The sequence below is a fragment of the Manihot esculenta genome, chromosome 9, assembly GCF_001659605.2.
Source record: "Manihot esculenta cultivar AM560-2 chromosome 9, M.esculenta_v8, whole genome shotgun sequence".
NCBI classification, from domain to species: Eukaryota; Viridiplantae; Streptophyta; class Magnoliopsida; order Malpighiales; family Euphorbiaceae; genus Manihot; species Manihot esculenta.
This window is the reverse complement of record NC_035169.2, coordinates 7288393-7343930: the sequence shown is the minus strand read 5'-3', so window position 1 is coordinate 7343930 and position 55538 is coordinate 7288393. Positions and strand designations below refer to the sequence as shown.

Below are 55538 nucleotides of genomic sequence, written 5' to 3'. Positions count from 1 at the left end.
TTTTGGGAGCGCTTTTGGCCTCCGAAAGCCTTGTTTGAATAAGCCAAGGTTCGGCCGCCGAACCTCATGTTCGGCCGCCGAACTTGCATGCGTTGTGGAGGCACGTTAGGCCGCCGAAAGGTGGTAAGGACAGCCCTATAAAAGGACCCCATGGCCGAAACGGACAAGCTTTTCCTCTCGTTTTCGGCCAAGGTGAGTTCTCCACCGCCCCTCCTCTGTTTTGAGCTTCTCCCTTCGAGTTTTCATGTTTTTCTTATGAGTTTTCACTTGTTTTTGAAGATCTCAAGCTTAGATCGAAGTTGTGAAACTTGGAGACCCAAGGAACGAGGTTTTTCCAAATCTCCAAGTTTGTTCACGCTCTATCTCAATCTTTAAGAGGTAAGAGTCGATCTTGAGCTTATTTAATGTTTTGAGCAAGTTTTATATTGGTCTATGGGGTAGAATGGCATGTGTAGGTTTATATGAGTTTTTGAGTTAATGTTGTGTTTTTGAGCAATGTGGATGTTTGATGTGTTGTAGATGGGGTTTTCGATAGTTTGAGGCCCCTAGGAGCTTGTATGCTTGTGTATGTGTGTTGTAGAATAGGTTTATGCATGTTTGGATGGAATGGGAGGCGTATATACATAGAAGAGCTGAGTTTCTGCCACTCTGGGAGAAACCAGGTTCGGCAGCCGAAGGAACTTTCGGCCGCCGAACATGCTTGTGGAAGCAGCCTTCGGTTGCCAAAGCCTGCCCCCGAAAGGAGACTTTCGTCTCTGTCTGGGAGTTTCGGCCGCCGAAAGTGCCGCCGAACATGCATGAGTTTCGCCTCTGTCTGGGAGTTTCGGCCGCCGAAGGTGCCGCCAAACCTGCTCGACTTTCGGCTCTGGAGGGACTTTCGGCCGCCGAACCTGCCGCTGAAAGTGCCCTGTCCAGCCTTTCTTTGCATGTTTTGCATGATTATTTTAAGGTGTTTTAGGGAGTTTTTGGGGAGTATTTTAGAGTCATGTTCTAGTATGTTTGGTCCCTCATTTGAGTCCACCTGTGTAAGTTCGGACCCGAGGAACCGAGGACCCCAGCAGTGAGTTCAGCTGCTTCGGTATTGTCAGAGTCAGCCAGAGGTGAGTGGAACTAAACTTAATCCTTTAAATTGAGGAATTAAATGTTTATCATGTTTCATGCATCACGAGTATGCAATAGGATGATTGCATTAGATTTCACGACTATGTTGCATTGCATTCTTTATTGTTGATGTGGGTGAATGTTGGATGACCCAATTAGTCCCTGAGGAAAGACCAGGACCCCATTCTACGGCCTGGCACGAAAATGAAAGACCAGGACCCCATTCTACGGCCTGGCACGGATATGGGACTTGAAGACCAGGAGCCCAGAGAGGCCCTGGGGCAATGGTAAGTAATGTATGATATGACAGGAAGACCAGGACCCCATGCTACGGCCTGGCACAAATGATGCTGGGACTATTTGGTGACAAGTTCACCCAACCCTTATGTAAATTGTCTGTGTTATGATGCATTTCATTGGAGCATGTTTGTTAATATGTTTTTATGGTTCTACTCACTGGGCTTTTAGCTCACCCCTCTCCCTTTAACTCCCAGGCTTGCAGGTGCAGGATAGAGCAGGAAGTCGTATAGAGCAAAGTCACGGTTATGTAATAGCTAGCAATGGACATGATTAAATTGTAATGTAATGTCTTATACCGTTATGATATGTAATGATGATGTATTGAGGATTAGAAATTGTGCTTGACCGAGTTTGTATAGTAATCCCTTTTGATACATGATCTATAGAATGTTTTATGATGTTTATGTTCAACCAAGCTTGATTCATGTATGTTATTATACTCCATTGGAGCATTGAATGAGGGCTCCAGTGTGTGGTTTATGTTATGTTATGAGTATGCACAGGTTGAGCTTGGTTTATGGAAAGGAAAAGTTTACAGGTTTATGAGTATGTTTGATCATGTGTGGGATTTGACAGGTTCACAGGATGTATGTCAGGCTTGCTACGGGTCCCGGCGGCCTTAAACCGACCTGAATCCTAGCGCCGGTAACGATCCGATTTTCGGATCGTTACAAATTTTTAGTTTACATATAATTTATATTATATATCAAAGTGAGAGGAGTAGCAAATAATAAAGTTATATAAGATATTCATATTTATATTTATTATCAGTTATATTTTATTTTGTTTAATTAAAAATAATAAATATATTTATTATTATTTAAAATTTTTAATTTAAAATTAATTATAAAATATAATAATCAATTATAGTATTTATAATCTATAAATCAATTTGAGATTAAATATCTTTATCATTATAAAATCAGTCTTTATTTCTATATGACATTTCATCGGTCTTTATTTTTATATAATTTTTTATATAAATAAATATCATTAAAAGAAAATAAATTATTTGGAAGAATTTGAAAAAATATGATTACTAATTATTCTTCATTAGGAGGTTCAGATGAAAATATAATTATTGTCGTCTATTTTGATTTATATATTTTAAAATTTTATTATTATAAATTCATCTATATGTATACAAGTAAGCAATTAAAAATTGATTGCGTTAATCATATATTTACAATTTTATATATAATATTATAATATTATAATATTAATATCTTATTATAAAATTAAATTATAAAATATATATTTTAATATTTCTAATAAAAATATAAATATTGAAGTGTCTTTTTATAACATAATTTTATATTATATTTAAAATGTTTTTATTTATTTTAATTTATATTTTTTTAATTTTCATTGTTAAAATTTAGTTTATATATATAAATAATAAATTAAAAATTAATTGAATTAGTTATATATTTAAAATTTTCATATATAATATTATAATTTTATAAAATATATTATCATCTTTATAATAAATATATACATATTGAAGTTTTTTTATAATATTATATTTAAATATAATATAATGAATATAAAAACATGCGTTAGATAAAATTAATAAACAAAAATAGTTGCTAACCTTAAACGTGAGTGATGGTATTGAAATTAGATTAATAGCTGTGTCGTGATTGACTAAAACCTGTAAAAAAGAAAGCGTGAGGTGGTGGTGAGTACTCACGGCAGTCACTCTGACACTCAAGTCAGTATTTTGAATGACAGAGAGAATGTAATGGACTATTTAGAACTTGTGTAGTATTAGAGATAACGTACCTTTGCCTTTGGAGTCGTTCTTTTTTTATACTGTAAGAAGATGGAGGTAAATATAGTATTTCTTAGAAATCCGGCGATGATATGGCCGAGTGCTCGATAATTACTAAATAAGTTAGTAATCCCGCGATCTCTGGCGAAATAGGAATATGCCTAATAACGGTAACTCTGTGTTAAGACTCGGTCTATTAAGGGAGGGCGAGTCTTGACAATAGTCCGGGTGTTAAAGCGTCTGAGTCTCCCTTTTTTGTGGTGAGACCGAGCTTTCCACCTGTCCAATTATTGCCACGTAGCCCCTTGATTGTGGTGATAGCTCATAATTTACTTTAGGAAGATGTTATGTAATATTAGAGGTCCCCTCACCAGTTTTCGTTTCTTCATATTCGAAGAGGATATCTTCTATCGAGTTTTGGGATGTGTGGGCCTTCAAGATTGGCTCCTTACTGCTCACGTTGCTTCACCTATTGGTCCTTTTGACGACCGTTGCACAGTTTGTTATGCCGCATTTATCGCCTGTTGTCGAGACCGCTTTTATAAGGTCCATCGTCTTCTCCAAATATCACTTTTATATTTTTGTGCTACTTCTTTTTCAAAGGAATTCATTATGTGATTTCCTTTCCGTTAAAGTCCTTACTTGATTTACGGTAATTTTGTTATCCTTTTAATATATATAGGAATACCTCTTCCTCCCCTAGCGGGGTTTCCAGCTCCTCCTCCAACGGCCCCATCCGAGCGCCAGCCCCCATTGTTCCATTGAGGGAGACCTCCAAAAACAAGAGTGGCTCCCTTAGCGACATCCTGTCCATCTTCTCGAATAGCGAAATGGATCGTAGTTTATATGATACCTATCACATTCCTTGAAATTGTTTTTAAATTTTCACTCCTTCTCCCCACGTCCATGCTAATGACTTTATTCCTACTGGCGACACCATCCTGGTCTTCGAGGAGTAGTTGAAGGTGGGACTTCGTTTCCCTTTAAACCCTTTTTTTATAGTGATCCTTCAATTTCACAAGCTTTTTGTTGCTCAACTTCATCATAACAGCTGGAGAATCTTGGTAGTATTTCGATTCGTATATTTTAACAATCACATTGAACCTAGTGTAGTACTTTTCTCTCAGCTATATCAACTTGGTACTCGTAAGAATGTGGAGTTTTAGTACTTTCGCAGTCGAAAGTACTTGAACATTTTTGACCGAATGCATTCTTCTTTAAAACGGTGGAAGAATAAGTTTTTTTATCCTCCATCACCTTACTCCAGGAGGTTTTGGGTGTCTTCAAACTAGCTGGCACTACTGGGTAGAGCTGAAGAAAGATGGAGTATGCCTGAAGAGAGAGGAAGACAAGGCTTTGGCTTCCCTTATGGCGATGGCTAAAGCCTTGAGGAAGATTGATATTACCCAGGCGGTGAGGAACATTGTCTTGTCCTGAAAAATCCATCTGTCAGCAAATCGGACCCGCACTCCTCTCCCACCCAGTGTACCCCTACCTTAGGATCAGAGTACTTCCCTTTTCTTCCTTTTTATTTTCTAAACTGACTATCTAACTTACTTTTCCTTTTATTTGTAGATATGGCTGGGTGAAGCATATTCGCAAAGATGGTGCGTGCTGCTCGAAAGGGTGAGGCTGTTGCTGCTGAAGACTTGGGTGGCCGAATTCGAGGGTACGATGAAGGAGACTCTGGGGTCAGTGGATAAGCTTCAGGCTGATCTTAATGCGGCTTGTGCTTCGAACCTGAGTATTGAGAGTCGAGCTAAGTCTGTCGTGGATCAAGTGGCCTTGTTGCAATGCCAGGTCTTGGAGTTGCAGGCTCAGGCGAAGGAGGCCCGGGCTGTCTCTGCTGAGGTAGCCGAGTTTGAGGCAGAACTCCAGGAGACAGTGGCCCAAGGCGGGAAGATGTTTGTTCGAGGCCAAGATTTTATGAAGGAGGAGCTGATGAAGCGTTTTTCTTCTGAGAATTTCTCTTGGATAAATGATATCCTCCCCGAGAAGGACAATGAGGGTGGAGGGGAGCGTGCTGAGGATACTCCTTTTAAGGATGGGCATGACGAAAATGTACCATCTGGCTAGGTTTCTCCTGTCGAAAATATCAATGTAACGGAGACTCGAGCGGATGACGCTGATGACCTCGCCCTTTTGTAATCTTTTTATATTTAATGAGAATGTTCCCTTTGTCTGTCGTTCATATTTTCTGCATATAATTTTTTCCCTAAGGAAAAAGGTTTGCTCATGTGGCTAACACTTGTTTATAACGTCTAGTCACTGACCCGTCTTGGGTCCATGAAATAAGGAACTTAGTGAATTTTCAGCAACCAACCATACGATATGGTGAATGCTTGCCTTATAGTTTATAAGTAGTGATTTGGCGTAAACTGCCTTATAGTCTTAATTCACGGGAGCAATCGCCCGAATTGCGAGAATCGCCTTGCGATCTGGTCTAATAAAAATTGCCTTGTGACCTTAATTCATGAGACCAATGCCTAAATGGTTTGGCAGGAACCGCCTCATGACTTAGCCTGGAAAAAATTGCTTTATGGCCTTAATTTGTGGATTAATGTCCGAGTAGTCTAGTGAAAACCGCCTTGTGACTTGGTCTAACGAAAATTGCCTTGTGGTCTTAGTTTATGGGACCAATGTTCGAGTGGTCTGGCGGGAACCGTCATGTGACCTAACCTGGCGAAGAGTTGCCTTATGGGCTTGATTCATGGGACCAACGCCTGAGTGGTCTGGCAGAAATCGCCTTATGACTTGACCTGACGAAAATTTGCCTTATGGTATTGATTCATAGGACTAACACCCAAGCGGTCTGTTGCTCCTTTTCACCGAAGAACATACCATGTAAAAATTTTTCGTTGGGTTTATTATGAAAAGATATCCTCCATTTACATACGAGGGCAAAACTAAATTGTTGTTAAAATGTGAACAATACTAGAATTGATATTTTTGGCAGACGACCCTCATAGGCGAATGTTCTCCCAAGGCTTATAAAGTCCTTTACCTCTTTAGTAATTAAAATTTTCAATATGTCTATGCCTCGCCGAGTCCTTTTGTTATCACATGCATGACTCCTATGGGTTCTCTATCAGAAGTTATCTAAGGGATTGTTTCCTCAGGCTCAGACTTTTTTCTCGTGAATTTTTAGAGCGTATCATCCCTTATGAGTCTCTCGATCTCGTCCTTTAATTGTCGACATTCTTTTGTTATGTGGCTATGATCTTCATAAAAATGACAATACTTGACCCTATCCTATTTTTTCCTCTTCTCGGGATTGAGCTTGGGCGGCCATCTGATTTCTTTATCATTCTTTTTGATCCACATCAAGATATGAGTTCGTGAGTCACTTAGTGGGGTGTACTTCTTGTACTTACTCTGTTCGTCCTTCTTTCACGAGATGGGGTAGCTCCTGTAATCCTCTTCATGGACTCGTCTCTCGGACTTTTGGCTTGCCTTCTTGTCTTTTTCAATGTCTGGATCTCATCATCTAACTTGATATACTTCTGAGCCTTATCTATCAGTTGTTGGTATGTTGCTGGTATGTTGTGGCTGGGTTCTTGATTAATGAATCCATAAACTTGACGTTACGGATCATTTCTTCAACGCCTCACATGTTATCTCATGGTTCAACTCTTCCACCTATATGGCTTCAGCATTGAAACGGGAAACAAAACTCCTTAAAAACTTATCCTCTCCCTGGCGGATCTTCTGCATGTTCGAGGAAAGTTTTTTTGAAGGTATACAAGTGATAAATTTGGATTTAAATATCATAACAAATTGTGTAAAGTTTTGGATTAGACTTGGACTTAGGTGTTGATACTATTTTTGAGCCAAAATTGTGAGTGTTGATAGGAACACTTGGCATAACATGAAATCATTTACATCTTGAAACAGCATGGTCGTCCTAAAAATAGCTGTTATAAGTTATAGAAAGTAAATATGTTAATATAGGAAGTAAATATTGATAGATGGGTCAGTTGTTTAATCTTAGGGATTGTATAATCATAGGTTTGATTTTTCTTCCTGTTTAGTTACCGTCTCTCATGTATAAATAGGTTGTAATCTCTATTGTGATATACAATAAATATTATCCTTCTACATGGTATCAGAGCCTTTCTCATAGAGATTTTTTTCTCTTTTCTCTCTCGTAAAGTTTTAAAATTTTTTTTGGAGACTTAGGGCTCCGTTCATTTGGGTTATCCATAAAGAGTAACATTTGGATCTCACCATCGCTGGAGTCACCACACCGACTCCTTGTCAGATTTGAGGTTTGTTTGACGTTCGGGTGTTGGGTGGAGGTGTTTTATTTGGTACTGTTCATTGGCACTGTTCACGGGTACTGTTCACCGGCACTGTTCACGGGTACTGTTCATGTGGTACTGTTCACGCCGAGTACTGTTTTCTGATTCTATGTTTCTTTTGTTGCTATCGTTTTTGGGTTGGTTATCCTTATGGCTGAAGTTAAAACCACCACCGTAACTGATGTGATTCCTATGATGACTAAAATCACGGAACACAAATTGAATGGATCTTTCGATCAGGGAATTTTGATATCTGCAGATGAGTATGCACAATTCATCCAATACCAGGCATCTATAAAATCTTCTAATTCCTCCTCTATCACTGCAATTGCCGAGTCAGGTAACTCTACTGCATGTCTTGTGTCTTCATCCTCCAAATGGGTTATTGATTCTGGTACTACCGATCATATGTCAGGTAATTCTACCCTTTTGTCCAATCTTGAGTCTCATACATCGCCTTCTTATGTTACTCTTGCTGATGGCACTAAATCGTCTGTCATGGGTTCTGGTCATGTCAACTTAACCCCTTCTCTTTCTGTATTCTCTGTGTTATGTCTCCCTAAGTTCGCATTTAATTTGCTTTCCGTGAGTAAACTCACTCGTGCATTGAATTGTTGTGTCTCATTCTTTCCTGATCACTGTGTTTTTCAGGATCTTTCGACGAAGCAGATTATTGGTAGAGGAAGTGAGTCAGAGGGTCTTTACGTCTTGGATCAGCAACTACCTCGATCTCCTCGATCTTTGGTATGCTCCACGCGTTTAACACCTTTTGATGTTCATTGTCGTTTAGGGCATCTTTCTCTCTCGGTTTTGAAGAAGTTATATCCACAGTTTCATTCTTTGTCTATTCTAGATTGTGAGTCTTGTCAATTTGCCAAATATCATCGTTTACCTACTCTGTCTCGAGTCAATAAACGGGCTTCGTCTCCCTTTGAGTTAGTCCATTCAGATGTTTGGGGTCCTTGTCCTGTTGTGTCTAAGTCTGGCTTTAAGTATTTTGTTACCTTTGTTGATGATTTCTCTCGTACTACTTGGTTATTTTTAATGAAGAGTCGTTCAGAATTATTTTCTATTTTTTGTGCATTTTATGCTGAAATCCAAACCTAATTCAATACTTCCATCCGTATATTGCAAAGTGATAATGCTAAAGAGTATCTCTCTGGGGAATTTCAATCTTATTTGTTACAAAAAGGGATTCTTCATCAGTCCTCTTGTGTTGCCACTCCTTCACAAAATGGAGTTGCTGAAAGAAAAAATTGACATCTTCTTGAAGTAGCCAGAGCCCTCTTATTCCAAATGAAGGTACTTAAATATTTTTGGGCTGATGTTGTATCCACTGCTTGTTTTTTGATCAATCGCATGCCTTCCTCCGTCCTTCATGGTGATATCCCTTATAACATTTTATTTTCCACTAAATCTTTGTTTCCTATTGAGCCACGTCTCTTTGGTTGTACTTGTTTTGTTCGTGATGTTCATCCACAGGTTACTAAATTGGATCCCAAATCACTCAAATGTGTCTTCCTTGGCTACTCTCGACGTCAGAAAGGGTATCGTTGTTTTTCTCCTGATCTGAATCGGTATCTTGTGTCTGCGGATGTAACATTCTTTGAGTCCACTCCATTTTTTTCGCCATCATCTGTTTATAACACTCAGGAGGAGGAAGATGACCTCTTGTTATACATTGTTCGCTCTTCGTCTCCTCAGACTACTCCTACACCTTTCGCTCATGTGTCAGGTCGCCCTCCCATCTTTCATGTGTATTCCAGACGCTTAGAGGACTCTGACTCCGTTCCGCTACCCGCTTCTTCGTCGATCGATCCTGCTCCTACTGATCCTTCATTGTCTGATTTGGATTTGGCCATTGCTCTTCGCAAAGGTAAACGTACTTGCACTTATCCTATTTCATCTTGTGTCTCTTATGATCAATTATCCTCCTCTTCTCGTTGTTTTGTCACTGCTTTAGATTCTATTTCAATTTCCAAAACCGTTATTGAGGCTTTGTCCCATCCTGGTTGGCGTGCTGCAATGGAAGAGAAAATGATGGCCCTTGACACTAATGGTACTTGGGAGTTGATGTCCTTGCCCCCAGGAAAGCGGACTATTGGGTGCAAATGGGTGTTTGCAGTGAAAGTAAATCCTGATGGATCTATTGCTCGCCTTAAGGCCCGTTTAGTGGCCAAAGGTTATGCACAAACTTATGGAGTTGACTATTCTGATACATTCTCCCCAGTTGCCAAGCTCGCATCTGTCCGATTGTTTATTTCCTTGGCGGCTACTCATGATTGGCCTTTGCATCAACTGGATATTAAAAATGCTTTTCTTCATGGTGATCTTCAGGAGGAGGTTTATATTGAGCAACCACCTGGTTTTGTTGCTCAGGGGGAGTCAGGTAAAGTTTGTAGACTTCGAAAATCGCTTTATGGCTTGAAACAGAGTCCTTGGGCATGGTTTGGCAGGTTTAGTGAGGTGGTCCAACAGTTTGGAATGAAGATGAGTAAGTGTGATCACTCAGTGTTTTATAGAAATTCTGATAGTGGAGTAATTCTGCTTGTAGTATATGTGGATAATATCGTTATCACAAGAAGTGACATTGCTGGCATCACATCCTTAAAAAAATTTCTTAAAACACAGTTTCATATAAAGGATTTGGGTTCCTTGAAATATTTCTTGGGAATCGAAGTTATGCGGTGTAAGAAAGGCATCTTCTTGTCTCAAAGAAAATATGTTCTTGATTTGTTGGCAGAAACAGGAAAATTGGGTGCTAAGTCTTGTAGTGCCCCAATGACCCCTAACCTTCAACTTACCATAGAAGACAGTGAGCCATTTGCAGATCCTGGAAGGTATAGAAGATTAGTTGGCAAGCTGAATTATTTGACGGTGACTCGTCCTGATATTGCATATTCAGTGAGTGTGGTAAGTCAGTTTATGTCTTCTCCTACTGTTGCCCAGTGGGATGCTCTGGGACAGATTCTTTGTTACCTTAAAGGGGCCCCAAGGAGAGGCCTATTCTATGGTAACCATGGGCACTCAAATATTGAATGCTTTTGTGATGCTGATTGGGCAGGCTCGAAAGTTGATAGGAGGTCAATTACTGGGTATTGTGTTTTTGTGGGAGGTAACTTGGTCTCATGGAAAAGTAAGAAGCAAAATGTGGTCTCCCGTTCTAGTGCTGAATCTGAATATCGAGCTATGGCACAAGCCGTTTGTGAAATCTTGTGGGTACGTCAACTGTTGGAAGAAGTTGGGTTCACAAATTCGGTGCCTACTAAGTTGTGGTGTGATAATCAAGCAGCTATCCACATTGCCTCCAATCCAGTATTTCACGAGAGGACTAAACACATCGAGATTGATTGTCATTTTGTTCGTGAAAAGGTCCAACAAAAGATAATATCAACAGGACATATCCGAACTGGAGAACAATTAGGAGATATTTTCACTAAAGCTCTAAATGGGACTCGAGTTGATTATATATGTAACAAGTTGGGCATGATTAACATTTATGATCCAACTTGAGGGGGAGTGTTATAAGTTATAGAAAGTAAATATGTTAATATAGGAAGTAAATATTGATAGATGGGTCAGTTGTTTAATCTTAGGGATTGTATAATCATAGGTTTGATTTTCCTTCCTGTTTAGTTACCGTCTCTCATGTATAAATAGGTTGTAATCTCTACTGTGATATACAATAAATATTATCCTTCTACAATAGCTAGATGATTTCGGGGGTCAACCGTTCCATCATACTTATCTAAATTGGATAACTTAAACTTGGTAGGAAAAGTTTCAGCTAGTATTTTTTATGAAATAGGCTAGACATTGTCTAAACTGAAATCTTTTTGCTATCTCTATATCACCCGTACTAGCTTTTAATCCACTTCTCTCGAAAACTCATCCGATTCATCTTCAAATTTAGACTTACCTCCATGCCGCAATTTAGCCACTTCCGTATGGGCTCTTGGAATATCTACGAAGACTTCTTCATTTATTCTAGGATCCATCTTAGACGCCTCTTCTTGAGTATTATACTGTCTGGGGGTAGCTTACAACCTTTAAATATATTGGAGTATTTGCTCATTGTTTAAATTATTAAGGTCTGCTTCATTGATCACTGGAGGTATATTCTCCTGATTATTTGGGATAGAGGAAACGATGACTCCCTCGTTGGTAGCTATATTATCAACAGCTGTAGGGCTTTTGGCCATTTCGAGCAGAAAAAAAATAATAGGAGACTGATCATAATCCAAAAAAGAGATTTAATGGATTTTTCCAATAACGGAACCAAATGATGTTGCTGAAATTAGATTAATGACGTGGTCGGAAGGGATTATGTCGTGATTGGCTGGAACCACAAGACAAGAAGCGTAAGACCTAGTGGATACCTACGGTAACTACTTCGACGCTTAAGTCAATATCTTGAAAAATAGAAATAATGTGCTTAGTAACAATAACTCTGTATGAAGACTTGCCTATTAAAAAAGGACGAGTCTTGACAATAATCTGATTATTAAATCGTCTGAGTCTTCATTTTTTTTGTGAGACCAGACTTTTCATATATTCAATTATTGCCACGAGATTTTTTAATTATAGTGACAATTCATTACTTATTTTAGACGATACTTATATAATATTAGTCTCAAAATAAATAAATATTTTGAAGTTGTCAAGTGAGAATTTTGAATTGTCCATACATTGCTGGAAAATTATCGGATCTTTCCTGATGTGGTTTAAATATAAACTCAAACTTAAAAACCGCATCATTATCAAGACGCCATTGAATATAAATATAAGAAAATTTATTAGTTAATTTTTTTAATTTAAAAATAATATTAAACTATTTATAATTTAAATAGTTTTTAAAAATATAAAGCTTAATGTATGAGTTTCATTAAATTATATAAACTAAATATAATTTATTGATAATTGACTTTCAATAATTACATTATTAAAAAATTAAATTAAAAATAATAATAATTTATAAATTAATGTAACATAAAAATTGCAAAAGTCATGAAATCGGTTTAATCATTAAAAATTTAAAAATTGAATTTTCGATTTTTTGCTAAGACTCGGTCTTTCAATAATAGAATAAAATTTTATGAAAAATTATTATTAGAAAAAATAATCAAATAAATTTTTATTATACTTATAAATATAAATCTCTTATTTATTAGACTGTGTTAATTAAATTTTTTAAAAATTTAATATTTAATAATCATTAAATTTTATGCAATTTATTATATTTATTTTTTTAATTCATTAATTTGAGTGTTATTATAAATATTAACCATCTCTGACTTTTTTATTATAAATTAATTAATTGTAAATATATTTTTATTTTAATTATATTATAAATTATATATAATTAATATATATAAAATATATAATAAATTTATATTCATAAATTTAATTTAATAATAAATATATTTAAATAAATTTAAGATATTTTCGGTTTTTCTCCTTAATTTTTAATTCTAATTTAAAAAAAATATATGTATAATAGACTTAAAAAATACAAAAAAAATTACTTGTATAAAATCAGTTTTTAAGTACGACACACGAATCAGTTTCGGTTCAATTCTTATGAAGATTTTTCCGGGTCCGGTTCTGAACCCAACCACTATATACACACCGCTTATGTTAAAGTGATCTCATCGAAATCTTAGTTTAGTTCTGTTTCTGTATACCCTAAACTGAAACTGGAATGGACCCCACTACCGACACCTGTGGCTGTGGCTGAGTCCCGCCAACTGGTGAAACTTTCAGCTTCCCGATTTCAGTTGTTTTATTTCTTTGATCCCTTATTTTTCTGGGAACGGAGGAAAAGTGAAAGTGAAAGAGTAATGGGGAGCATAACATTGTGGCAAGGAGTGACTCTTACTGGTATAGCGTCATGGATTGTTATTTCTTCATATTTCAATGTGACCCACAAGATTAGATATTTGGTTCAACCATGGGTGACCCATCATGTCATCACTGACACTGCTCTCATCCTCCAGATCCAGGTTTTTAGCTATATTTCATCGGAAAAAAACAAAATCCAGATTTTGCTTTAATAGTTTGTTTCTCTGATTTGTCGTGTATGCATATATCTATATATATTTGCTTATTTTGTTTGAACTTTTTGTCGGTGGTTTTTGCAGAAGTACCGGCACGGATTTTTCGACGCTTTGTTCTCTGGATTGTCATGTGTTGTTTCTGTGCCGTTTTACACTGCTTCTCTTCCCTTGCTTTTCTGGGTATATTTCTATTTTTCTGTTTGGTTTTCTGGTAGTTGATTATGCGGGTTATGAATTTTGTGTTGAATTTTATGCATAAGCATTTAAATGAGTTGCTTTTTGGGCAAAACTGCAGAGTGGGCATGTCAAGTTGGCTAGGCAAATGACCCTTCTAATGGCTTTCTGTGATTATACAGGGAATTGCATAAAGGTATCTTTTTGCATTCTTCTGTCTTCATCCTTGCCATTTTCCATTTCTTGATTTTTTCACTTGTAAGATGAATAATGTCATGAAGCCATGTGTTTCCCTCGCATGTGTTTCATGTTTCATAGGATGTGATATCAGCTCCTAGACCCAAGTGCCCTCCTGTTAGAAGAATAACTGCCACAAAAGATGAGGAAGAGAACGCTTTGGAATATGGATTGCCGTCTTCCCACACTCTTAACACAGTTTGCTTATCTGGGTATTCATCTTTCCTCCTTGTATTCCCAATTTGCTATATTGTTACTAAGATTTACAGCATATTATAACGGGTTGTATTATATAAATATTTCCATTTCAATTTCAATAATGGTGGCCTGGTTGTGAGGCCTTAAGAGTATGCTATGAAACTTGAGAAAGTCACGTTACTTCTTGATCAAGAATATGAATTATGCTTCTGTAGCTAAGCTCAGAGTTTATGTTTATTGGTGTAAATTTGACTTTTTTTTGTCCTTCTATTTTTTGAGTTATGGGAGGATTATAGCAATTATTTCTAGTTCAATCAATTTGTTAGTTGTTGGCTGCTTAGAAATTAATTTTGGGTGTTTTATTGCTTTGAATTTGCAACTTAACATCTAGATGGCTTTTCCATTGGAACTTTAAGAGTCTAAAACACACACGCGGTGCGCACTCGAACACACACACACATATATTGTATGTTACTAACTATATTCTCTTTGAATGGATGGACACTTTAGGTATCTCTTGCATTATGTCCTATCTTACACCCAAAATCAAGATATCTATGCGGAGTTTATCGGATTTGCCATTGTTTGCTTGCTTGTGGGTTTCATTGGTTTGGGTGAGTGTCTCTTTCTTCCATATGTTGTTTCAGTGGCATTCTTAGTTTTCCATGAGAATTTCCAAACTGAAATTTGGTTTTGCTTGGTAGGAAGAGTTTACCTTGGTATGCACAGTTTGATTGATGTCATATGTGGCCTTTTCATGGGGTTGGCAATCCTTGCTTTCTGGCTTACTGTTCATGAAGATATTGATGAATTCATTGTCTCAGGAAAAAATGGTATGTAGATTTCAGTGTTAATTATTATGTTCTAAATTTTTGAATGAGTTGATTCTAGAAGTGTGTGTGTTTTTATTTTTTGGTGGAATGCCAAATAGTTTTCAGCCAATTAAGTGATTCAGAATTTTATTGAATGAAGAAATACTTGATGAGTTTAAGTTAACGCAAGAAAGCGTTATCTGCAAGAATACCATTCTGTTAATGTACATTTAGTCCTTTTCTCATTTCTTCATTTCCTCGTTTAGTCTAAATTCCAAAATTGCCTTAGGAGTCCTAAGAGGAGATGTTCCTAACGTTCCAAGCATTCTTCCCTTATGGGCCTTATCAAAGAATGCCTGGTTTCTATTGGGCCAACCCTCAAGTGGAAAGCAGTTTGGGAGGAGTTTTCGGTCTTTTGACTTGCTAAAAATGCAATGTGGATTTATTCACCTAATTCTTTGGGACTGTTATGCATACGAAATATCATTATCTAGTGTTTGAGCATTCTTCATTTAAACCTCATCATCTCTCTCAACAGCTATACTGTTTGAATGTCATGGGCTTCTGTATTACTTAATAGAGTGGAATCTACTTGGGTTTCTGATTATTGAAACACCAATATATTTAATATATGTATATCTATTAAACTTCAGAAATGTGACAAATTTGATTCTTATTCTTATTTCACTTGTAGTTACAACCTTCGGGGCTTCCCTAAGCCTCCTGTTTCTGTTTGCTTATCCAACTCCTGAATTTCCTACTCCAAGTTTTGAGTACCATACAGCCTTCGATGGTGTTGCCTTTGGAATAGTAAGCAATTGCTTTGTTCATTTACCTTTGATGTTCATTTTAACTTCATTTTTCAGTTCTCAGCAAAAAAGCATTCTCATAGGTCACCTAACTTGGACTTCATGTTGAGGACTTCATTCTATAATTGCCTGGGGAAATCCATGATGTTGCTCAAGAGAATTCCCAAAGATAAAGGGTGATATGGGAGATGCTTAGACTAAAAATTAAGATATACATGAAAAAGAAATTTCTGAGGGCTAAATCCACATTATCTGTTCCTAGAAGCAATAGTCTTAGCATAGTGAATTCCTCAATTCCGTTACGAGTTTTTCTTTCTGGTAAGATCATAAATCATGAGGGAGAGTATCCTACCATAGGTGTGTGCAGCTGCTGCAGAATTGCACACACAAAAGAGGTAGTAGAGTTGCACATGCACATGTGAATGACACAGTGAATTAGTTGTCAAAATGTACCAAAGGGGTTAAATGTTGTTACAGGGAAGAGGGGAATGAAATATGTGGAAAAATGCTATATGTTGTGATTCCTTCCTTGATACTGTTAGAGTTTGTGTATGGTTCTCAATGAAAGCATTGGTTCCAGGGACCATCAAGAACTAATGTAGTGTGTACAATGGAAATGCTAGAACTTCATGGCTCAAGAACAACCCTGCCCACTGCCTAAAACAACTTGTTTGGTTGCATGTGATCGCAAGAAAAAAGAAAGGAAAATGTTTGAGTGGACTTATGGACTGCAAAATGTTTATACTGGAATAGAAATTAGAAAATATAGCAGATAATGCAAGACAAAGAAGTAATAACGAATGCAATAGCAGGCCCTACTCTTTATGCAAGATATAGTGGAATTTAGAAATGTCAAATTGTTAGGACTGCTTTTCACCATGTATCATAATAATGAAATCTAAAGTTGGAGACAGAATGTGTCCCGGCATCCTGTAAGTGATTTTTTTTTTTATCGAAGTGTAAGTGATTGTTGATTGCCATCTTATCCTTTTAAAATGAAATTTCCGTCCCGTGAGTTTTATTTGTTTCGACTCTAGTAACAAGTTTCTGTGGTCAGAGTAGCCTGTTTCCCATAACACCATTCCTTCGAGGATGAGATGGGATAGAAACAAGGAATCAAATACATGGTGTGCCTCTTGAGGACTGATAATGCATGATTGTACAATCATCCAGGTTACCAAGGGAAAAAGAAGGTGATGACCAATTGTATATGTTTAGGCTTAACGGGGATTTGTGAGGTTTCACCATCTCTGAGTGCAGAATGTAATTACAGTTTCTGTAAGGAATGAGTTTATCTAAACTCATTCATGTTGGTAAATAATTTTAATTTTATCTATCATTTTCAGTATTAAAGTTGGAAGCAAAATTTTAAGGATTTCAATTAACGCTAAATTTGCAATGTTATTCAGGTGGCTGGGATTCAGCAAACATACCATCAGTTCCACCATGAAGCTGTGCCGCGAATATTTATGCAACTGAGTCTCCCTGCCATTTTTTATAGAGCTCTTGTAGGAATACCAACAATACTCATTGTTAAGTTCTGTAGCAAGACCCTGGCAAAATGGGTTCTTCCTGTGATATCAAATACCCTGGGGATTCCCATAAAATCAACTACCTACATACCCATGCTAAATGGATCAGTTGGTAAAAAATCAGACGAGATCAGGCAATCAAGCTATATCAAGAAGTTTTTCTTCTTCTCTCACCAGCATTCATTTGATGTTGACACTGGCATTAGATTCCTCAAATATGCGGGCCTTGCTTGGTCAGTGGTAGATCTAGTTCCTTCTCTTTTCTCCCACCTGAACTTGTAATGCTCGGTTTCATTGATGATTGACATGGCTTTAGCACACGTAATTTTGTAAATCACGTAATTTTTTGTCCAGGAAGGAAAACCAATTAATTCTTCCTATTTATTTCTAATGGAATTAATGCCCTTTCAAGTTAATGTCCAACTGTGCAGATACAAGCTCTAGATATTCAATATTCACTTTCTCTGATGGGCCGCCTTTGTGCTGTACGAGCTCTAAAATCTCTGTGGAGCGTGGAGTCCATGGAGTAAGTCATTTGATTACTTCTGTATGGTCACTCGCTTTCCGCCCCACTTTTCAACAAAAACATAATAGGTACAAAAGATCAGTTGGATGATCAACACAGTGAGCGGTAGTAACTAATCATACTTACAAACAACTCTATTGAAAATTACAAGGTGGAAAAAACAGATCATACACTATATATCGAATCCATTTTATGACCCTACATGGCCCCAAAAGGAGGAGACAAAGAAAAAGTGAACGTGACAAGAATATGCACAATTCTGCTAAAGATGGTATAATTTATGCCGATGGTCAGCCATGAGCTTTAGCAAATTGCCGAGACTATCCAGCTTGGTGTCAAGTACAAGACAGAACAGAAAAAACACACAAAACCTTGCCCTATTATACATGCTTTTATGCTCCCATAGTCCATAACCACCAGGAAAAAGCATGCCCAGAAAGTTCTATAGATATTAAACTTTATAAACGTCTACTGCAACTAGGATCCTCAACCACCTGAGCGTAAAGCAGGGAAGAGGGGCAGTTGAGGCATGGTGGGGGCAACAGAAAGCCGTGTCACAGGAAGTAATCAGGTGTTCTACGGGTAACATCAGGCTCTCCTCGCCTAGGAGCTGGCTCAAACTGCAGGATCAAAGCTCCGTCCTAAGTTTTCAATAGAGTACAGCATTACCATTGAGAAGAAATTTGGACATACTAACCTGGATGAAAGTGTGAGCCTTGCAGTCATCCACTTCCAAAATTGATGCCATATTTCCACAGCGATAGCAATAATTAGGTGCACTAAAAATGGTAACCACCTTTTGTTCCTGCACTCAGAGAACAATGTAATGTCTCAGAGACTGAACTCCCTGTACCAAACACAGAATCCAGAAGGACATTCATGAACTGCAAGAATGATAAATACATGTGCCCAATTAAATCCATCCATAACAAGCTGATGTGCTCTAGCAATCAACTTCAAGTTGTTAGTATGATTGAACTGCTCAGATATATCCTACACCAAATAAACAAAATTATATAAGACAAATTTCAAAGGCAACTTCACCATAATAACTTGAAAAAGATCAAAAGAGAAAAGAACCAAAGAAAAGAAGCCAGGGAGAGAGAGAGAAGCACATCCTTGGTGATAAAGAGAAGAGTTACCTGGCCAAAAGTATATCCAGCACCACGAGGTGAAATACCCCAGCCGCACCGGTCATCTGGATCAGACCATAAAAGATCACACATTGCTCCTTCATGAGGAACCTCCTGAACACGATCAAAGTTTCTCACGCCGTCAAGGGTTTCTATTGATGGGGACAATCCACCATGTAGGCAAAATATTTCTGACTCGACCTACCAAGGAGGAAATAGGACTTTCAGATGTATATCATTTATTCCTTGCTGCCTTTGATCTAGCTTTCTTAAATAACAAATAAAGAACAAAATTTCATCCAAGAGATCCCACAAACACTATGAGAGGTTTCTTTCATTGACAGTAACATCTACGAGATTTCCAATAGGCACATTTAATCATTAGTCAAATTTTTGCCTATACATTTGCATTTTGGGGAGAAGCATTTCAAGTGCAAGGAACTGCAGCTGAATTGAGCAATAGGATTTCCATACAAGAAAAAGAAAAGCAAAAAGAAAAAAGGAAAAAAGCAATAATGGTGGGAACAATGTGATCACATACAATAAGAGCAAGATACACACATTATAGAGAGGAAAGTGGAACAACTGTTACGGTGAAATTCAGAAACAAAGGAAAAGCACCCACCAGAATTAGCAAAAAAGCATCTCTAACCTTATACTCTCTCCACTCCACACACATCCAAATTTCTGTTACTTATAAGACAGCACCACTTGTAATAAGTCTTACTAACCAAGGCAGTCAGTGGAAAATAGTCAAAAAGGTCTGTGAAGATCTTCCAAACATTAGCATTGCCATACCTGTAAAAGAATTATAGAAAGAAAATAGCATCAAAATTTTCAAGAGAATCATGAAGCAATCATACTTATTCTCAGAAAGAAGCAAATTTGTAAATTCTCAAGACTGCAAGCAAGCATATAAAATCATCCCAATGTCTCCAAAAGGGTGCACTATTTATAGTTTTAGCAATCTAATACACCCTGCATTAACTTGTCATGTCACTTGTACCAACACAATCTCCAAACCAACAAAATTGGCCATCACTGACGTTCAATTATGTTGCATTTCTTAAATATATAGTTACTTTTATTATTTATGCACATCACATCACAATGCCTATTTAGCATTGAGGTTAAAACCGGAAAAACACCCTATATGCTGTTCGGAAAAGCAGTTCTGAATAACTTTTGCTGTTTTCAAGTTATTATGACAAAAACTGTGTTAAATTTAACTTAAAATCAAAATTTTAAGGACTTTGATAAAATTCTTTTGCATGGTATTTTTCTCAACAGTCAAAAATACGAAACAGATCCTTTATATTGCATAATTGGACAGGGTATGAGGAGTCTTCAAATGATTCCTAGGATACAATCTACTGAGAGTAGAATCCACATAAACCATGTGTACTCAACCCCTTTCCTCATTTCAACAAAATTGCCCATGGTTTTTCCAATGTTCATAAGGAATTTAGAAGCTTTCCAACATCAATAGAATAATATCAGTCAATGTTAACATTAAAACACGATGCCATTATTTTCTCGTAAAAATAGTCCTTTTCTCTCCTATTTCACCAATAATTCATGCTATCTGGATGATTCAACTGGTAAGTCCAGATAAGAAGAGCAACTTGAAAAAATAATTAGATTAATAAGTTCAAAACATCAAATGAAATCCTAACAATGCAGTACTTTAAACATGTGAAATAAAAAAGGTGATAAACAACACATGCAAGAAATATTAAAATCAAAACGGATACTCAAAAGTTCATTTGTGGGCAAAAGAAAGCTTGATTATGACCTTAAGAATCATTTTTTTATGCAGATGAAATTATCTGTAACAAATACCTAGATTGAAAACATATACCTTTTTATGAAGGGATACTACCACTATTTGTACATAGCAAGTAACGGAAAAAACGTAGTGTACAGCAAACTCACTTTCGTAAACATTCATCATAAAACCCGTAAACCTGAGTAATCTGCCAGGAGGAAAAACAAAAATGAAACAATAAGTAGATTGATACCCAGTCTAGCAGTCTAAATTTCCAGGTCAAAAAAGTTAAAAGCAAAAGAATAATAATAACTCTACAAGTGAAGCATCCATTAATTATAATACACGTTAAATAAATTAGGGCAACTCAAAATGCAAATTTTGATTAAATATAAAAATTATCATCAGTGTTATTAAAGCCACTGAAAATCACTGTAAGGCAAGGTGAGTGCCTGATTGCTCGAGGCGTGAGGTACTGGAGGAAATGCTTCTGTTAAGCAACATGTGTGTGTGCGCGTGTATGTGTATGTATATATATGTGTGTGTGTGTGTGTGTGTGTGTGTGCGCATGTTTTAAACACAAAGCAAGGTATTTCCCTGAAATCCTAACCTTTTCTTTTGCAAGCCAGCAGCTGAGAAGTCCATTATATGATCTAAAAGTTATGCATCTCTTCCTTTTTCTCTCTCTCCTTTTCTTCTTCTTTGGTTCTCTCAAATGGACTGGCATACCCAGTAGTTTCACCCATCAATGTTTTTTATATAAATATATTTTTATCTTCTCTATTTCTTCCCTTCTCTCCTCCTCCTTTGCTGCTCTTCTCTTCTTCTTCTCTCACTTATGGGAAAAGCATATTTTTTATATATTTTTTTTGTTTCTTCTTAATTTTTTTTTGTTACATAGGTATTGTTTAATTGCTTTTTTTCCAGTATGCTTTTTTTTAAATTAAACTAGTTAAAAGTATGATAAATGTGTCCAATGTATATAGGCTATGGCACCTCACTTCAGAAAGGCTCTTGCCTCTCTTCTAGTCTAAAGCCATAGAGTACCCAGTTACTTTGTGCCTCTCACCTTGATAACATTGCCGTTGATTAGAAGTGGAAAATCAATTATGAAGAATATGAATGAAAATTACCTGGCGACTTTCATGGTTTCCTCTAAGAATGGTTATTCGCTGTGGATAACGCACTTTCAGTGCCACTAAGAGCTAAATTAAAGAAACAAATCAGTATCATTATGCAAAAATGTAAACGTTTCAAACATGTTCTGGACTTCAGGAAATCACAAGTGATAGCAATTATTATTAACCCAAACACGAGAATAAAAAAGGTCCAAAGATTGAAAACATGTGTAATCAACATTAATGTCAGATAAACCAAACATCAAAGGCTGGTATGAATTCAAAGATTCATTAAAGTGATCACCAAACCATGACATGAGGATTAACCTTATGCCAAATTCAAAAACAATGACTACATATTTACATATTTTTGCCAACATATATTGCAATTGTTCTCCAAATGCTTTAAACACTATTGAAATAGGAACAAAATAATAGAAAACAAATCTTAAACCCCAAAAAAAAAGAATTCAACTGAACCTATCAGTTGGTGATGATGTAATTCTGTTTGGGATAATGTCCATAAAAATCCCAAACTTTGCACTTGTTTACAATTGTACCCTTAACTTTTTTTTGACAAAAATACCCTAAACTATCGATATTTTTATAATTGTACCCTCCATCCATATTTTCTTAACAGAGAAACCCATTTTAGCATAAAAAAACCCAAATTAACGAAGAAAAACTCTAAATAGAGTAATATTTAAATCTAAAAACAAATATAGAGACAAAAAAAAGCGTGAGTGGGACAACTCTATTTAGGGTTTTTGTTTGTTAATCTAGGATTTCTTGTGCTGAACTCGTTTTCTGCATTAATTTTTAACAAAATATGAACAGAGGGAACAATTGAAAAAATATAGTTCGAATATAATATTTTTGTCCAAAAAAAAAAAAATTAAGGGTACATTTGTAGAAAAGTGCAAAATTTGGGACTTTTATGGACATTTCCCCCTTTTTTTTTCTTTTTAAATGATTTTTAACTGAACCAATCCAGACCACAATACATATTTTAGAATTTATAATATGTAATGTTTCTAGTAAATACAAATTATTCTAACAAATTTCACTTTTTAAAGATAAATCCTATAATTTTATAATTTAACCTTTTATTGTGTTATACAATTAATTTAAAAATAAGAATATAATATAATGATACTCTATATATTATACATTTTTATAATGATTGTAATAAATATTACTTAAAAACTATCATTAGTTAAGTTTTTTGCTAGTGAAATTCAAGTTTTAAAAAGTACTATAAATTGAATAGGGATCATCCAAGGAAAAAAATTCAAACCAAAACAGTAAAATCCAACAAAATCAATTAGGAAATGTTTTAAATAAAAAGAAAAAACTCACTATTATCGACCAAATTGTAATCACCTCCAAGTCAAACTCAAAAGCCAGGTTTAGGTATAATACTCATCTTGCATCAAAAGATTGATGTAATAGCATGATGTAATTGCAACATAAACTAAAGCACAAATATGAGTATTTTTAAATGATTAAGTTAACAGCCTACACATAGCACCCATAGCAAAATGAGCTTCAAATATGAACAATGCAACTAAAGTAACATGGCTAGTTTTTGCTTCTTTCTGTTGGTATTGTAAAGATGGTAATTGCCAAAGAACAACAGCAAATGACAGAATTGAAGATATACTTAACTGTGACAGTTTCAACAGAGTAATAGCCACGATCCACATAATCTCCCATAAATAAATAATTGGTATCTGGACACTGTTAATAAATTTCAAAAGATGATCAGAAGACTTAAATGGAAGTAATAGGAAGAATTATAAGAATAAAGATAATAATGAGAAGTGCAGGAATAGGTGAAAGCAGGAAAAGTCAATGAAAGTCAGCTAACATTTGGAGGGAAAAGTAGTTAGTGAGAGTTACCAGATATCCAGCTTTGGCAGGGATTAGGAAATAAAAAGGGCTGGAATAGCTCTGAGATTGTCATTCCAGAATATTATCAATGAAATTCTCATTCTTCTCACTCTATTCCTATTATTTCCTCAATATTTTCGATTATACTGAAGATTAGGGATCTGCTACACCACAACTGGTATCAGCGGCTGTTTCTGAATAGGCTGGAGCTGCAATTTCTACTTTTCCTTTACTTTTTTCCTTTTCAACAACTCCTGTTTCTTCTTCTTCATCTTTCTTTCTAGAATTCATGAATCAAAATTTTTTCTACTTCTGTTCTTTCTTCTCTTCTCTTCTCTTCTTTCATTTCTCTTTCCAGCATTTCCATAAACCTGTTTCTTGAAATTATTTAAATTTTTATCTTCACCAGAATCTTTTCCAAAATCTAGGAAATATCAAGAAATTTCTGAATCATTCTTTCTTAAATTCCCTCTCTAGTCTATTTTCCCTCTCTTTTTTTCTGTTTCTCTCTTCCTTTCTGTAACTACCAAGGACAGATTCTCTCTCCTCCGTTTTCTATTTCTCTTCTTTTCTTCAACTGTAACTGTCAGAACAGATTCTCTACTTCTTCCTTCTATTTCTTTTATGTAATTCATCAATTACAGATCTTTGAAGGCCTAGTTTCTGAATCCCAAGGAGATGCTACCTGATCTCTTCTACAATCAGTCCATGGAACTACAGCCTTGGCAACAAAACATCCTGCTGGATCTACTTGAAGGTATTGAGGGATGCATTCAAATTTCAAAGACAAGGATAGCTTCCGGAAAAAGTGGATCACAAACTGGAAAAAGTGGAAGATGCAATACAAGTGAAAATTAATTAAGGACTGAGAGAAGTGGCATTAGAATCTGGACCAAATCCGATCCTTTGCCTATTGACGAATCTGATTCTAAATTAAAGAAATTCAGACGAGAAAAATGATGATGATGGACAACAAGCGTGTGCAACGGCACAATCAGGAGATGAATCTGAAGTAATTGCACAACTATTTCCAAAGGCGTTCTTTTGGTTTGCTGCAGAAACTCCTGGGCGGGAAATGTTCTAGAGAAAAGGGAAAATGAAGTAGTTACAAAAAGTGTGGGTGCGGTAAGCAAGTGGCAGCAATTTAGAAGCAAAAATGATGATTTCAGATTGTTGTTATCCTATAATTTCCATGGAGGATGATAAAGAAATTAGTCTTCTATGTTGCAGGAAAAGGAGCAAAAAGTGCTGCAGACAAGAACCATTCTAAGGAATCACCAACAGACCATACAAGATTTTATGCACTGAACAATCTCCCATTGAGGAGAGGATGCTGATTGGAAGGATTTACCTTCATTGAGGCTTAATCTTCAGATTTTTAACATTCTTGTGGAAAAGCCCAAGAATGTGCTCTTGGATGAAGTATTGTTACATAGAAAGAATTACAGGAACAAATAAAATAACGAGAAGTGCATGAATCGATGTGAAAGCAAGAAGAGTGAACAAAACTCGGCTAGCATTTGGAGGGAAAATTAGTGGGGGTAGTTACTAGATCTCCAACTTGTAATTGGCAGGAAAGAGGATACTAGAAGAGCTAGAAGAGCTTTGAGATGGTCATTCCAGAATATTATGAATGAAATTCTCATTCTTCTCTCTCTAAATTCTATTATTTCTCCTAGTTTTCTATGGTTCTTTCTCTTCTTTTCCTATTCTTTTCTCTATATTCTCAGCTATAGTGAACAGTACGGATCAGCTATATAACAAAAGAAACCAACAAATATCTTACAAAAATATCCAATGAGGAAGAGAGGAAAGAAAATGTCAAAAATACACTAAATTTGCACTTTGCCATATCTAAACATAACAAAAAATTTCTTAAAAGCACAATGACAGAGCATTTTTGTTTTTATGAAGAATCTTATGAGTGCCAGATGACATGAAAGTAAATAATATGAGCTCCGGTGAAACTAGAAAATTTTGGTGATATTAGTGGAACATCAAGCAAAAAGATAAAATAAGACAGGTCTATACTCAAAACCTTTGACATTGAAACTGATTGTCGGAATATCTAGAAACGAAATGCAGTAAAAATATCCATTATAAAAAAAATAAAAAAATCAGTTTCCTGACCAGTGGCAATTCACTGACTATACCTCATGAATACTTCAACCTTCAAAAGCACTGGCAGGTCTCAATAAATTATTTTAGACAATCCCTCAGCTGAAACAGAAGAGTTAAAATACAAAGTGGTCATGGTCAGAACTGATACCTTCCCTCCAATTCGAAAAAGTTCTGCAAGATCATGAAACTGCCCATGAATATCACCACAGATTGTCACAGGGCTTTTCACAGGCTGGGATACAGGGAAAAATGGGAAAATTAATATTTTACTAGTTATTATTAAGTAGTTTGACACTAAAGTGCATGAAAAATTGAGTACTATTTTCAGTAGCCAAAGACATACTGCACCTGGAATAATAGATACAAAAGAAAATGTTCAAAAGATCAACCACTCTTCAAATGAACCAATTCGGAAAATTCAGTCCAATGACCCAAATGAAAATTTTTCAAAAGGCTACAATCTGCATGAAACAGAAAAATCTAAAAGGAAGCCCCAAACCCCACCAGCACTGAATAACTACTACAAGGATATTCTATTGTCACCAAATATAGAGGGGTTGTGAATTCAGAACAACTATTGAATTCAAAGTTCAAAGTAAAAAGAGCAAAATGGGCTGCACCTGAACATTGCTTTCTTGCATCAGTATCTCCTTAGCCTTGTCACACAATGCTCTGACCTGGACCGAACGAAATCAACATGAATGAGTTATACCATTCTCACACAATCGCATATTATCAACTCAATTCAACAACGCTGACTCTAGAATTGCACCCATGAACAATAAGAGAGTTTGTAATGGATAAAGCATTATAATCTCTTACTGAGTTACTATCCAAGTTCATTCATTTCAACCCGCATTTTGCAATGTCAAAAATCTGTCAGTTCTAGAATGAAATGGGAATTATAATTGAACTCCAGAAATCCTTCAAAAACAATACGAAAGATTTTTCGAATCGACTAGATTTTTCTAACCAGGCACTCCCTTTTAGTCCCAGTTACAATTAGGAGAGATCAACCGAAATATAAATACCACAGCAATCACTAGCTAAACCATCAAACACATATCAATGGACTACATAATTAAAATTAGGAATTCGATGCCATTTATTCTATACTAGGTTCTCGGAAAACAAACATAAATTGAAGCTGAACCTGGAGCTCGGAGAGTGGCCTGCACTGCATGAGCTGCGAGATCTGCTCATCGAGATCCGAAACTGAATCTGAAGATAGCGAATTCGTACCCATCTTGGTTGTCCTCTCCGGCTTTAAGACCGCAAACGGATTTAACAGTAACCGGATTAGGGATAACCCTAACCCTGCGATTGAATGAGACGCTTCTCGTGTTCTCTTTCCAGTTCCCGCAGTTCGCTAGCCCAGTGAACGAAGAAGAGGAAAGGGAAGAGCGCGTGAACTAGGGAGCGAGTTAGATAATTAGCTAATCGCTTGAGAAGCTGGATTCTTTTTTTTTTTTTAATTAATTTATTTATTTATTTTAAATGGATGGCGGAGTTTTTTTTCCCGATTATTATTTATATTATTTTTCCTCAGGTAGCTAAATACTTCATATTCATTCGAAAAAAAAAAACTTTATATTCGTTTTCTTTCATAATTTTTTCATTTTCATTTTTTAATTATTTTATTCTATTTTTAATATAATAATAGAGAAATTAATTATTTTTATTTTATTTTTAAAAAATCAAAACATTTGTTAATATTTATTAAAATAAAAAATTAATTAAAAAATTATCCATATAAAATGTAGAGAAGGAATAAAAAAAATAAACAGAAAAATCCTAGTCTTTCTAAATTTTTGCAATTATATCTTATTTAATTAATTAACTTGCTTTCGGGTCGTGTTCAATGCATCACTCTTGAGTAGGGGTGAGCATTCGATCGGTTCAGTTTAAAATCAAACTGAACCGAATAAATCGAAAACTAAAATTTTAGTATTTATGAAAACCGAACCGAACTGATTTTGGTCAGAAACTGAATCGAACTGAACCGGTCTGATTCGATTCGGTTCGATTCGATTTTGATTTTTAATAATTATTTTATTTTTTACATTATATTTTTAATATTTTAAAATTTAATTAAAATATTTTAATATTAATATGATTTAATTTCTCTATATTATTGAAAAAATATATTATTATCACTAATCGGTTCGGTTCGGTTTTTTCGGTTTTTTTTGATCAAAATCGAATCGAACCAAAATAACTGAAAATTCTAAAATTAAAAACCGAACCGAATCAAAATATATAAAAAACCGAACCAAATTTTCAAATCAATTCGGTTCGATCAATTTTTTTAATTTGAACTGAATACGGCTCACCCCTACTCGTGAGTCATTTATCTTCTAATATAGTCTAACCTCTTAATTTTTTTTCAATACAACCTGCTTTGGTTAAATTAATTTATAAATTTTTAAAATAAATTAATATATTTAAGCTTATAAATTCAGTTAAAAAACTAAAAAACAAATTAGAGATTAGATTTCTTTTTAATTTTAGTATTTATAAACATTATATTTATAAATTTTATTAAATAAATTATTATATTATTTTCATTTAATTTTAAAATTTGACCATATATTTTATTTAATAACGGATGCAAGACTCAATTTAAATAAATAATTAAAGTAAATAATACATATTATTTTTCATTTAACTATTTTATCGTTTTGTTATTATTATTACTTCCTACACTTTCTTCTTTTATATTAAAATATAATACTATTATAATTATATTTAATTTTATATTATTTTCAAATTAATTTATCATTAATTATTATTTTTTAAAATAAATATTTAAAATATTTTAAAAGTCAATAAAATAAATTATCTTTTTTAATATATATAAAAAATTAAAATAAATAAAAATAAAGTATAAAATAAATATATAATAAAAAATAAATTTTTATAAAAAGTGAATAAACTATTATAATTAAATTACGTTTATTGGCATCTATTTTTTTTAATTAAAATATATTCTTAATAATATAATTATAAATATTTATAAATATATATTTTGATATAAGTTATTAATTATTTATGATTCATGTTGAGTTTTAATAATATTTATATTCGGTTATAGTTGTAACATACAAATTTATAAAAAAATAATATTATTATAATAATATAATATTTTAATATATAATTTACTATTAAAATTTGATTTTTTTTTAAAATATTCTAATTCATTAAAATTTATTTTCGTATAATTTCAATTATATAAATAGATTAGTAACTAAATAAAATAAATAAAAAGTTATCACTTAATAATAAAAATAGTATATAAAATTAAATTTAATAATGAGCAAATAATTTTTAAAAAAATTAAATGGAAATTTGAATTTAAAATCTTAAAAATGAGAAATAAATTTTTAATTTGAAAAATAATTAAAAAAATGAAGGATTAAATAGTAAAAAAAATTGATAAATGAATTAAAAAATTAATTTTATAAAATATAATGATAATTTAATTAAATAATTTTATTAGTAAAATTACTAGTTGTTTTGAGTTATTTCTATTATTTAATCTTTATAATTTTAATTATATAAATTATTTAGTCATTATAATTTTAAATATTTATATTATTTAATCTCTTTGACAAATGATAAAATAAATTGACTAATAATTTTTTATAGAATGATTAAAAAGTTTAATTTTATAAAATAATATTTTAATTAAATGATTTTTAAAAAATTATGAACTTTTTAAAAATTCAAAGACTTTACAGTAATTCTCTCTTCTCATAGTTCTTCTTTGAATCTATGATTTTTGTCTTAAGTGGCAATTCCATTAATCTATTAACATGATATTTTGGTGTATTTGAAAAAAATAAAAAGTGTAGGATTCATTTGGTAATTAAACTAATATTAGGTAAAGTTGCAAACACGAAGAAAGTACAAAAAATGAGAAAAAAATTAAATCCTCAATTGTTAATATTCTATTATAATTTATTGTTTGGCTGATTATAATATATTTCATTTTATAAATTATTATTAAATAAAATATCAAAGAAATATAATTAATCTATATAATTGTACTTTTAAACTATTTTATAAACAGTAAATTTTTACATGTTTTTGCATTTTTTTTCTAAAATTTAATTCAAATAATTTTAAGCCATCTTTTTATGATTTTTATTTAAAATTTTGATTCAAATAATTTTTTTATTTTCATACCTTGAAAAATACATTGTGCAAATGGTTTATTATGTAAAAAAAAATGAATATAACATGTTAGATAATGTTTAGAAAAGTTACCGACTAAAATAATAATATGAGGTAAATTCATGTCTTTATTTATATAAATAATATATATATTTAAATCGAATTCAAATAAATCGATTTGTAAAACAAATGTGAGGTGATCAGCGCTTATAATAGCTATTTCAATGCTCAAGTCTATTTCAAGGCTCAAGTCACTAAAATAAAGAGAAAAAACGAACGTTATGAAATATTTTAAACTTCATCGTAGTTATGTAACAATGCGTATTCATTTACTTTTATAAATTGATTATCATATCTCCAATAAATTCTATTAACACCGATTAGTAAATATAAAATCACATTGCTATTGCTATAGATATAATGAGAATACACTAAATTATATTTTTTAACAATAAAATATAACGAGAATATGCTGAATTATTCCATCTAATAGTAATTTATCAATGAATCTCGTCATGCTGCGACGAGTATAATGAAAAGTTATTTTTTCATCGATGGAATTGAATATCATCGGATTAGATTCTTAATATGTTATTTGGTTTTCGAGCGACAGTTTATAAATTGGCCAATATTAGTAAAGTTTTAAAAATTATTAAAAATAGTTTAAATCGTGTTTATATTATATATATATATATATATAACATTTAAATGCACTATTAAATTTAATATTAAATAATTTAATTTTAAATATAATATTTATTTACTAAAAATTTAAATTAAAGTTATTTAATAATTTAAAAAAGAGAAATATCCATAAAAATCTCAAATTTTGATGGTTTGGTTAATTAATAAATATTTAAATTACATAAATATTTCTAAAAACCAACGGTAACTAATATAGTTAATACTTTTTTATATATTTTTATTAGTTATTCAATATATAAGTAATAATAGTTAGATATAGTTTATTAAACGTAAAAAATCTATCCATTAAATTTATTATTGGCTATTAGTGATCAGCAATATACATCCACTATATTCAATAACAACACTAGGTCACCAGTGCAACAAGAAGATTGTGGATAAGCCCAAAAATAAATCATGTATGGTGAATGAATGATGCATTCTATAATTAAAATTTTGAGAAATCATTTGAACTTGATTTCAAATTAAATAACATGTATAATTAAAATTATATGAACTAAATAGTATAAATGTTAAAGATTTATTTAATAAAAGATTAAAGAATTTAATTTTATAATATATAAAATATTTTAATTAAATAATTTTAAAATAAAAATTAATTAATAGTAATTTTTTTATATTTTATGTAAAAATACCCAAATACGACTAAACAAATTGAAAAATTTCAGTGAACATTGAGTGGAAACCAGTTGAAGTCAAACACCTAATCTCTCACAATGATACTTATAAAATCTATAAACTCATTTAAAAACCGAAAATTCAGATAAAAAAGATTTACCAACTAACTTTGGCTAAATAAAAATACTTCTAAATTAAAAATTACTTAATAAAAGGCGCCGGGTATTTAGTAATCTTTTCGGCGGCCATTCTTCCTCCAAGCTCCAACGGGTGACTCTTCTCAGTTGTTTTATTTATTTATTTATTTATTTTTTCAAAAATTAATTTTACTCTGAATAGTAATTAAGAAAAAAAGGAAAATTAGAGAAATTCTGATGAGAGGGAGAGAAAGAGAGGACTGAAAGTTGGTAAGAAAGAGTTAACACCGTTGGCTAAATTCGTACGGACACCGTCCACTTGAGATTTTTTTCTCTTTGATTTGGTACACACACAAAGATAGATACTGCCCACCCAAATATCAAATAAAGGCGAAAGACGGAAGACTCCGTTTCCTCATCTCTCTTCTTCTTTTCTTTCGAAATATAAAATCTCTCTCTTTCTTCTCTATTCTCCAAAGAAAATTATAATAAGAGAAAAGCGATATTTCAGCTTCGTGTCTGATCCCAAAGAAAGAATCTAGGGTTTCTCGTAATCAAATTGCACCAAACAGGTTCATCTTCCTCTCTCTGTATCTATCTCCAGTTTCCTTCTCTTATTCTTTTTTAATGGCTTCTATCTAGGTTCTCTGTTTTAAATTTGCTGCACATTTTTGCTGTTTTTGACAAACAAATGCATGCTACATCTTCTGATGGAATCCTTGTTGCTTTGGTTGCTGTCTTTTTTTTGTTTTTATTTAATCCCATTGTGTTGATTGATTACTGTGCTCTTAGATTTGTCTAGTTTTTCAGTTTTTCGTTTTTGATATCAATTTTTTTGTTTTAGTTGGTTTGCCTTCTTAGTTGTGTTTCTTTTGGGTTGATTGTAGCATATTTTTAATTTTTGTTTATTTTTCTCAAGTGAAAATTTTATTGATTGCATGGGTTCTTGTGCTGCACCCTTGATTTTACTTGCATTGTGATTTTGCAGGATTTTTCTTTGTCATTCATATAGAGCGAAGGTATAGAAGGAGATTTTGACTTGGAGGGTACCAATTTTCGTGATCATTCTTAGTGGATTAGAGTGTAGGTTTGTAAATTTGGAAATCAAAATCGTGATTTCTAGAAATTATGAGAACTTCATGGGCAGATTCTGGATCAAACTCTGCTTCGGAGAGTGCAGTTCCTGCTTACTCTGGTAACAGCAGCGGATCACGTCCTACCCGCGCCACTTATGTTCCTCCACACCTTCGTAACCGTACACCTTCAGCAGATCTTCCGGCAGCCTCACCTGCGGCTCAAGCACAGCCACAGGCCAATGATCGTGTAGGTTATGGTGGACCTCCAGGAGGTTCCCGCTGGGCTGGTGGTTCTAGACCTGATTATGGGCGTCAAGCATATGGTTCTGGTGGTAGAACTGGTGGCGGCAGCAGCGGCAGCAGCAGTGGCGGTGGCAGTAGTGGTTGGAACAATAGAAGTGGTGGATGGGATCGTGGCAGAGAGCGTGAGGTGAATCCATTTGGCAATGATGATGAAGGGGAGGGCACACTTAATGAACAAGAAAATACAGGGATTAACTTTGATGCATATGAGGATATTCCGGTTGAGACAAGTGGGGACAATGTGCCACCGCCTGTGAATACATTTGCAGAGATAGACTTGGGTGAGGCATTGAATCAGAATATTCGGAGGTGCAAGTATGTGAAGCCGACTCCAGTTCAACGTAATGCAATCCCTATAATTCTTGCGGGGCGTGACTTGATGGCTTGTGCTCAGACAGGGTCAGGGAAGACAGCTGCCTTCTGCTTTCCAATTATTACTGGAATTATGCGGGAGCAGTATGCTCAGAGATCTCGTGGGCCAAGGACTGTTTACCCACTTGCTCTTATCCTCTCCCCTACAAGGGAGCTATCATGTCAGGTGCAATTCATGCTGCTTGTGTGCATATCTGGAGTGTGCATTGCCACCTTAAGATGTGGCTAATCTTCTTAACTGTTTTCTTTTTACATCTAATTTCAGATACATGATGAAGCCAGAAAATTTTCATATCAAACTGGTGTCAAGGTTGTAGTTGCTTACGGAGGAGCACCAATAAACCAACAGGTTTAGATCATATGACATTGTTTGCACTTCTTTTATTATGCTTTTATTATTTATTACCTGCAGTTTCTCCATTTAACTCTGCGTCATCCTTTTTTCCCCTCCTCATAAGGAAAAAAGGGATAGATGCTTAGCAACTAGAGGGTATTTTCTTTTGGATTCACTGTGCTGATTTAGTTCCTGCAGAATATCGGCCTCCCTGAGATAATAATGGATAAAATATCAATGCAAGTCTCTGTTTGGAGATTTAGTATGTTATTATGTAGATTGGTTATTCTGGTTATATTAGTGCTTTCTTCCCAAGTGTATTAAGCTTGAGATAAAAGTGATGATCTTGGTGTTCTATAGGGCATGGGAAAATAAAGCAGTAGCTTGTCTTTCCTTCCTTATATGTTCTTTTTTTCCCTTAGTATTATTATTAGTAATCTTCTTTATGTAGTAACCAGGTAGACAGTGATTTCTATTGAGAAAAGCAAATGAAAGTCTGTCTGGGGAATTTATTTCTAAGATAATTGGCATTAAGGCACGTTTATTATAATGCAACTATCTGTAAACTCTGCCATTAGGGCGCCATTAAGAACAAAAGTCTGTGAATTGTGTCATTGATTCCCTTCATACTCCTTAACTTGTATCTACTCCAGTGCAGTTATACTTGGAGGTTTTAAGTGTGACAGTTGAATTACAAGATAACAATTGTTATTTGTTGTTGTGGATGTGATCTATTCAAACTTTGTCACCCTATCTGTTTAGTTGGATTTTTATTTTTCTCACCTTCCTCAATGCCAAAGCAATGGAAGGTGATGAAAAACAAAGAAAGCAAAAGAACCTTTTGATGGCAAAATATAAAATACACCTGGTGCACTAAAAATAGTGCACCGGGTACTCAATAGTACACCTTCAATCACATAGAGGCGGGTCCCACCTTCCTAAATTCATTGCTTAACTGATTTATTGTGAATAACAGTGCACTATTTTTTAATGCATTGGTTTTATTATATAATTCGCCAAAAGAAGCTAACCCTTAAATTTTGGAGTGTAAGACCTACATCAATGTGAGTGAAGGTTGACATTATAAATTTTCCCTTCTGATATTATTTAAAGGACATATCTGCATGTGAAAGCATCAAAATTGCAATGTCAGGTGGGTTTTAGTATTCAACTCTGATTGCTATGGAGGTGATAACCTGACGAAAGGGGAAAAAAGAAAAAAAAAAAGACCAAAAGGGGACAATGCTGGCATGATGTCTTAAGAATGATCTGCTGAAACTTATGTTAGAGTTAAGCATGAATCATGCATGAAAGCTGAATCAAGTGAGCAAAAGCTGCAAATGAGATATTTGGATTCCTTGTTGGCTGTTAGCTAATTGGTTTGATTAATATACAGAGAGCTACAAGATGGTTAAAAATTTTGAGTTCTGGTTTTTTTGCACATATAAAATATATATGCTTGGGCCTTGGTAGATGTGTATTATTTAAATGCTCTATATCGTTGCTTTTGATTTGATATAGAGCATTTTTTGTGTGTCTGTATTTGCGCTTATATATGTGTTTGCAGGTTTTCCCCTTTCTAGCGAGTCCTTTGGTGCATTGATTGGTTTGTGGGCAGAGGGCAATATGAAGGAGATAATATTTAACCTAGTTGTAATTGACTGCAAAGAAACTTAATCCAGTAGTTATTAAATGAATAATGACTGTCAGATGACTTGGCTTGTTATCCTTATGATACCATTTCCTGCTTGCCTTGGTTTATTTTTCTACTTATTAGTTGTGTACTCTTGAGCAGTTGGACTGCCTGCTTTAGCTGTTCACTCTATGAGCACTTGTTGCCTACTTTAATGGTTCTCTTACTCTATTGATTATTGCTTGTTCAGTTGCGAGAGCTTGAAAGAGGGGTTGATATTCTTGTGGCAACTCCTGGACGCCTGGTGGATTTGCTTGAGAGGGCTAGAGTGTCACTGCAGATGATTAGATATTTGGCACTTGATGAGGCAGATAGGATGCTGGATATGGGTTTTGAGCCTCAGATTAGAAAGATAGTGGAACAAATGGACATGCCCCCACCTGGAAGGAGACAGACAATGCTGTTTAGTGCCACTTTTCCGAAAGAAATACAGGTTTCTTTTTAGAGGCTTACTTTGTATTCTGTCAGTTACTCTCATTTTTGTATGAACAGTAGTTATTGATATCACTTATGTCTTTGGATGTTATTAATATAAGAAGTGCTTGAGATAATAACAAAAAGTTTAATGAAGACAAATTAATTTTTTTATTAAATTTATGCAGTGTATTTTAGGGTGCCCTTCCTTTTGGAAAAATTTCAAGAAATGTTTCTACTAAAATAAACCCATCTACTTCCAACTTAAGAAACGATTTTTATTTTCATCAAGTACACATTTTGTACATATTCTCATGCAAAAGTTGTATAAAATGAAAAGAAAGTTAAAGACAAATTGAAGCTATTCATCTCAAAGTAAATGCACAATGGAATTCTTAAGTTGTGGTATTAATTTTTGTTTTGCTAAAGGATATAGCTTATGGTGTGGATTGAATATTGAGTGTTTATTTCAATAGGCTACGGCAATTACTCTCGTGTAGTTCTGTAGGCTGTGTAGGCAATAGACATATATAGTGAAGGCTAATAACATTTTATAGAAGCCAGAAGAATGGCATTTCAGAAAGCAGCTAACTGTTCTTGGCATTTTGGCTGGCATGCAGAGACTCGCATCTGATTTTCTTTCAAATTATATTTTCTTGGCTGTTGGAAGGGTTGGTTCTAGTACTGATTTAATTATCCAAAGAGTTGAATATGTTCATGAGACTGACAAGAGAAGCCATCTAATGGACCTTCTTCATGCACAAAGGGAAACTGAAACTAATGGCAAGGTAATCAAACTGTTTGCTGCTTATGGAAGTTTGATATGATATATATCTCAATTAAAGTTAATTTGATCTCTTTGTGAATTAGGAAAACCCTGAGTAATGCCATTGGCATTTTCCAACTTAGATTAATTGCTGCTTAAATTGATTATCCAGTAACAAACAGTAAAAAAGCATAATATGACTAACAATAAACAAGGCAAATACGGGAACTTTTCATGATAGAAAAGTGGGAATAAGTTAGAAAAATGAGGAATGAATTGATACGGACAAACAGATAAAAAGAGGAAAAACTTGTGGCATCCAAACTGTACAGGGTCAGTTTTAAGCGGTCCATTTTACTTTTTTTTTAATAGATATTTCCTATATGGTAATAATTTCTTGTTCACTTTGCAGCAATCTTTGACATTAGTTTTTGTGGAAACAAAGAAGGGAGCTGACTCCTTGGAACATTGGTTGTGCATGAATGGGTTTCCTGCTACAACAATTCATGGTGATAGGACACAACAGGTGAGTTATTCAGGTTCAGATTTGTTTAGAGGGATTAGAAGACAGAACAGTGTTCTGTTTTCATTTATTTGGAATGTTATGTTGGAGTAATGCTTAGCGTCTGTGGAGATCATTATGATGATGGATGGTTGCTGGATTCCTTCATTGCATGAGATAGCAACGTTATGATTTAGGAAAAGCAACAGATGACGTCCTCCATCTTCACACAAAATTTTCAGTAGAAACTTCATCTGAGTTTTGTATTGCAGGGCTTCCTGTCCTCTAGGCTTTAATTTCTTAGAATGTAACAAACATCTTACTGAAGGCCTTGTATCTTACCAGCTTTTCCCCTTTTGATGTGCATTTCCCTTGCAAGCAGTATTATGATCTTCACACTAATTATTTTAAGGTTATGAATTTTGTTTGCAGGAAAGGGAAATGGCACTAAGATCATTCAAAAGTGGGAAGACACCAATTTTAGTAGCAACAGATGTGGCGGCTCGTGGTCTTGATATACCTCATGTGGCTCATGTAGTCAACTTTGATCTTCCCAATGATATTGATGATTATGTTCACAGGATAGGGCGAACAGGACGAGCTGGAAAATCAGGTCTAGCAACAGCTTTCTTCAATGAGAACAATATGTCACTTGCAAGAGCTCTATCTGATTTAATGCAAGAAGCAAATCAGGAGGTACCTGCTTGGCTAACTCGCTTTGCTTCACGAGCTCCATATAATGGTGGTAAGAATCGGCGAAGTGGGGGCGGCCGATTTGGTGGCCGTGACTTTAGAAGGGAGGGCTCTTTTACTAGGAGCACAGATTATTATGGTGGAGGGAATAGCGGTAGCGGCGGTGGCAGCAGCAGCGTAGGATATGGGGTTCCTAGCAGTTACGGCGGTGGATATGGTCCGGGTGTGGCCAGTGCTTGGGATTAGTGTCCCACATTTAGATTAAAATTCTCTTGTTTTCTCATGAGTTAAAATTATAATCCCCCACCCCATTGTAGAATCAAGGAACAAAATTTTAAGTGTCCATTGTTCTTGATTTAATTTTCCATTGTAACTATGGAAAGTTGTATGGTGTTCTCCATGAACCCAACATATTGAAACTAACAGAATATGCTTTAGTAGTTAATGAGCAGAGCTAGAGCTTCTGTCAAACCAAAACATCCATGAGCCTTGTAAAGCATTCCAAATAGTTACAGGTTAGAACTTGAGAATTTCCCCCATGATTTCTTATCCGCATACCTCATTTACAATTCCCGTTTTAGCATTTCACAATTATGTAATGAAATTAAATTCAATTTTTAATCATTTCATTGTATTTCAATAAAGCTATTCATTTTATTTCTTGTTTTTTGATACGAAGGAATTCTCGTAGAGAACAAATTTTCTGCTTTTTATTCTTTTAAAATAAAATGTCACTCTTATTTTGTATAAGAAAATGAATAATGAGATTATATATCAATAGTTAAAAAAAAAACCTTAATTAATTTATCTCATAATAATATAAATAATTTTAACTAACTATTATGAAAAGTTATAATATAATTTTACTGATAGAAAAACGTTACTTCAATTTGAAAGAAATTACTATAACTAAAATTATTTAAAACTATTTTTTCAAAATTTAATTAATTTTTTTATTTCTCTATATTTAACTTTTATTTAAAGAATATATATATATATATATAATGAATTAAAATATATTTTAAAAAATTAATTTAATTTCCACGAGTGAAGTAATGCTTTCAACTCTAATTAGTAAGTGAACAAAATTTAGCTCATGATTTCTTTTTCGTTGATGGGCATGGGCTCACAGCAGCTAACCTAAAGCAAAATGAATAACTTTCTGTTCTTTTCTTTCTCATTTTTGACATTTAAAGGATTGAATCATAAGACTTAACAATACGTTCCAGATGTTTGCAATTCAGGACTTCCTAAACATACAATAAGCAATTAACTCCCACCGGATGTTTGCATTCCCATCAAGTAAACCACTCAAAGTTTCTTTATTATTGACAATATCAGATTAGGCATGAAAATTTATATTTAGTTCCTGTATCTTGAACGTGTGGTAGAAACAAAGCAAGTTTTTGCTCTGCCATACCAAATTCAACAGGTCCTTCAACTCATAAAGATAATTTACTATCCGTTTGCCACGATTCATTTTACAAAAAGAAAAAAAAAAGAATTCAAATGAATTCTTGTAAATCATGCATGATTTCACTTCTTTTAAAGGTCAAAAAAGAACTGAATTTATTCCATTCCAAATAAGAAAATTGAAGATTTCAAACAAGGGGTTAAGGAAAACCCTTCTGAGAAGTTAGAGAGACATTACCTTACCCTTCAATAATGAAACGCGACTAGCAAATAGCATTTTTCTCTAAAAGGTTGATAAATGTGGTGGATCTCTGACCTTGAATTTTCCAGCACTCACAAGGTGCCTTCACATCATCCCTGCATTAATTGACTTGGTATGATGCTTGAACCTGAGAAAAATGGCAGGCCAACCACTTTTAGTGCCAAGGAAGAGCAGACTCGGTTAGTGAAAATCATTAGATCCATTAAAAGGCTTAGCTTCAGCTGCCACCATGATTTCCAACAAACTAACTGTTACATAACGGGAATCTCAATGGTCCAGTGCACCAGAAATGAAGAAGTAATCATGAAAGGAAGAAAAACAGAGGAAGAACAGAACAAAGCAAAAGCGAAAGAAGAAGAAAGAGGAAAGGAAAATTCTCACATATAACATAAAATACAGGCAATCTAACTAATGAAGATGAAGAACAACTCTGTCTCTCTTCAAATGTATTTTCACAAAATCCCATGCCAAATGCAATATATATACAACTTCTCCATGTTGCATTGCATGACAGTGATTTTGCTCATACTGAGGGAGCATAATTATTAGAAGCTGGAGCAATTACAAAGCCTGGAAAAGTTATGATTCTCTCCCAAGACATCAAAAGTATTTAAGAATACATGAACTTGTAACCGTGTCAACCTAATCACAAAATCAACCTTTCAAAGTGAACATTCATACCACAATGCAAGTATCTGTTCAAAAGTGAGTTTTTGCACAAGTGTCAAGTAAATTTTTTTTGGAAAAAAAAAAATTAAAATAGAAACATCAGTGTCATCATGACCTGAAAACAATGTCCAGCTATCAAGGTACTTTTTTGCACATTAAGCTGGTTTAGCATTCAAGCCACCACATAGAATCTGTATTAATTTATTATTTTTTAAAAATAAAAAAGAAGATGAGGACCTAAAACAATAAGCTCAATTTTCACCAAAAATGAATTCAATTCCTTTTTGTACAAATTGCAGACACAATAAAAGACCAACTTGTAAAATATTTACAAAGGCTTGAGTTTTGGAACTGCCAAAATGGCCAGTCGAAATCATTTATTATGCATCCCTTACCTATGTATCAGGAAATCATTTCTGTATCTCCTAATTGTGCAGCAATATAGTTGATTCTGATGGACAAAGCTACTCTTCATCAGACCCTTCCTCAATCTCAGAGTTATCTACATAGTAATCATCACCTGCTTCACTCTCTTCCTCAGATTCATTCGGTCCATTCTCATTCTCAACATCATTTAGCAAAATGTCTTCAGGTATCATATCTGCACCTTTATTCCGATAAACAAGTCCAGTTCTCATTACATGATAAAACTTTTCTCTGAGACTAGCAAGAGGATGTGGATTCACTAGTTTTCCCCGCTGGTAACCCTCTCTAAGAGCAACAGTTGTTGTCTTACATTTCAATGAGAGGTAGAAAATCCCTGGATACCTAGTAAATAACCGAGTAAACTTATGTGGAAGAATAAGTTGCTCTCTCAAGCTCCTCAAGTAGTTCCTCTTGGTCTTCTTATGAATTGTAAGGCTCAAAAGCTCGTGCAAAACACCAACAACTCGCTTCTCCATGAGTTCACTATTTGGGTCAATCAGCCTTGAATCCTCATATGGAGAAATATATGGTAACTTCTGAAATTCCTCCATCCATGCTCTAACCTTCTTCTGTGCTCCATAACCCCTTGGAAATCTCATTGGGAAAGCCAAAGTAGTCTGCCCCCTCTTGAACTGCTCATACTTGTTACCCATTTCTTTGCTTTCATTACTCCGCTGCAATGCAGAAACTGCAAATTCCTCTTTCCATTGGACAAGGCGCAAGCAGCTAATACCATTTAATGCCTTAACAAATTGAAAATAATTAGGGTACTTTGGAATCAATATTTTCTCAAAATTATCAGGCAAACCCAGGTCCCACTTCAAAGGATGCAGTGATTGAAGTGGTACTGTCCTACTTTTGGTCATCATAAGCACTCTGCAAAGCCTCTCCACAGTATCACTCTCATAATTTTGGTGTATGTTCTGTTCCTGTGAATCTAGCATGAGTGCAGTATCTGTCAACCGGAAACAAGGCAAATTCGCATAGCGAGCGTGTGGAAATTCGCTAAAGAGTGTCGGATACCTACATATTAATGAGTTAAAAACCATTATCATTTTAACCATCATATAAATCCTTTCAACAGCACCTTCACATTAAATCATATACATATGCAATGAATACAAGGGAAAACGATAAATACTTTCATTTCCAAAGCTATTCAACAAATCTATTCAAAAGTTACATTCTCAAATGTGGGGAGTATAATTTGCAAATACAGCAGCCAATCATTATGAAGCAAGGCAAAAGCAGAATCCATAATGGAAAATAAACTCTCACAGCCGTTGTATCCATGTCATCAACATTTCATTGCATGAACCCCATTTCTATAATCCCAACATATGAGGCTAATACACTATCGAGAAAAAGGGACAAAATTGCATAATGGGTAATCAAATACTGAACTAATAATCCATTTGGGGGGGGGGGGGAATGGAGGGGAAGAGGGATAAAGAGAGCAAAACACCTGCGCAAGAAACGAAGAACAGGAACAGTAAGGCCAAGAAGCTTTTGCCAATCAGCAACAGACTTGGCAGTGAGAAATCCAGTAGGAGAGCGTTTGACTGCGTCCTTTAATAGACAAGCTGCCTTGAGCTCGGTCTCTGTGTCGATTATATGGTCTAGGCTACGGTTCTTCACCCACTTGAGCCTCACCTTCACTATGGATCTATACTGAAGAAAATGGTAAAGATGGTTGCTATTGCAGTTGCAGATGTTGGGTTCAAGTAGAGATTTTGGCAACACAATAAGCAAAGATTTGTGGGTTTTCGAGATCATCTGATTGAGATATTAGTTTACTTGTTTCTTGTTGCTTATTGGGGCTGTCGTAAAACCCTAAAACAGAAGCTAAAACCTTGACATTAATGATTTTCAGCGGACACTGGAAATGGAGGGTTTCGTCTTGTCTTTGATGAGAATTGAGACACGCCGGTCTGTCACTCCGCCTATAACGGCAAGTCGTTTATGTTTGTAGAAAAAGATTTGTCGTTTGATATCGATGCTGCTGCATTATCATTTGCCAACGGAGTGTCGTTTGCATGCGATAAAGATGCCAGATTGCCAATTTTGATGTATCATTGATTTTTGGCCTATTCTAGAAACACCAAGTAATTTATATAGAATTTTTATTGCAATCTAAATAAAATATTATTTTTAAAAATAAACACTCAGTTAATACAATATTATTTTTTAAAATTAAAAATATTTTTTATATAATAAAATTTATTTTTGTAGTATTTTTAAAATTATTTATTACATTTATGTATTTTAAAAAAATTTATGTTAATTAAAATAATAATTTTGTATATTTAAATTATAAAAAAATATTATTATTATTAAAAATGATATTATAATAGCTTATTTGACCTTAACAAAAATATAAAAATTTAATTGATAAAAAATTTAAATTAGACTTATTCACCCTTATTATTATGCTGTAATCTCTCTCTTAATTCTTGAAACTCCTCTCTGGTGTGGTGAACAGCTTATTTGCCTGTGCATCGAAAGGCCCTCGCAGGTCGCAAAAATGGAAACAAAGAAGGAAGAAGACGACCTAACATGGAGCAGAGAAACAATTCCAAGAGTAATGAAGATAGTCAGCACGAAACTCCCTCAAAGAGACCTAGTTTCTCTTCTGCTTGTTAGCCCTTGGCTCCACCGCACTCTTATCTCTTACCCCTCTCTCTGGCTGGTATAGTTCGTCTCGCTCTCTCTCCACTAAATTGGTCACTTCTGAATTGATAAGAGCATTTGAATGGTTTACTTGATCTGGGTTCCCCTTGGTTTTATTTAAGGTTCTTGATTTTCGTGAGATGAATAAAGCTGGAGATAGACTTACAGCGGCTCTTTCACTGGTAAATTGTCACTAAACTTTTATCTGCTAAATCGATTGATTTTTTATGCAGTCATTTTGAGGTGTAATTGATGGAAAAACAGATAGGCTGCCTTGTTGGGAGATTAAAATTGATCATATTTTTTATACTATTTTAACTTTTTTTTGGAAGACATAAATGTTATGGTGATTTACTTCTTGTGTTTTTGCAGTCAAGATACCAGCATGTGAAGCAGATTAACCTTGAATTTGCACAAGATATTGAAGACAGACATCTTGAAGTCCTTCAAAACAAGGTATGACTATAACAGCTATAATTCAGGCGAATCTAGAACCTTGAGCGCTTGCTAGATATTAAGGCTTTATACTTAATTTCATCATCCATTTTATGAGCCAGGGAGAATCATTAATTGACAAGCATAAGTGATAATATAGGGATAACTCATCGCAAGAGTTCAACTAAGCAAGAGTGACTCGGGATGATGGCCTTATCTAGAAGTTTTGAAAAGTGGATTTTGTGGAAACTCATCCTCTGTTTTATATTTGTTATCGTGTGGTGCTAAATGCAGAGCCATTGTCACTAGTAGAATAGATTAAGAAGCGTAATTAGGATAAGGGAAGTGAGAGAAACAAAAACGTTTGTCTTTGTGGCTATTTCTTATGTAAGCTTATTAAAGGTACCAACTAGCATAATATTGCTGAACATTTCAAGTATACAGAAGAGAGAATAGGTGAAATGCCCTTGAGTTTTCAAATTATGAAACATTTATTAATACATAGAAGATCTATGGCCTCAAATTTATTTCTGAAACAGGGATTTTAATAGAAGAATTTTACCTTAATTTTGATTGTTGCATCTAAAAAATTTTCACAAAATTTATTTCATACAATTTAAAATTATTATAAATGCTTTTGCTGTCTTTGAAGATTATAGTGATGAAATTTAAGCATTTCAGTTTATCAATTCTCTTCAAAACTTGGAGTCTTTAAACTTGAATGGCTGCCAGAAGATCTCTGACAAGGGAATAGAAGCTATAACCAGTGCTTGTCCAAAACTGAAGGTCTTCTCTATTTATTGGAATGTGAGGTACTTTAAGATTTACCAGATTTGCTTATTAGTAGTTCAAATAGATCGGTAGAGCCAACTTCTTTCATTTCTAATGAGTTTTCACATGTGGATTGAGCTTCAGGGTGACAGATCTTGGTATAAAGCATTTGGTGAAGAATTGCAAACATGTAGTTGATTTGAACTTGAGTGGATGTAAGGTACTTAATCACCAACTTAATGCTGGTTATTTATTTTCCCATTTGAAGTATACCATGCAGGAGTGTCGAGAAAATCAAAATGTAATTGACTGCAGCTTTCAGTGGGAGTTTATATAATGAAAATATATGATGCATGGTTGATGTAATTATACAATTATTAAATTATTGGTAGAAAGAATAGGGAAAAGGAGATACCATGTAACCAAGTGTAGATAGATGAAAATTCACTTTGTTTTCTACAACTGAATTAGGAAAATAATAAAATGTGTTTCCTTCTTCCTTTTCTATTTTTGTTTTTTTCTTTATGCAGAATATATCAGACGAAAGTTTGCAATTAGTTGCTGACAACTATCAAGACTTAGAGTCATTGAATCTCACTAGGTATGCAATAATGTTACATCAGATTTACAAGGTGAACTTTATTTCAATAGAAAAAGCTGCTGTCTGCTTCTGAATTCATCAATTTACTTCTTGCTATGCGTATTTGGACAAAGTCGTAGGCCATCACAAATTGCTTGACAAAAGGGAGATGATTGTTGCTTATTCAAGCTGCAGTATACAGTTTGTAGTCCAAATAATGGACTAGTGGGATGCCAGATTTGATTAGTGCTCCTGGAGGTATATGCATTGTTAAATTTAGGCCAGGTCTAACTCACCTTAAAACTAGTCTAACTTACCCTTAAAGCTAACTCAAAGGGGAGTTAGCTAGCCCTCTTGTAAGGGCACATTACCCCTATCCCAAACTGATGTAGGTTTCAACACGTTCCCTCACACTCAGAACTATACTGGAGCGTGAAATATTTATGAGAGGTCCAACATCGGTGGGAAGGCTCAGATACCATGTTAAATTTGGGTCAGATCTAACAAACATGTTTTGGGTCAGACTTAACTCACCTCAAAAACTAACTCAAAAGGAGCTCAAGGGGAAGGATTGCTCAAACCGATGTGGGATTCAACATGCATCATGAAATTGTCTTGGTTTTACCAGGTGCATCAAGCTAACAGATGGCGGTTTGCAACAAATATTGGTCAAGTGTTCCTCTATCCACAGTTTAAATCTTTATGCCATTTCCATGTGAGTACTGTGTTTTTAAAATGTCATGAAGTGTAATTTTAGTACTTGTATTTCCAATTTCATGGTATATGTTCTGTTCTGTTCTATTCTTTACAGCTTCACTGACAAAGCTTACAAGAAAATATCAAATCTAGCCCATCTACAATTTTTAGATTTATGTGGTGCCCAGGTGAAATTCTTTTTTTTGTTTGGCTGAATTGTCTTATCCAATTTTATATGCTAAAGGTTGATATGCTTTGAAATTTTAACTTTTAGAATCTATCTGATGAGGGACTTTCTTATATAGCCAAATGCAAGAATCTTGTCTCACTAAATTTGACGTGGTGAGTAAAATAAAACATCTATAGAAATTCTTAGAATGAAAAGGGATAATTATATAAAAGTCTTTTATTTCTTTTGATAGGTGCGTTCAAGTCACTGATGTGGGGGTTATATCAATTGCTGAAGGTTGCACCTCTCTTGAGTTTCTCAGGTACCTCTATTTCTTCTTCTTCCTTTGCATGGACTATCATAGTAGAAAAACTAGAAATAATATTATTGTCTTGAAACATTTTTGTTTAAGTGAGTACCTAATAATGGTCAAGGCATTCTTTATTATTATTATTATTATTATTTTTTCCAACCCCTTTTAAGTGACTAATGCTATGAATTGGATCTCTCAAAGATTGTGTGAACATGCTGCTCTATGGTTCAATCATTCATAGATGCCTTTATAGTCAAGTTGAACTTTTTCAGTTGGTAATTGTGCCACACTCAGATACTTTAGTGATTGTTTGATCATTCTGCTGCTAACTGAAAGTTCACATTGCAAGTATCATGGAAAAGCATTTTTCTTGATATTGTGATATTCTAAACACTAATATTGTGAATGATGTCCTTGTACAACAAGGATTAATCAAAGTATTGAATGAGAAACAATCAGTGACAATCAATGTTGATTCTTCAGAGGAATTTCAACAAAAGACAGCAAGTACGATTCAAGATATTAGCTCCTAATGTGAAGCATATAATGTTTTAGAAGAGATTTTGCCAATTGTTTTATGGAAGAAATTGGAAAGACTATACGCGTTGAAGTCACTCGCAAATCACTTATGCATGAAATTGTTGTACCAACTGAGAATGGAGGAAGGTGTTGATGTGAGATCACCTTAATGACTTCAATAAATTAATAAGTCAATTTGCTAACATCGGTGTGAAGGTTGATGATAAAGATGATGCCTTCTTTCTTTTGACCATTCTCCCGTAATTGTATTGAAGTTTGATGAAAACATTAATAGTTGAGAAGGAGATGTTAAAGGTGGAGGGAGTTGCTGCAGTGATTTTGTTGAGAAATTCAAGAAGTCAATTAGTAGCGAGAAAGATGGAGCTTTGCTATTAGTCCTAGTCATGATAGAAGTAATCCATGTAGAAACACTTATAGAAGAAATAGTAGTTCAAGCTTGAGACCATGAGTAGACTATATGGATAAGGAATGTTATTAGTATCATGAGATTGGCCACATACAATGTACATGTAATAAGATAAAGGAAGGTCTTGGAAAGTTAAAGCAATTTAAGCAGAGTTGTGGGAACGGAGGGAAGGTTGCAATTGCAATTGATAAATGAGAAATTGAATGCGATGTTTTAAATGTTGATTATGGTAAGGAAAAGGTACATAATTTCACTAGAAAATGAGTGGTTGATGGATTCCACTTTCATATTTGCTAAAGAAGGACCTCTTTTATGCAATTGATGAGAGAGCAAATGAAGGTAGCCAATGGTGAGAAGATGGAAATTGAAGGTGTTGGTATAGTGTGAATGCACTTGATAAAGTGAGGTATATTTTTAAATGTAAAAGGAATTTGATTTCCTTAGGTAAATTGGACTCCCTGGGTTTTAGTTGCCCTATTCAAGGTGGCAGCACAAGAGTTAGCTTATGTGCTCTTGTGTTCATGAGGAATGAGATTATGAGAAGCTAAGCCTGAGGCATTTCTACAATTTGGAAGATGGTAGGAAGCATGCGTTTTAAAGCGAGAGGTGATATTCACAATCAAGAATGCATGTGTTAGGGCAATAGCTCTAACTGGTTGAAATAAGGCGGAATAGAGAGAAATAGAGAAGAAGAATAGAGAAGAATAGAGAAGAAGAGACTGTTTGGATAGAGAAGAAGGTTTTAGAGGGAAGCAGGTAAGCTGTACGTGTATTGATGAATAAAATGGAATGCCTTACATGTGTGTTGTGCTGAGATATATACTATTTCTCAGTAACTAACTTGACAGCTGCACACTCATAGCTATAACAACCTATAGCAGCCTATAATAGCTGTAATATTCCCTGCTATACATTTAAATCCCTCTTATTTCTATATTTCTTCCTAGAATACGTGACAGCATGGATTATCAAAGTGAAAATTGACTTTTGTGGAAGTTATAAAGATAAGTTCTGTTCAACTTGATGGTACTCATTAGTTGAGTCCACATCCATATGAGAATTCAAATTAGTTAAAATTAAGTAGGAAGATTAAATTTGAATATGAAGTTAAGAAAAGGATTTTGGAGACTTGGAATATATGAGTTTATTGGAGTAAATGATCGACATTAAGTTGGTTTCTTTTTTGTTTTATACTGTAGCTTTTTAAGGACTGAGGTTCTTAAGTTCTTTAGTTTGTGCAGCTGACATTAAACATTTGGCATTGTAGAGTGCTTATGTGTATGCAGCTACTACGAGGTTAAATTGCAAAGCAATTTAATGTGAGGTAAGTTATTAGTCTGAGTGATTTGTGAGTGAGAGAAGTAATTAGTGATTGTAATTTCTTTTTTCCTTGATAGTTGATTGTTTGTCGAGTAGGCTTTTGCCAAACTGCTTAAAATTGTGTTCTTCAAATTTTTAGGTTATTTTCATGACAATATTGATGAGCATGTGGTATATTTTGTGCCCCCATTCGAATGTGCAGTCTCTTGCTATAGTCGTGTCTCTGATGTCATTGAAAGAATGATGCAGCTTGTTTGGAATAGTTGGTGTGACTGACAAGTGCCTGGAGGTCCTTTCAAGGTTCTGCTCAACTACAATCACAACCCTTGATGTAAATGGATGCATTGGCATAAAGGTATCCAACTATTTCTTGTTGCAAAGGGCTTCTGACCATCTTTTGTATATTGTTTATTTGCAAGGTAATAGTTGCCAGTCCTTAATTTAAGCTTTTAGCTCAGGGAAAACCCCAGTGACCCCCCTTGGCCCCAAAAAGAGGGGAAAAAAAGAGTTTCCTTCTTTTTCACTTTGACTACACTACCAAGAAGTGTATGCATTACAAGGTCAATGGGAAAAATCCTGATTGTTTAATTGAAATGGCTAAATCTTGTACTCATACGACTCTCGACAAATACAATGGAGAAGGTGATCCCATTGGTACAGTTTCTTCTAACTGCTGGAGGCAGTCATTGTATTCTTTCTATGTAATATGCTATATTCTTTTTCCATCACCTTTTTTCCTCCATTCTTTCTTATAATTTGTTGTAGATAACGAAATTCCTGCCAACTTTGGTCAACTTAATATTGATGCATGTACTCCTGAATTAATCCATCACCAATGGATGCAAGATGATTTTCTAAATTCTTTTGTCATGAAATTTGTCAGTGCAGTCGCTACTTGCTAGCGCTAGTACTCGGTTGCTTACAGCTTAGAAAATATGAAGAACAAAAATTTGGGTGGCAACACTGATTGAGTTGGGGATAGCGAAAAATAATTTTTTATGAGGTTGCTTAACATCGTATTAAAGAGAGTGCACATGTGCAGTGCATTAGGGGTGTGCGGTTCCGGTTATGGGATGGTTCCTTGCAGGAATCGGAACCGGAACTGAAAATCGGTTTCTTAAATTTTTTGGAACCAAAACCAGAATCAAATTTTACTGGAACTTCCAGTATGGTTCTATATGTTTTCGGTTCTGGTTCGGTTCTAGTATCGGTTCTTTTTGGGTTCTAGTTTCGATATAATCTTCGGTTCCTATAATAAAATTTAAACTTGAACGAAATAATTAAATACTTTTAACATAGTATTAATATTATTTATATCAAACTAACAAGTCTCATATTCCAACTTTAAAATAATATCAAATATCCACACTATTATATAATATTTTCATCAAAAATATATGAAGACACTAAATAATTAAACATAATATAATTTTCCTATTATAATTTTCAAACTCTTAAAAGAAGAAGAAGAAAAAAAAAGATAAAAAAAATTTTCAATAGAGTTTTCAAAAACTTTGCTGCAATATTTCACAAGAAATAAACTCTAACTAAACTAGTTTTTCTCATTTCTCTTATATGTTACAAATGTATTTAGTTTTCTCTTTTTTTTTTTATAGCAAAACTACGTAATTTAAGATAAAACTATGTAGTATCTAAAATTACATAGTTTAGCTTAATAGTATTTTTTTTTAAATAGTCACAATTATTTTAATTTAATTTGTTTTTAATTTTATCAAATTATATTTTATTATTATATAATCTAGTTAACAATATATATATATAGGGATAATAATAATAATTACAAGTACATATACGCATATATATGTTATTGATTTTAATAATTTATATTCTATTAGTATAAATTCTATTAATATGGAGATAGTGAATAATATAATCTATTTAAGTAGAACGAAGTATAATTAATAAACTAAATTAGTTGAATTATACCTTTATAAACCTTTAATAATTGATTAGTGACTAAAATATATAATAATTATATATATATATATATATATACACGCATAGCTACTAATAACAATTATAAATACATACATATCAATCTATATATAATTATTTTAGTATATATATATAATCATTTAGATAGGACCAACTTTAATTAACTAATTAAATTAGTTAAATTATCCTATTATAAATATTAAATAATTGATTAATGACTAAAAAGTATAATAATTTTATATTGTTATTATATATATATAGATAATAATAACAATTATAAGTATATATATATATATATATATATATAATTATTTTAGTAATTTATATTCTAATAGTATAATTCTATTAATATATATATTATATATATGTAATCTATTTCAATAGAATAAATTATAATCAACTAACTAAATAAAATGGTAAGAAATATTTAATAATTAAACAATATTGCAATTATATGTGTAATTTTATTGAAATTATATGATGTATAAAACATATTATTGGAATTATGCATTAGAATTATAATATCACTATAAATTATTTAAAAATATATATATATATAAATTGGTTCGTCGGTATGGTTTTGATTCAGTTTCGGTTTTGGTATGGTTCTTGACAAAGAACCAGAACTAAATAGCTAAATAAATTCAGTTTAGTACGATTCGGTTCTTTTTCAATTCTGGTTCAATTCGGTATGGTTCTTCGGTTCGGTTCGGTTCGAGACCCCTAAGAACTGTGCACAACCCTTGTAGGCACAAGAACATGCTCAGAGTTTCATCTGTGAAGACTGACAATTTCTCGAGTCCTTGTATTTTTATCAATTTTATGTTCCAATTAGTTTGTCAAGTACACGTTTTTTCATGCAGAAACGGAGCCGGGATGAATTGCTTCAGCTGTTTCCTCATCTGAAGTGTTTCAAAGTACACAGCTGATAGTCTGGAAATTTTCATGCAGCTGTATACTTGCACAAAGGTGTGTTTCCTTGTAAGACACTAGGTTTCCTGCATGCCATCTGCAAACTGCATATTGAGATATAGATTCCATGCTCAATGTAACAACGCATCTACATGATTTTTTTCCTGGTGAGATATTTTACAATTATGAGACGGGTTAGTGACAAACAATACAAACATGTATGTTGACCTACATATTTTACAGTGATGGCAAATTCTTGTAATATTACTCATTAAGATATTAAACTTCAAGTAATATTACAATTTCACCCTCCATAAATGTTCTGTATGTTGACCTTGACATTGTGATTAATTTGTTAATGTGGATAATGGCTTCAAGTCAAGATCAGTGCTGCATTGGTGGTCACTAAAACATGCCAGTAATGGTGGTAACATGCAGTAGTAGCAATGGCCTATCACTGCACAATATTTAAAAAAAGAAATTGCAAAGTTTATGAAACCAATAGAAACTTAAAAATATAATCCTACATAAATTAGGCTTACTTTTATTTCCATTTTGAAATGTAGTTAATATAGTTAAAGTAATAAATTTTGTTTAATCTTTATTAACATACTCTTCACTCATTAGTTATTAAATTATTCTTGGAACTAATAAATTATACTGTTTTTAATACATATTAAATAGGTACATTATTAGGATGTTACTCCTTCCATCCACTTTATCTGTCGTTTAAGGTTTTTACATAATGATTAAGGAAACCATTAAATCATCTATAATATAAAAAAATACTCATTATTCTAGTCTCATTAAGTCTCTCCCTATTAATCTATCACTAAAAAGTGGGATAATTAAGAGAGGGAGAAAGAGAGGTGCTAATGTAAGTTTTTAGGAAATTGTAGAAATAGTTATCATCTATAGTGGAAATAAAGATAGCATTGGAAAAAAATAGTTATTATTCCTTACATAGTGTTTGGTTCAATTCTATTATTAGAATTATGTGGAATTCAATTGAATTTCATATATAATTCATTTCGTTTGGTTTCATAGAACTTAAACTACAGAATTCAATTCAACTCCATATAATTTCTGTTTGGTTTGATTTCAGAATTGAAATTCATTTGCTCTCAATTCCTAAATTATCCTTAAAGGTAATATATATTTGTGTATATATATATTCTTTTATTGGAAAAATTTTATTCACTATAAATATATAATAATAACCAATAATAACAATGTAAACCCTCTGACAATGTATCGATAAATCAAAATAAATAACATGAGAGTTATATGTGTGTGTATATACAAGAGTTTCCATTCTATTCAACCAATTCAAAATAAAATAAATGATAGTTGAGAGGAAAAGTTTTGTCGGGGGCATTTTAGTCCACACATCATTGTTATGTAAGTTTTGTGAATTCATTTCAAATTCCATCAAAATTTGAAGGAATTGGTTTTAGTTATAACTAATTCTATGGAATTCAATTTCTAGAATTGAATTCTAATTTTTCTTCAAATCAAACATATAAAACATGGAATTCAATTGAATTCCACAAAATTTTAGGATTGGAATTGATCCAAACACAGTGTTAATCTTCTTGAACAACATATATTTGAATAAAATAACTTCTAAAAAGTGACAAATAAAAATGGATGGAGGGAGTAATAACTAGCTATTATTTTAAAAAGGGAAATGGGTTTACAATGTTGGAAGGATAAGAGGCTTGTTTTTGTGGATAGATGGCCAAGAATGCCTAAAGAAAGTTTCCCTTGAAAATTGGGAGAAAATTGCCAGAAAAAGTGTATAGAACTGAATGAATAAAGCCAACTGTTTCTCTCCAAAAAAGGCCTCCAGCTACCGCCTGGCATGAAGACTGCCCAACAGAAGCCTCCAGATGGGTGTAACAGTAATGGTAGTCTAAAGTACTTGTAAATAACAAATACCTGTGTTTGCTTTATGCATCATTTTTAAAACCATGACGTGGATGCTAAGCTGTAGTTATACGACCCACAATAGACCAAGAATGAAATGTTACAGTTTTAACACTATTTCTTCTTAGCAGAATGTTGTTCCTATATCTCTTGCTTAATGTCCTTGTTAATAAATTAATGGCAATATTGAACAAAAGGATAAGAGGAGATATAAGTTAATGGCCCTGTTGTTTGATTCCTCAGGACTGGCCTCATTACTTTCCTGATTTAGAATTATTCTATTTCACTTTCTATCTACGTCACCTGTTAATTCTGGTTCTGAGTGTCATGATTCCTTCAATATTGCTTTTCAATGCTCTATGCTTTCATTTTATTCTCTTTGATCTCCAATTGTGTCTGCTTGTCAAGATTCCTATACTCTATTGAGGTAGCATTATGTGCTTTGATTTTATATCAAAATTACAACTCATAGTTGGCCCCACCAGTGGGCCCATAAGTGTTGCCCACCTGTTTGTGGGGGATAGTGTCATTCTATAGTAATGTCACTACATGATCTGGCTCCGGATGAAGTAATCTTGTTTGTTCTTTCAAGATGAGTAGTATTGCTCATTATAGTAAAACATATTATATTAATGCTATTGAAGACTGTTTGAACAAGTCTCAGGGTAGCTGATTTTTTCCCCTCCTAGTTCTTGGTGATCTTAAATCTACTTTAATAGTGAGTCCACAAATTGACTGTGATCATATAGATAGAGGGCTAGAGCCAGGAATCACTATCCTAAGCTGTGTTACTTGAGTTTTGTCATTGAACCCTTGGAGCATAAATGTTATTGCATTAACAATTCATTTTCATTTATCTTATGTATTTCTTCACTCTTCTTTTCTTTCTTGTTTTTGTAAGCATTGCTGTCCATAACACAATACTTAATCATGTGCGCATTTATGTTGGCAAGTTCTTATGTGTTAGAGAGAGAGAGATTTAATGCTCAATTTCACCTCTTGTACTTATTAAGGAAGTTCAATTTAGTCAATTTTCAACTTTTTGTTCAAACTATCCAAAAGTTGCAAATTGAACTCAATTTAACCCAAAAATAAAGAAAATCAAGTAAAGTTTAAATTTTAGGCTATGTTGAGCGTAAATTAAAACTTTTAAACTAATTCGGACAAAAAGTTGAAAATTAGCTAATTGAACTTCCCCAACAACTATACAAGTGAAAAATGAACATTTAGCGCATATGTATCTATATATGAATCTGACTGATATTTGAATTTGAAATCTATTATTACTAAGCTAAAGCTTATTGGTTGAGTTGATAAGTACCATCATATCTAATATAGCCGGTTTTTGTTTGATGCTAACTCTATCAATGAAACTTTTCAGTGCGAAATCAGATCTTCAATCGTGGTGAGGTGGTGTGGAAGGACAGGAGGCATTCGGAAGAACGATTTCGGTGCGTAGGATATGAATCCTTTAATCTATTACATGTGTGGTCAGGAAAGAGTTTTGAGCATGGGATGATAGGAGTAGAACACCTCCCAGAAAGATATGTGATATGTTATTTGGGTACTGTTAGTATTTATTCATCAATTAATAGTTGGTTTTGCAAGCTGCTCTCACTCTCTCTTTGCCAGAAGCAAAGATTGTTGTTGTATTGGTGATGGACATGACAATAATCACTGTAACTTTTCATTGGCAAGTGTTTGGATGTGGTTTGTCCTGGATTTTTAGGTCTCGTTTTCTACATTTTCTTGAAAATGGAATTGGAGTCTTTGAGTCTTTCATTCACCATGAACCATGTCTGGACGGATTACAGGGAGCTTTCATAAAAGTAAAGTGAAATAATGTAGTGAAAGGGAAGATATTAAAGCCTTTGATTGATTGAGAAAGTACGGATTTTTCCATGCATGTTGGCTTCCCATCATTTCGGGTATGGTAAATTTTGCGGTATTCTTTCTGATGGTGTTTGGTGCCTCGTGGTGCGGGACACGTGGATTAGCCAGTAGTTGCTTCTAACGTATGGGTAGGGTTTTGGGTTGAATGGAAATTGGGTGGGGATTTCTTGGGTTGATTTTATGCTTCATGAGCGTGCGTTTGGTCTCTGATATAATGATCTCAGCCCGTTGAGTAATTTGATGCAGTACTTTTACGTTGTCAATTGTCAAAAGAAGAAAGAAAAAGTACGGATTTTTAAATATTTTAAAATTTTCAAAAAACCTCATTTTACAAAGAAGGCGTCCACTTTACATAAAAAGCCTTCCTTTCAGACAGCTGCATACCTTTTTATTTTTTATGAAACAGCTGCATACTTTAAAACCCTTTGACAGAAACTTCCTCCCATGGCTTTTACCGCTGGATTATTTTATTGATTTCAGACGTTATAGGCACAGCACATAGCATATGGAGCAAAACATGGCAAAAAAATTTATAA

The 55538-nt window shown here is 33.8% G+C and overlaps 5 protein-coding genes across 17 annotated transcripts; 3 read left to right on the top strand and 2 right to left on the bottom strand.

The window, feature by feature from the left end:
- Positions 1-13129: 13129 nt before the first annotated feature.
- Positions 13130-17710, top strand: LOC110622848 (lipid phosphate phosphatase delta). Its single transcript, XM_021767529.2, has 8 exons — positions 13130-13478; positions 13617-13712; positions 13828-13902; positions 14025-14155; positions 14652-14755; positions 14846-14974; positions 15648-15763; positions 17172-17710. The coding sequence occupies exons 1-8, from the start codon at positions 13317-13319 to the stop codon at positions 17574-17576; spliced, it is 1218 nt and encodes a 405-aa protein (XP_021623221.1). The 5' UTR covers positions 13130-13316; the 3' UTR covers positions 17577-17710.
- A 262-nt stretch (positions 17711-17972) lies between these two features.
- On the bottom strand, positions 17973-27302 carry LOC110622849 (serine/threonine-protein phosphatase PP2A-4 catalytic subunit). 3 transcript variants are annotated; one of them, XM_021767530.2, is made up of 11 exons: positions 27007-27300; positions 26474-26530; positions 26002-26085; positions 23508-23579; positions 21855-21926; positions 20889-20929; positions 19685-19751; positions 18963-19154; positions 18724-18813; positions 18518-18625; positions 17973-18440 (listed from the first exon to the last, which is right to left on the bottom strand). In XM_021767530.2, exons 1-11 carry the CDS (start codon positions 27097-27099, stop codon positions 18375-18377), a joined length of 942 nt encoding a protein of 313 aa, XP_021623222.1. In that variant the 5' UTR covers positions 27100-27300; the 3' UTR covers positions 17973-18374. The 3 variants fall into 3 exon arrangements, 2 of the variants coding, with proteins under 2 accessions (XP_021623222.1, XP_043815978.1); XM_043960043.1 differs by lacking the exon at positions 26002-26085 and having other exon boundaries at positions 27007-27293; XR_006352056.1 differs by lacking the exons at positions 17973-18440; positions 18518-18625 and having other exon boundaries at positions 18723-18813; positions 19606-19751; positions 27007-27302.
- A 4555-nt stretch (positions 27303-31857) lies between these two features.
- On the top strand, positions 31858-38301 carry LOC110622881 (DEAD-box ATP-dependent RNA helicase 11). 3 transcript variants are annotated; one of them, XM_021767576.2, is made up of 7 exons: positions 31863-32061; positions 32478-33406; positions 33506-33589; positions 35458-35700; positions 36302-36469; positions 36860-36973; positions 37382-38301. In XM_021767576.2, the coding sequence occupies exons 2-7, from the start codon at positions 32618-32620 to the stop codon at positions 37886-37888; spliced, it is 1905 nt and encodes a 634-aa protein (XP_021623268.1). In that variant the 5' UTR covers positions 31863-32061; positions 32478-32617; the 3' UTR covers positions 37889-38301. The 3 variants fall into 3 exon arrangements, with proteins under 3 accessions (XP_043816013.1, XP_021623269.1, XP_021623268.1); XM_021767577.2 differs by lacking the exon at positions 36302-36469 and having other exon boundaries at positions 31861-32061; XM_043960078.1 differs by lacking the exons at positions 36302-36469; positions 36860-36973 and having other exon boundaries at positions 31858-32061.
- Positions 38302-39182: 881 nt separating this feature from the next.
- Positions 39183-42433, bottom strand: LOC110622120 (protein WHAT'S THIS FACTOR 9, mitochondrial). 2 transcript variants are annotated; one of them, XR_002489054.2, is made up of 3 exons: positions 41878-42419; positions 40382-41435; positions 39183-39444 (listed from the first exon to the last, which is right to left on the bottom strand). XR_002489054.2 is itself a non-coding variant. In XM_021766526.2 (2 exons), the coding sequence occupies exons 1-2, from the start codon at positions 42186-42188 to the stop codon at positions 40451-40453; spliced, it is 1296 nt and encodes a 431-aa protein (XP_021622218.1). In that variant the 5' UTR covers positions 42189-42433; the 3' UTR covers positions 40220-40450. The 2 variants fall into 2 exon arrangements, 1 of the variants encoding a protein (XP_021622218.1); XM_021766526.2 differs by lacking the exon at positions 39183-39444 and having other exon boundaries at positions 40220-41435; positions 41878-42433.
- A 402-nt stretch (positions 42434-42835) lies between these two features.
- On the top strand, positions 42836-54831 carry LOC110622914 (F-box protein At3g58530). Of its 8 annotated transcripts, none has more exons than XR_002489204.2 (13): positions 42837-43101; positions 43205-43264; positions 43455-43538; positions 44199-44329; positions 44433-44508; positions 44819-44889; positions 45497-45583; positions 45680-45752; positions 45839-45906; positions 45987-46055; positions 48260-48316; positions 48515-48667; positions 51132-51174. XR_002489204.2 is itself a non-coding variant. In XM_021767640.2 (13 exons), the coding sequence occupies exons 1-12, from the start codon at positions 42937-42939 to the stop codon at positions 51195-51197; spliced, it is 1056 nt and encodes a 351-aa protein (XP_021623332.1). In that variant the 5' UTR covers positions 42839-42936; the 3' UTR covers positions 51198-51237; positions 54491-54831. The 8 variants fall into 8 exon arrangements, 5 of the variants coding, with proteins under 5 accessions (XP_021623329.1, XP_021623331.1, XP_021623334.1 ...); XR_006352017.1 differs by lacking the exon at positions 51132-51174 and adding an exon at positions 48766-48787; XM_021767640.2 differs by lacking the exon at positions 48260-48316 and adding an exon at positions 54491-54831 and having other exon boundaries at positions 42839-43101; positions 48562-48667; positions 51132-51237.
- Positions 54832-55538: the final 707 nt, after the last annotated feature.

What these genes read in the sequence shown, in the direction of transcription:
- LOC110622120 (XM_021766526.2), bottom strand. Translation starts at nt 42,188, where the DNA reads ATGATCTCGAAAACCCACAAATCTTTGCTTATTGTGTTGCCAAAATCT. An exon ending in GTTCTTCGTTTCTTGCGCAG is followed by an intron (nt 41,436 to 41,877) that starts GTGTTTTGCTCT and finishes ATTAATATGTAG; the next exon opens with GTATCCGACACTCTTTAGCG.
- LOC110622914 (XM_021767637.2), top strand. Translation starts at nt 42,937, where the DNA reads ATGGAAACAAAGAAGGAAGAAGACGACCTAACATGGAGCAGAGAAACA. An exon ending in TTGAAGTCCTTCAAAACAAG is followed by an intron (nt 43,539 to 44,198) that starts GTATGACTATAA and finishes TAAGCATTTCAG; the next exon opens with TTTATCAATTCTCTTCAAAA. An exon ending in TAGATTTATGTGGTGCCCAG is followed by an intron (nt 45,753 to 45,838) that starts GTGAAATTCTTT and finishes TTTAACTTTTAG; the next exon opens with AATCTATCTGATGAGGGACT.
- LOC110622849 (XM_021767530.2), bottom strand. Translation starts at nt 27,099, where the DNA reads ATGGGTACGAATTCGCTATCTTCAGATTCAGTTTCGGATCTCGATGAG. An exon ending in TATGATGAATGTTTACGAAA is followed by an intron (nt 19,752 to 20,888) that starts GTGAGTTTGCTG and finishes ATTCTTTTACAG; the next exon opens with GTATGGCAATGCTAATGTTT. An exon ending in CTGGATATACTTTTGGCCAG is followed by an intron (nt 18,814 to 18,962) that starts GTAACTCTTCTC and finishes TATTTGGTGTAG; the next exon opens with GATATATCTGAGCAGTTCAA.
- LOC110622848 (XM_021767529.2), top strand. Translation starts at nt 13,317, where the DNA reads ATGGGGAGCATAACATTGTGGCAAGGAGTGACTCTTACTGGTATAGCG. An exon ending in CTCTCATCCTCCAGATCCAG is followed by an intron (nt 13,479 to 13,616) that starts GTTTTTAGCTAT and finishes TGGTTTTTGCAG; the next exon opens with AAGTACCGGCACGGATTTTT. An exon ending in ATGGTGTTGCCTTTGGAATA is followed by an intron (nt 15,764 to 17,171) that starts GTAAGCAATTGC and finishes AATGTTATTCAG; the next exon opens with GTGGCTGGGATTCAGCAAAC.
- LOC110622881 (XM_021767576.2), top strand. Translation starts at nt 32,618, where the DNA reads ATGAGAACTTCATGGGCAGATTCTGGATCAAACTCTGCTTCGGAGAGT. An exon ending in AAACTGAAACTAATGGCAAG is followed by an intron (nt 36,470 to 36,859) that starts GTAATCAAACTG and finishes TTCACTTTGCAG; the next exon opens with CAATCTTTGACATTAGTTTT. An exon ending in ATGGTGATAGGACACAACAG is followed by an intron (nt 36,974 to 37,381) that starts GTGAGTTATTCA and finishes TTTTGTTTGCAG; the next exon opens with GAAAGGGAAATGGCACTAAG.